Source organism: Cyprinus carpio, chromosome A25 (genome assembly GCF_018340385.1).
Source record: "Cyprinus carpio isolate SPL01 chromosome A25, ASM1834038v1, whole genome shotgun sequence".
NCBI classification, from domain to species: domain Eukaryota; kingdom Metazoa; phylum Chordata; class Actinopteri; order Cypriniformes; family Cyprinidae; genus Cyprinus; species Cyprinus carpio.
The window spans coordinates 16,739,185-16,811,273 of record NC_056596.1 but is presented as its reverse complement, the minus strand read 5'-3'; the positions used below and the strand labels follow the sequence as shown (position 1 = coordinate 16,811,273).

Sequence of the window (72,089 nt, the reverse complement as noted above, 5' to 3'; positions counted from 1 at the left end):
TCTAACTTTAGGTGACAAAGAAGTGACAAATTGAAATGCAATGTTTATAAAACTCTTGTGAAACATTTGATGTGGTTTAACTTCTTTCTTCAAAGGATCAGCCACACTTAGCTCTTCAAATGAGAGTGGAGTCTTTCTTTCTATTTAATCAATTAAAAGGTTTTATGAGTAATGATCAGGGCCTGTATTTATCAAACCTCTGAGAATTACTCTCAAAAATGCTGTTAAGAATTGACTTAAGTGTAAAAAAATTCTTGGCTCAAAGCTGCGCTTACAAGTTAGTTATCAAACATCTCAGTCATAATCTAAACGAAGTGTAGGACTTAATCTTAAGTGTCAGTCCTAGATTTGATTCACAACACTTTGCTGTGCCACAAACTGAAAGATTCACGTCTCCTTAGCACCATCACAAGGCCCTACTGGCAACTCCTAACCACTTGAGAGACCTCTGGAGCTGTCTTAAATAACTGGGAGAGTAATAGTGATTCTTAGCTTTAAGAAATTTGATAGCTTGCTTTTATACTTAAGTTTGAAACTAGGAGTAAATTTAATGATCTGCCCATTCTTACTGTTAGATGTGACACACAAAGGTGTTTGTGGACACTTTATTATCTATCTATCTATCTATCTATCTATCTATCTATCTATCTATCTATCTGTCTGTCTGTCTGTCTGTCTCTCTGTGTGTGTGTGTGTGTGTGTGTGTGTGTGTGTGTGTGTGTGTGTGTGTGTGTGTGTGTGTGTGTGTGTGTGTGTGTGTGTGTGTGTGTGTGTGTGTGATTTTTAGTAACTATTAGTAAGTATGTGTTTTTTTTTTTTTTTTTTTGAATTTCATTTTGAATCCACTTTTTAGTTTAGTTCCAACCCTAATCAAACACACCTGAACAAGCTGATCAAGATCTTCAGGATCACTACAAAGTTGCAGATAGGTGTGTTTAATCCAAGTTGGAACTAACTCTGCAGGAAAGTGGATCTCGAGGTCGAGAGTTGAGGACCCCTGGTTTATTTAAACTAAGTGCAATTAGCCCGCCTTGTTGAAAGAGGCTATTTACACAAACTCCGTCCACCAACTATTACAAAAGAGGCCTGCGAAACAACAGTTCCACTCCTCCCTTTTCACATCACATATCAGATCAAATTAGGAATTTATTAAGGGAAAAGTCATAGTTAATAGTGAATAAGTGTTCCCTTTTCTAAAGTGTTACCAATAAATTTAATTAAATTATAGGTTAATTTACACTCAATACGTTATTATTACATACTGTTTTATAATGTGCTACAATACTGAGGTGCTAATATCTGCCACTTCCACTAAGTAGTATAAATAGCGTCTAACTAAAATTATTTATCCTGGGGAGCCATTGGGGGTTCGGTGCGTTGCTGAAGGGTCTCACCTCACTCGTGGTATTGAAGGTGGAAGAGAGCGCTGTTCATTGACTCCCTCCATTTTGTCAGCAGCTGAGCTTCTTCTGCTCTCAGTGTGTTAAAGTGTTATTTCTCTCTCTCTGCTGGAGTTTGTGTTCACTCGAGTGGAATAAAGGTTTTTGTACGAGTGTTTCATTAGATTGTATCACTGTGGTGGACTTTCGGTGGAGGAACTAAACTGGTGCTCGGTAAGTTTCTATTTGTAATTTTCTATTTTAAAAAACAAAATTGAAAAATCAGAAATCTAACAATGTTTTGTAACATAATGTTTTAAAAAAAAAAACAGCACAGTTATTATTTTTGTAATATTCTTTAAACAATTTCAAGAACAGATGTTTCATCTTAAATATTATTGTCAGGTTTAAACCTTTTAAAGAATTTATTATTCACTGTCAACAAACAATTCCCATCTAATCACATTTCCATAATGTGTCTTATTATAAATTTCAGCTTATCTCAGGTTTATTTTTGGTAGCACTTTATTTTGATAGTCCACTTTCAACATCCTACTAACTATAAGTAACATGTCAACTAGAAGTCATTAATATTAATAGACTGTCTGCTTAATATCTGCTAATACTTTATTTTGATGGTCGCCCAACAGGCTATACAGTAAGTGGCTTTTTCAAGAACATGCCAACTTACTTCAACAAACCCTAACAATAATATAACAGGCTACAAACTCTCATTAAAGTATTAGCAAAGTTACTTGTAGTTAGTAGAATGTGTAAAGTGGACTATGGAAATAAATTGCAGGCTATTTTTCCTTCATTTATTTGCTGTATTTTTGTATAATTAATCTTTCATTATAGATATCATACATTGAAAAAAAAAAACAAAAAAAAAACACATTTGAGATCAGGATGTAAATGTATCTTTCTGTAGTTCAATCAATGATTTGTAAATCTCTTTTGTTCATGTTGTGTTAATAATTCAGTGCTTTATAAACTAAAAACAAAACAAACAAAAAAAGTGAATTTAGAAGTTCAGTTGATTTAGTTGTTTCTACTTCTGAAATATAATTTGTAGTCTCACAAACTCTCTTTGAAAATGAGCTACATTTTGAAGAGTGTAAAAAAAAAAAAAATGAGCTTAATATCTCACCTGAGTAAAATATTATGTTTGGATATAAAAAAAACTACTGACATTAAAGCAGTCAATGACTTAAAACATTTTGTTTAATTTATGAGCTTTATAATACATGCTATATCAGCTGTAGTGATGTTGAATAACATGAATGTTGAGATTGTTGTGATTTTTAGTACATTCCACAATGCAGTAATGTGAATGCTGCAGGGCAGAAGAGTGCTGGAGCTGCAGTGTGTTTTCTTTGTGTTTATGAATGTGTTGTGTTTGTCTCTTGCAGCTGGTCCCACAGTGAAGCCCTCAGTGTCTCTGCTGCCGCCCTCTTCTCTGCAGATCTCTGGAGACTCAGCCGCACTGCTCTGCCTGCTCAGCTCTTACTCTCCACAGGGGGCGCTGGTGAGCTGGACACTGGACGGCTCAGAGGTCACCGAGGGGGTTGTGACCAGCGCAGAGAGAGAGCGAGCAGGACGGCCGCTACAGCCGCAGTAGTGTCCTGACCCTCAGCAAAGCACGCTGGGAAGAGGGAGAGCTGTACGTCTGCAGAGTAACACATGATGGAGCTCCTCATGAGGCCTCGTTCCACAAGAGTCGCTGTTAGTCGCTCGCAGTGCTGATGTTTCTCCAGTGAGCGCTGCTCTCTCCTGAAGATGAGCGTATCTGAGTGTCCTGTGTCAGGCAGGATTCACATGAGTCTAGTGCTGCAGCTGTAGTCATTTACAACTCAATACTGAAAGAGAGCTCTAGTGTCAAAGCACTGGCTGATCTTTCAAATCTGCTGTGTTTGCTGCAACATTCAATAAAGCTTCTCAACAAACTCCATTTGTGTCTGACAACATCATTCAACTAACAGATGAAGATGCATGTAGTGTTTGTCCAGGTGGTTTTTCAGAAGCTCGATCAGTAGCAGTAAATCTAGTCAAATAAAGCTCTTGGGGTTTGAACATGGTCTCTGGAGACAAAGCAGCTCTATTCTGAGAGGATCACAATCACTCCACACTCACAATGCAAATGAGATTTTCAGTCCACACTCCCAGTGTCTCTGTTTTATTGGTACATGATCTGAGCTGAAACAGACCAGTTTCACTTCTGCTGTAGTCAGACAGCCCAGGTAAAAAGGAAATGTATTTAAATTGTGCTTTTTTGGATGTACTTATATTTAAATCATACCATATTAAATGCATATTAAATGTATTATTTTGAAACAATAAGTATATTAAGCATATTTCAAGATGTGCTTAAGATCAACTTTAGGCTATTTGCAATGTAATGTTACATATTTAATTGTATAATACAATATTAAATTGTGAAAGCACTTCAATTACCTTTAGTGCAATTTAATTGTTTTTATTTACAATTCATTTAAAATATTCAAAAAGATAGGTGGATCCTGTTGCAAAACAAAACTAAAGTTTTTTTATATATATATATATATATATATGTATATATATATATATATATATATATATATATATATATATATATATATATATATATATAATGTTGGGTAACACTTTATAATAACTTCCATTCATAAATCATTAACAAACATTATATAATTATTAATGTATCATTAGTTATATATAATATATATACTGGGCGAGGTTGACTTTTAAGGCCAGGAAGTCCAGAAGGCTGGTCATCAGGAAGGGCAGAGTCACAAGTAAGTTTGGCCTCCAAGTTCAAGGCCAGGTCATTCCATCTATTGAGGACAGCCCTATAAAGTACTTGGGGAAGTGGTTCAATGCATCACTGAAAGATGGTGCCAATGTTGCAGACGCTGTGAAGCAAACAGAACTGTGGTTGAAGAAGATCGATAGGTCCGGACTCCCAGGAAAATTTAAATCTTGGCTGTACCAGCATGGCCTTCTACCCAGGCTTATTTGGCTCCTTACAGTCTATGAGTTCCCTCTAACAATTGTGGAAGGTGGTTGGGGATTCCCCCAAGCTTCTCTTCAGTGGGCCTCTACATTCGATCAGGGCAGCTGCAGCTGCCTCTGTCATCTGTTGTTGAGGAGTTCAAGGTGGCAAAATGCAGAGTTGCAATGAGTCTGAGTGAGTCTAAAGATGCCCTGGTAAAGCAAGCAGGCATCACAACAAGATCAGGCCGTAAATGGGCAGCCAATGCAGCCATTGAACAGGCAGAAAGCTCACTAAAGTTGCGCGACATCATTGGCAACACCTTCACAGGACATCAAGGCCTGGGGTCTACACATTTCCAACAGTTTGGGAATGCTAGTACTACAAGCAGGCAAGGTATGGTTCAGGCAGAAATCTGATCTCAAGAGGAGCAGAGGCGTATGTCCAGAGCAGTGGAACAAGCATCCCAGGGAGCATGGACAAAATGGGATTTGCCCAAGCATAAGATCACATGGGCAGAGTTATGGAGACTGGAACCCTACCGTATTTCCTTCCTTTTGCGCTTTGTGTATGACACCCTTCCTTCACCCTCTCATCTGCACACTTGGGGGTTGAGGGACGACCCATATTGTAAGCTCTGTGGCCAAAAGGGAACACATTGTCAGGGTGTAAAAAATCTTTAACCCAAGGTCGATATAGGTGTCGCCATGACAAGGTGCTTTTTATCACTTGCCGATACACTGGAGCAGGAGAGGTGCAAGAAATGGCCAGGCGGCACAGGCTAGGAAACCATCACATTCATCAAGGAGGGAGACAGGCCCGTCGCAACTAGGGCAGTAGCAAAATCAAACTTGCTGCAGGCCACGGGCTCTTGGGAGATGAGAGTCGATGTTGGAAGGAAGCTGCAGTTCCCGGATTTGGTGCACACAGCTCTTCGCCCCGATATCGTTTTGTGGTCAGCCAAAGATCATAAAATCATTTTAATTGAGCTGACTGTGCTGTGGGAGGAGGGTTGTGAAGAGGCTCATGAGAGGAAGGCATCGAAGTATCGGCCTTTAATTCAGGAGTGCAAAGCAAAAGGATGGCAGGCATGGCTGTTTACGGTGGAAATAGGGTGTAGAGGCTTCCCTGCCAAATCAGTATGGAGGCTGATGTCAGCTTTAGGCATGGACGAAAAGAGCAAGAAACATGCTGCTCATAGGATGGCAGGGGAGGCTGAGCGAGCCTCATGCTGGATATGGGTCAAAAGAGAGGAAGAAAGCTGGAAGCCATAAGCAGATGGGCAGTGACTTGGCCACCACTGCCGACCCACCAACCGAAGAGTGTTGTGGTAAGGGTTTGAAACACTCAAGGAAGGTTGGGAACCACCTGATGACATCTGCGTATGGCTGAAAGCTGTGGTTACATAAAGGAGTAACCAAAGAAAGCGCCTTATAGGTGTATTTAACATTGTATGAGCTAATATATAATAATGTAAAACTAATATATAAGTAATATACACCGCTCAAAAAAATTAAAGGAACACTTTGAAATCACATCAGATCTCAATGGGGAAAAATATCATGCAGGATATCTAAACTGATATGGACTGGGTAATTTGTTAGGAATGAAAAGATGCCACATTGTTTAATGGAAATAAAAAATTATCAACCTACAGAGGGCAAAGACATTTAAAGACAAAAGGACTCAAAATTCCAAAGTGAAAAAATTTGTACGCAGCTTTGGCTAAAATTGCGTCTGCTTAAGCTGAAATTTCATAATGTAAGCAACATTGCAGCAACTCAAAATGGTACTCAGTAGTTTGTATGGCCCCCACGTGCTTGTATGCATGCCTGACAACCAGTAGTGTAGCCAGAAAAGAGACTCTGGGTGTGCATATGAAAATCTGGGTGTGCCACATTTATTGTCAGATTACTGTGCAAAATTATTAACCCTAACCATAACCATACCCCTCATAACCATAAAACTGTATAAAATAATATAGCTGCAAGCAGCAATACGGGGCCAAGCTCTGCAAGGCACAGCAAGCAGACCAAGTATGGCGCACATCAAGTACAGCAGCGCAGCAAGCATTTAAGCACCAAGAGCAGTGCAGAGCCTGAAGAACAAAACATCAGAAATCGGGGACAGTACTTTTATGCAGCTCGCCCCGAAGATCATTTGAGCGAAAAAAACGGAAAACTGTACTTTTCAAAATGGCTACTACTGTAATGGGCGGAGTCTTAATGTATGATATTGTTTGTGATCATCATGATGAGAGCAATCAGGTGCAATCAGGTGTACTATGTCTCATTGTCTCATAGGGCTTCCAGGGACGGAGAAACATCCCCATCAGGTGTAACGTTAGGCATTGTGTCCGGCTGTCCATTAAGCAGAGTTTTTTTTCCAAAAAAATTAAGAAGGGAGCTCTGCGACATATTGCTAGCTAGCAATGTGCAATCAAAAATTATCTGTTTGTATGCGCGGCAAAGATCTCTGGGGAGCTGCTGGGGTCACAGTCAGCTGTTGTTTGCTGATTGGTTGGTAGTCCGAAGGTCGGCAGATATTTTTTAACGAAAATAATTTAAAATGTAAATTACATTTTAACATTTTGAGCATTATGACACCATATATTGAATTTTAATTTCTGTGCCCCTGAGAGTATGATTTAGAATGTTCAGTGGCGTCACAGAACTGCCAGATTCAAACTGCTTTCGCGCGTTGGCTGGCGCTGAGCCAGAGACGGACGCGCTCAGCGCTTGTCATATATCAACAGAGGTTGAAAGAGTACAAAAATATTCTACACAAGTAAAAGTACCATTACATTAATAAAATTTTACTTAAGTACAAGTAAAAGTACCAGTCTAAAAATCTACTCAAGTAAAAGTAAAAAGTAGCATGTTTTAAAATTTACTCAGAGTAAAAAATTACTTAGTTACATTTTAACAGTGGGAGGGAAGCAAAAAATGGGCCAGGCCAAGGGTGTCAAACTCAGTTTCTGGAGGGCCACAGTCCTGCACAGTTTAGATATAACCCTAATTAAACACACCTGATCCAGCTAATCTAATCATTTAGGCTTATTTGAAAAGTACATGATATGTGTGCTGGAGCAGGTTTTAGCAGGGTTAGAACTAAACTCTGCAGGGCTACGGCCCTCCAGGAACTGAGTTTGACACCCCTGGGATAGGCCTATTGATCTCAAACTTGTTGTTTTTAATTAAATAAATCAGTTATTTAGAATAATAAGACATTTGGGCTGTTACCAGGCAAATCAGTATCAACAAACTCATCTTTTCAATGCAGAGGAAATGCAGAAGCTTCATCGGAGGTGGCATTTAGATGTATTTACACACTGTTCAGTGCAGGACAAGAATGCATTTAACCTGCAGTTACAAATGCATGAATAATGTTTTGATATACAAGACATAAAATGTTGAATACTCATTTGAAATTATAAGAAATTAATTATTTTAAAAAAATCAAAAGATACTTTAAATGTGAAATTAAAATGGCCAGTATGTGCCAGGAAGTCACTGTTAATAAGTGAGTCATTGCGATTGAACCGAATCATTTAAACGGTTGATTCATTCAGGAACGAAACACAGTCATGTCGCTCAGAGATGCAAAACTGTGCTTTGGTGGCTGTGTTTGGAATTACAAATACAAAACACAAATATATCAAAAACATTCAAAATGTTTACAAAAACAAAAATAACAAAAATAACAATTATATATATTTAAAAAAAAAAAAAAATATAATAATAATAAAAATAATAATTATATATATATATATATATATATAATATATATATATATATATATATATATATATATATATATAAATGTAATCATTATGATTTTTGGCGGAAAAAGACGGCATTCTTTGTGTGATTTTGATTTACTATATGAAATGATATAAATATATACATTTTCTGCCCCTATATCTTCAATTTTGTGAATAATTCTAAATGCATTTTGCAAGTCTGAATCACACAGGGAAAGAACGCACTATAAATGCGCGCACACGTCATTAAAACAACAATTACGATATTATCGCAGTCGCAGACGATATATATCGCACACTCCGCACCACTGTCTTTTTGGCTAATTTGTGCAAAACCTCTTGCTAAAATATCAAAGCTTAATTTTAACCACCAATGCAACGATGCAGTTATTTAGCTTACCTCTACATGCTTGCGAAAGATTGATGTCTTGTCAAGATTTTATAAGCTGCTAGTTTGCTCTCCCTAGGCAAGCACAGTTTACACTGCATAATAAAGCATAAATATGGCCAGGGGTTCACGTCATTTCCTTAGAGTTCAACTTCAGAATATGACGGGGTTTTGTTTCCAGCGGTGTCTGCACCATTAACGCCTGTTTTGCCCGTCTGCATCTTTCTTGTGATTTTAGCGCCAGTTTGCCCTTCTGCCTATTATTTACTGCAGTAGTTTCCAGGGAGCGATTTATTTTATTTTTTTTTTTTACTCAGTAATTTATGTTTTAAAATGTAGCGAAGTACAATACTTCAAACTAAATATACTTAAGTAAAATTACAGATTTTAAAAATTACTTTAAAAAGTAGAAGTACACAAAAAAGCTACTCAATTACAGTAACGCGAGTAAATGTAATTCGTTACTTTCCACCTCTGTATATCAACAATTACCATATAACTAATATGCAGTGTTTTCAACCACATAATGTTTATTTTAGGTTTCATACATTTAAATATACATAATCACTAGTAAAACAATACATTGGTAGTTTGTAAAATACACACTGATGTCTATGGAAGCAGTAAAAACGATCTATATATTCAAATGTAATTTGCCTATGTGTTTTATTCATATATCAGACACACATAGCAGAACAATAAAGTTTACTCTATTCTCACAGTTCAACAGCCACTTACTTTCATGTATTTCGGGAGAAACTGGGGAATTTAAGTGCTGTACCAGAGACAGTTTGGCTGTACGTTAAATCCGGCTGACAGGACTCTGAACTGCAGCGCTCATCTCGTTAGATCAAGATAATTTATAAAGGTTTTTAAACGAAGAATCGGAATATCAAATAGTTGACATGGTAAGCGTGTCAATGTTTGTGAATATTTTTTAATAAAAAAATGAAAAAACGAAATAATACGAATAGCGATACATCTGTTAGTTATTGTGGCCGCGGTGTGTCACGTGACAACCATGACGCGTCGCCTTGGAAACAAGGGGTCAGTTAAAATATTTGTAACTTATGCGTGAAAGGGTTGATTTTTAAAAAATATTTTTTCTAAGTAAACAACAATAGCCCAAGTTTAGTAAACATTTTTTATTGAGACAATAAAAAATAATTCTGGAGAATTCTGCAATTCTGCGTCAGGGCACACTCCTAATGAGACGAAGGATGGTGTCCTGGGGTATTCCCTCCCAGATCTGGACCAGGGCATCACTGAGCTCCTGGACAGTCTGAGGTGCAACCTGGTGACATCAGATGGACCAAAACATAATGTCCCAGAGGTGTTCTATTGGATTTAGGTGAGGTGAGCTCAATGGTATCAAGTCCTTCATCCTCCTGGAACTGACTGCATAACCTCGCCACATGAGGCCGGGCATTGTCGTGCACCAGGAGGAACAAGGACCCAATGCACCAGCGTAGGGTCTAACAACCGGTCCAAGGATTCCATCCCGATACCTAATGGCAGTAAGTGTGCCATTGTCTAGCCTGTAGAGGTCTCTGTGTTCCTCCATGGATATGCCTTCCCAGACCATCACTGACCCACCACCAAACCGGTCATGCTGAACAATGTTACAGGCAGCATAACATTCTCCACCACTTTTCCAGACCCTTTTACATCTGTCACACATATCTGTCACACGTGCTCAGGGAGAACCTGCTCTCATCTGTGAAAAGCACAGAGCGCCAGAGGCGGACCTGCCAATTCTGGTGTTTAATGGCAAATGCCAATCAAGCTACACAGTGCCAGGCAGTGAGCACAGAGCCCACTAGAGGACGTCAGGCCCTCAGGCCGCCCTCATGAAGTCTGTTTCTGATTGTTTTCTCAGAGGCATTCACACCAGTGGCCTGCTGGAGGTCATTTTGTAGGGCTCTGGCAGTGCTCATCCTGTTCCTCCTTGCACACAAAGGAACAGAAACAGGTCCTGATGATGGGTTAAGGACCTTCTACTGCCCTGTCCAGCTCTCCTAGAGTAACTGCCTGTCTCCTGGAATCTCCTACATGCTCTTGAGACTGTGCTGGGAGACACAGCAAACCTTTCTGGCAATGGCACACATTGATGCGCCATCCTGGAGGAGTTGTACTGCCTGTGCAAACTTTGTAGGGTCCAGGTATCGCCCCATGCTACCAGTAGTGACACTGACCCTAGCCAAATGCAAAACTAGTGAAAAACAATCAGAAAAGATGAGTAGGGAAAAATATGTCAGTGGCCTCCACCTGTAAAACCATTCTTGTTTTGGGGGTTTTCTAATGGTTGCCCATCTAGTGCACCTGTTGTTAATTTTATTAACACCAAAGCAGCTGCAATGAATTAACAACCCCCTCTGCTACGTAACTGACCAGATCAATATCCCAGAAGTTTAAATTACTCAATGCTATATTCTGATTAAAAAGTGTTCCTTTAATTTTTTTGAGCAGTGTATATGCAAAAAGCTAGAAATATAAGATAACGTGCTTGTTAATGTTTACTAATACACTTACGAAGCATTACCTAATGATTAACAGATCATTATTTCATGTAAATAAAAATGCTTACAATTCATTAAACTTTTAATCCATGTGATCATGGACTTCTTGAAAATCTACAAATGATTTGAACAGATGTTATACAGTGATTGAAAGCTTTTGTTAATGCACAACAGTTCTGCTGCTATTGAGGTGTGGTACGGGTAAGGTTAGGGACAGGTTTGCTAGTATGGGTAGGTTTAAGGGTTGGTTTAGGGGTCAGAAGTGGGTCAGGGGTCAGTTTGATTACTGTAAGGGAACGTGGTTCAATCTGTATATATTACATTGTTTTGATGAATGAACAAGCATTTTCTTAAAAAGTAGATGTTTTCTCTTGTTGATGTATGATAGAAAATAAATATGATTGTCTGTGAAAGGAAATTATTAAATTAGTTTTTAAATTATTATTTATTTCACATGGGATTGAATCAGATTTGGTTAGATGGTCATTTTACACCCAGATGGTGCATCTTACCCACTGACTTGACTCCGTTCAACTTACCCCAAACCCGGGGCAAACTGACCCATGGGAACACTTTTTTATAAGAAGCCATATTTTTAGAACCCTTTGTCATAGATACATTCTGATCATTCAAAATTATAGGAATACTTTCACTTGAATATTTTGCAGCATAAATCTATATTATACTAATAAACAACTAATTGGAACATTTATACTATATTTGTAACTATTTATATAACTTTTTTTTTTTTTATCTGCTCAGCGTTGTGTGTGATTGTGTTTATGAGCAGCTGCAGTATCTCTCAGCTGTATCAGTGCAGTCACTGTGACTCTGACTGACGGAGGTTTTTGTACGACTCTTTATCACTGTGTGAACACAGCTTTACTGTTGATCCAGTGGTAACTCAGACAGTAATAATCTCCTGAATCTTCAGTCTGGACTCCACTGATGGTCAGAGAGAAATCAGTTCCATAATCGACTCCATTTCCACTGAATCTTGATGGAGTTCCAGTATAAAGGGTTTTGATGCTGTGAACTAAAAGTTTAGGAGCTTCTCCAGGTTTCTGTAAGTACCAGAAGACACAAGACTTACAGTCTCCATCTGACTGGCGTCCAATGGAGCTGCTGGTTTTACAGGTCAGAGTGACTGTTTGTCCATTCTGAACATGTTTCTCTGTTGGAGTCTGAATTACAGTCACCTGTCCTGCACAACCTGAAGAACAATAAAAAGACATTAAACAGTTTTTCAGTAATATTGAAATATTAATTGCAAAAAATCTATGCATTAAAGAACTTGGTCTTACCTTCAAAATACATTCCTAAAATCAAGAAGAAGATGAATGTCATTGTAGTCATTGTGTGTGTTATTATGATAAACAGTGTTAAACTCACAGCACTATAAACACTCTCAGAGCACTGAGGCATGAGCTGACAATGCAAAGTGGCTCGTGTTATTTAAATAATCTACCTGAAAACTGTAGATCTCCCACAAACACATTTCAAAAACAAATACCAATAGGACATGAACATCTAAACTCCTATGTACGATAATGGACTATTGTCTAGACAAAACACCTGTATTGGCCTTGGACAAATTTACAATTTGTTAAGGTTTTCTGACAAAGAAATATTACATGTCATTCATCAATATTTGTTTTGGAATTTCTATTTATGCCTTGGCTATTAATACTAAACACCACTGTCTGATTGAGCCAGACACAATTATAAAAGACACAAGGAAGACAGTAGATAATAGATTCTGAGAGTAAAGACATTTTAGTGGATAAAGTTTTTGACGAGACCAACCCAAGTTCAAATCTACCTTTCAGCTCAGAGAAGTGTTTATTTTAAATAATAATGAAAAGTGAACATCTTTTATACTCACTATATGTCAGTACGATACGATACGATATGATATGATATGATATGGGGATTTTGATCATTAAGAATATTACTATAATGTAATTCATGTACCTTTTCAATAGGCCCTGTTAACTTTTGAACAGATTTTTTTATTATTTATGTACCAAAATGGAATTACAGTACTGTAAAGTACTCATGGTCATAGATATAAAGATATGAAATAATATTTTTTTCTTGCACCTAAGATAAAAAAGAAAATAAAGTCTCTGTCTTGTTGTGTTACACATGCTCTCTCTATGTTCTTTCCACGAGAACATATTATCTTTCATTACTTTTAGACACCTACGTGTTCATATCTGTCTGATGTTTTCATTATGTATAACAACATATTATGCATAAGCATCAGATGTTGTACTGAATACAACCTATTTTTTCATCTTCTTTTTTCTTCTCTTTTCTTTTCTGTTTTATTTATTTATTTAATTATTTATTTTTTATTATTATTGTTTTTTATTATTATATTTTTAATAGGTGTTGTCACAACGGTACTAATTTAGTCACCCTCTGTTGGTGCAATTCAGGGCTTTCTAAGTCACATAACACAGATATTAACACAGTATCATCATCATACTATAAGATATATCGATTAGTTCTGTCTGTTTGACAGTCATCTGTCTACAAGGTAAAAAGTATGGCAGAACTGACACAGGCCTGGCGTGCTCCAACTTTCATTCATTTGTTTTGACTACCAATGACAAGATTTGCTTCCCTTTGACGATTTAAACCTAATTTTTGAGAAAATAAGCATATCTGAATCAGATCAGGCATATACACCCATTTTTACAAGTTTTGAAACCAAGATATCAGTATTAGTTTGTCTAAATATTTAGAAACAATACAATACAATAATGCATTATTTTTGTTGTTTATCTTTCTTTTTATTTATTATATATAAAAATAAAAAATTAAAAACCTTTGAGTACTGCGTTAAACATACTATTTATACTTAGTGCTAATTAAATACTTTGATTTTGCTATTTACACTTACAGTAAATGACATCTAATGATAATACTATTTGTACAAAAATAATTTGGCATAATTTATATTATTTACAAATCCATGATGACGTTATCTTTAAAAGTTTAAAGGTGTTTCACAGTTTTCTTTCATCATGCCACATTTAAGCAATATCACATGATCAAGAGTACAGTTGTACTAAATATCAGACTTTTACTATAAAATATTATGATTTTACCCTAGACAAAATCTTGTTAGTTTGGAAGGTTATGTGTTTTTTTTTTTTTTTTTTTTTTATGAACTCTTGTAAAAGAAACCACTCTGAAAACACATCCAAAACCTCTGCACCAGCATTAACTGTTATTTAAAGAAAATAAAAATAAAAATCTACCTGTAAATTTATTTACTCTATTTAAAAAAAAAAAAAAAAACAAACAAAAAAAAATTAACACATGAAATTATATTGTGTTATTAGTGTTTGTTCACTGATCAGTGTTGTGTGTGATTGTGTTTATGAGCAGCTGCAGTATCTCTCAGCTGTATCAGTGCAGTCACTGTGACTCTGACTGACGGAGGTTTTTGTACGACTCTTTATCACTGTGTGAACACATAGTTACTGTTGATCACATGGAAACTCTGACAGTAATAATCTCCTGTATCTTCAGTCTGGACTCCACTGATGGTGAGAGTGAAATCACTGTTAGATCCACTGCCACTGAATCTAGATGGAGTTCCAGTGTAACGGCTTGTTGCACGATATATGAGGAGTTTAGGAGCTTCTCCAGGTTTCTGTAAATACCAGCTCATCCATGACCCATTACTATCACTGTAGACATTACTGCTGGTTTTACAGTTTATTCTGACTTCTTGTCCTGGTTGAGCTGCTGTTATTGATGGACTCTGATTTACAGTGACCTGTCCTCTACACTCTGAAAGAAAGAACAAGAATAACATTTTGAAAAATCTGTTAATTATGTAAATTTCATGTTTCAAAGAATGAATATTATTTATCAGATTTTATTGTACAAACCTTGAGCAAACAGTGTGAGAGTCCAGATGAGGATGAAGATGTTGTTCATTGTTGTTGTTTTGTCTTGTGTGATGATGAAGATTGTGTTCTGTTCTGCTCTCAGTCATGAAGTGTTAAACTCACAGCACTATAAACACTCTCAGAGCACTGAAGCATGTGCTGATGATGCAAAAGAAGTGGGCAGGATTTACAACAGCTTGAGCTGCTACAACTAATACTGTAATATTTTTCTTTCACAGTAATGTTTTTAAACCTTTTACTGATAACTGCGTTGCTTAATTGTAAAATATTAGTTTTGTTCATTTGTTGTTGCACTGGCTGATGTGACACTAGTCTTAGTCTTTATATTGACATCTATCAGTGTGGATGCAACATTTTCAGTTTCCAGTGTCACTGTAATAACATATTCACCTGTTCTAGTCATTCATGATTCATTCATTTATTACGCGAAAGTATCTGATAATAAATGTGTTATCAAGAAAAAGTTAATAATATTCAGCCGCATTTAGATTAAAAGAGTAAAAGTCCATTGTGTTCTTTTTAATGTTGAATCAGTGTTGATGTCGCTCTATGGGATATCTTTCATGTGATCTATTTTTTTTTCTCTACTTGTATAAATATCTTCAGGACTCATAATTGTGACAAATGAGTCTAGACTGAAAAATGTAAATCTGAAAAAAAAAAAATAATTGTCTGAAGCTACAGGTTTTTTCTGTGATTCATAATTATCGAGCTTCATATGACGATCAAAAGCATGATTATGAGAAACTCCATAACATCATCCATGATAAAAGAGGTCAAAGGTCATCAAATTTATTTCATTAAAAAGTGTTATTGCCACACAATGAAACCATGAATGAGAAATATAGGACATAAAGTCAAACTGGATCATGACTTCTGTGAATGAGAATAAACTCTTCAGCTGATAATGAAAAGTAAAATGGAATACAGCAGCTGAGCTTCTTCTGCTCTCAGTGTGTTGAAGTGTTGTTTCTCTCTCTCTGCTGGAGTTTGTGTTCACTCGAGTGGAATAGAGGTTTTTGTACGAGTGTTTCATTAGATTGTATCACTGTGGTACACATTCGGTGGAGGAACTAAACTGGTGCTCGGTAAGTCTGTCTCTATTAAATCTCCATTAAAACATACAATTTAGATTGTATAAAATATTTTAAAAATTAAAACAACAAAATCAGTATTTTTGAAATAATAATAAAAAAATAGTTTCACAATAAATATTTCATTTAAAATATTCTCATGTAACATACTTAGAAGAACTGAATTATCCACTTTTTCATAATGTGGCTCATTGTGACTTTTATCATTTTATCATGTTTTTCTTTCATTAATATCTATACTGTGTTCACATTTACATAATCTTTTATTGTAGATATCATGTACAAAGGAGATCTGGCATTAAAATATAAATGGAGCTACTTTCTGTAGATCAAGCAATGATTTTGAATATCTTTTGCTTATTTAGTGCTTATTTATTCATTTATTTATTGTCACACAATCTCTGTTTCAAACTGAGTTACATTTTGAGTTGAATATCTCACCTAACTAAAATTTAAAGACTATTTAGGGATATAAAAAGTACTGGAATTAAAGCAGTAAATATCTTAGTATGTTTTGTTATATTTATAAGGTTTCATGGGAATGTATGCATCAGTTGTGTATATATCAGCTCACTTAAAATGTTGATTTGGTTGTTTTCTAATCTAATCAGCAATATAATTTTCACTTTTCACTTGAGCTGCAGTCATAAAATGTAAGTTTGAAATCAAGTTATAAACGAAAGAAAATGTAAGAGTGGAACATCTAACATAAAATTGAAAAATCTTTATGTCTGTGTTCAAAAACTACAGAAATTAAAGCAGTTAGTGTCTTTGTAAGTTTGTTTCATTTTTGAGGTTTGATTTAAATGTATAAACTGATTGTGTAATTTGTATATTGTATATTATATCAGCTGCAGTGATGTTGAATAACTTGTGATTTTTACTGATGATTTGTACTGCGTTCCACGTGTCTGCTGCTGAAAGTCATGTTGAAATGATGTGAATGCTGCAGGGCAGAAGAGTGCTGGAGCTGCAGTGTGTGTTTTCTTTGTGTTTGTGAATGTGTTGTGTTGTGTCTCCTGCAGCTGGTCCCACAGTGAAGCCCTCAGTGTCTCTGCTTCCGCCCTCTTCTCTGCAGATCTCTGGAGACTCAGCCGCACTGCTCTGTCTGCTCAGCTCTTACTCTCCACAGGGGGCGCTGGTGAGCTGGACACTGGACGGCTCAGAGGTCACCGAGGGGGTTGTGACCAGCGCAGAGAGCGAGCAGGACGGCCGCTACAGCCGCAGTAGTGTCCTGACCCTCAGCAAAGCACGCTGGGAGAGAGGGAGAGCTGTACGTCTGCAGAGTAACACATGATGGAGCTCCTCATGAAGCCTCGTTCCACAAGAGTCGCTGTTAGTCGCTCGCAGTGCTGATGTTTCTCCAGTGAGCGCTGCTCTCTCCTGAAGATGAGCGTATCTGAGTGTCCTGTGTCAGGCAGGATTCACATGAGTCTAGTGCTGCAGCTGTAGTCATTTACAACTCAATACTGAAAGAGAGCTCTAGTGTCAAAGCACTGGCTGATCTTTCAATCTGCTCTGTTTGCTGCAACATTCAATAAAGCTTCTCAACAAACTCCATTTGTGTCTGACAACATCATTCAACTAACAGATGAAGATGCATGTAGTGTTTGTCCAGGTGTTTTTCAGAAGCTCGATCAGTAGCAGTAAATCTAGTCAAATAAAGCTCTTGGGGTTTGAACATGGTCTCTGGAGACAAAGCAGCTCTATTCTGAGAGGATCACAATCACTCCACACTCACAATGCAAATGAGATTTTCAGTCCACACTCCCAGTGTCTCTGTTTGATTGGTACATGATCTGAACTGAAACAGACCAGTTTCACTTCTGCTGTAGTCAAGCAGCAAACAGGGTGAAAATATTTAGAACATCTAATAAAAATAATAATTAATAAATCCATAATCATAAATCAAGAATCAGTCATTCTGACACTAAGTGTGTAAGAATGTAAATCTTTCTGTGGGTCAAATGGAAAGCATCACGTCCAGACAGCAGAAGTGACTGAATGCAGTCTGTTCAGTTTGATTGACAGGGATCATATATTACACCTAAAACATGATGATCATATTAAAACACTGACTCATTCTCTTCACAAATAGAAGATTAATGTTGATTGTGATGATATTGTGTTATTAGTGTTTGTGTTGATCAGTGTTGTGTGTGATTGTGTTTATGAGCAGCTGCAGTATCTCTCAGCTGTATCAGTGCAGTCACTGTGACTCTGACTGACGGAGGTTTTTGTACGACTCTTTATCACTGTGTGAACACATTTTTACTGTTGATCCAGTGTAAACTCAGACAGTAATAATCTCCTGTATCTTCAGTCTGGACTCCACTGATGGTCAGAGTGAAATCAGTTCTGGATCCACTGCCACTGAATCTAGATGGAGTTCCAGTGTAGCGGTTTGTTGCAGCATATATGAGGAGTTTAGGAGCTTCTCCAGGTTTCTGCTGATACCAGGCCATACAAGTATATGAACCTGTACAGACATCTCTCACTGCTGAGTTTGTTTTGCAGTTTATAGTGACTGATTCACCAATCTGAACTGTTTTAACAGAGGGAGTCTGATTCACAGTCACCTGCCCACTGAAACTTAGAAACAGAGTTAGAGTTAGAAAGAACAGGATCTATGTGTAATATTCACTGTTAATAATTATAATAATAATAATAAATAATAAAAACTTTACCTTGAATACATACGCAGAGAGTCAGTGTCCAGATGAAGATGATGATGTTGTTCATTGTTGTTGTTGTGTCTTGTGTGATGATGAAGATTGTGTTGTGTTCTGCTCTCAGTCATGAAGTGTTAAAACTCACAGCACTATAAACACTCTCAGAGCACTGAAGCATGTGCTGATGATGCAAAGAAGTGGGCAGGATTTACAAGTGGATGAACCTTGGTGAAATAGCGTGGACCTCTTATGTATACTGCATAATGGAAGACGATCCGTGTGCCAACAGCCTGTGTGCATTTTTTGCTAAACTGTAGCATATATAGAGATGAGTTTAGTATTTGCAAAATAATGATGCATAATCTAATCTATCATTAGAGGAAATAAACGAAATAGTTGAATACCAAATTTATTTTCTTGCTTTTTTTTCATGAATGTATAAAAATCATCAAAATCATTTCATATGAGTTTAGAATGAAGATGCATTTTTTTTTTCCGCTAGCATCATAATGACTGAGCTGTGTATGAAGTATAATTATAAAAAACGCCATGATAAAAGAGGTCAAAGGGTCCTTTTAAAGCTATTTTGGTAACACTTTATAATAACGTTCTGTTATAAGAAATAGCGTGGACCTCTTTTCTGTGTCTTCTTTTAAAGCTATTTTGGTAACACTTTATAATAACGTTCTGTTATAAGTTATTTATAAATTATTAGTTAATGATGAACTAATCATTAACAAAACATGACTATACATTCATAAATGATTAATAAGTAATAAGTTAACATTTTAGTTATGTTTTATTAATTCAGTTATAAGTCACTTATACGTTATTGGTTAATGATGAATGAATCATTTTCAAAACATGATTATATGTTCATAAATGACTGAGTGGTATGCTAACGATTTACAAATGTGTTGTAAGTTATCTTAAAAAAGTTCAAAACATTGAAATAAATCAAACTGATCATTAGTAGATGGTTTATAAGTTATTAGTTGATACATTATTTATCACTTATAAATCATTGAAGTATTTCTGTCAAAATTGTTTTGTATAATTATCTCAATAAACAATTGTTAATCATGAATAAATGATGAATAAACCATTAGTAAATGATCAGTATATGATTTATTGGCAAACTTGTTAGCCGGTCTGTGTTCAAAAGCACAAACATGCAGGTATGCTAAAGCACTATTTTTAAGAAGATTAATTCATTTGTTTTGAAGTGGATAAGCATTTATAAATGCCTTAGTCAGGTGATTCCAGTGGGTTGTGTTAAATCCGTTCACTCATCAGCACAGACTTGTGTTCTGTGTGGAGTGTGTGGATCTAGTGATGAAGTGAACCCCTTCCACTGAAGCTCACATCAGGTGCACAGAGTTAAAGAATCCATGTGTGTCAGAGAAGACAGCTGTCTATACCCTCACCAGTCAGCACTTAGTACACACTACACAGTGTTCAACACCTGTTATAGATGATGTGTAAACGCATGAATAAATCATTTACAAAGCTTTCTGCATCCCCTAATCTAAAGTGTAAACTATTCATCACTTGTTAATGTGTTACATATCATTTGCAGGCCTTTCTTACCTGTTACACATTATTTGTATATGTATACAAGTCATTTATAACACTTTCTGCATCCCCTAATCTAAAGTGTAAACTATTCATCACTTGTTAATGTGTTACATATCACTTGCAGATCTTTATAAATTATGTACAAACTGCAGTTTGTAAATTTACCATGTATTTACCATATGCAAAGGTTCTGGTATACCTTCCAGTTACAGGATATACAAATCTATACAAATCCCTTACATGATATTTAAATTATAATTTTTTTTTATGCAAATATATTTTACTATTATATCTAATATTATATACTACTATTGATATCTTTGAGCCCCTAACTCACTCCTTATACACAATTTTTTAACCACTTCACAAAAATAAAAACGCAATATAGATATATTGACAGTGACTGTTATCTTAGTTAATATACTGTTGTATAAAAAGATCATTTTAAGCTCCCTACTCCACCCTATAATCTTAAAAATAACCATTTTGACAATATACAAAGTGTAACAGGCAGATAAATGTACGTTAGTCACAATAATTTATTTAAAACATTACAAAAAGCAGTATAAAGAACAGATAAAATGACGCGTGTGCTACATTATCAGTGTTCTGACAGCAAAACAATTTTGTGTGAGTTACAGAATGAAATTAAAGTGTTAAATCGTACATTCGTAAAACATCGTAAAACATTCTCCTGATCTGCATTTCCATCCTTCAAAGCCTCGCGCTGCATCTCACTCAACACAATTTGGCATGTCGCAAACAATCTATGGTGGTCACAAATCACAAGTGACAGCCAATAAGGAGCGAGGTTTGACGTCACTGCCGCAAACCAGGATCGTTGTGTTGAAGCGCCAATTTTGAAAGTTTTAACGCATGAGATGGCAGATATGTACTGTTATTAATGTATAATGATTATATTATGGAAAACAAATCTTTTTCTCACACAGTGGTATCGTACGACTTCTGAAGACTTGGAATAAAATGCACAAAATAATGGACTACGTTTATGGTGCGTTTTCATGTTATGGCGAGCAGCTGTCCCAAGGGAAACAAAATAAAAAATAAACAATTAAGTGCTGATTAAATGGTGGCAAAGTTTTAATTTATTTATTTTAAAAAAAATAAGTTCAAGCTTGGGTAAAGTGGTGGAATGAGATGGATCATATAACAGGAAGATCTGCAAATGATATGTAACACATTTAGAAGTGATGAATAGTTTACACTTTAGATTAGGGGATGCAGAAAGCTTTGTAAAAGATTTATTCATGCATTTACACATCATCTATAACAGGTGTTGAACACTTTGTAGTGTGTACTAAGTACTGACTGGTGAGGGTATAGACAGCTGTCTTCTCTGACACACATGGAGTCTTTAACTCTGTGCACCTGATGTGAGCTTCAGTGGAAGGGGTACACTTCATCACTAGATCCACACACTCCACACAGAACACAAGTCTGTGCTGATGAGTGAACGGATTTAACAGGCCTGTCCTCAAACAAAAAACGACCATATAGGTTGTTTGTGCAAGAACCTTATTACGACCTATATTTAAGTTTTAAAGTTAAGCGGCATCTAGCGGGCGTAAAAATAATGACAGTATCGCGTTGCATCTGTCGTCATGAAATGACGTATAACGTCATTACCAATCAAAACGCACGTTTATTTAAATGCAATGTTTGGACTTTTTACACCGATCTCACAGTAATTCGTACATATTTTACTAGGTGGCTTATTCGTTCGAATGACCACACCTAACCCACCCCCTAACCCTAGCCCTCACAGAAATCATGCTAAATTTTGATTTATTGAGCATATACATTTTACGTGCACGTCCGTTCTCTGGGATCGAACCCATGATAGCATGATTGCATATCAAGGTATAACGCAATAATCTACCAACTGAGCTACACGAAACGCAAATCACAGTGCAAATAAAAGAGTACAAAACATTAATATGAAAACGACCCTTTGCCGATAGGGGCGCAATTGTAGTATACGCTCTGATGGGTCGTATTTCAGGGATTTGGACAAACGACCTATACGAGCGTATTAGTTGGAGGACAGGCTGGATTTAACACAACCCACTGGAATCACCTGACTAAGGCATTTATAAATGCTTATCCACTTCAAAACAAATGAATTACTCTTCTTAAAAATAGTGCTTTAGCATACCTGCATGTTTGTGCTTTTGAACACAGACCGGCTAACAAGTTTGCCAATAAATCATATACTGATCATTTACTAATGGTTTATTCATCATTTATTCATGATTAACAATTGTTTATTGAGATAATTATACAAAACAATTTTGACAGAAAAACTTCAATGATTTATAAGTGATAAATAATGTATCAACTAATAACTTATGCACCATCTACTAATGATCAGTTTGATTTATTTCATGATTTGAACTTTTTTAAGATAACTTACAACACATTTGTAAATCGTTAGCATACCACTCATTAATCATTTATGAACATATAATCATGTTTTGAAAATGATTCATTCATCATTAACCAATAACATATAAGTGACTTATAACTGAATTAATAAAACATAACTAAAATGTTAAATTATTACTTATTAATCATTTATGAATGTATAGTCATGTTTTTAAATTATTAGTTCATCATTAACTAATAATTTATAAATGACTTATAACAGAACGTTATTATAAAGTGTTATCTTGCTATTTACACTTACAATAAATCACATCTAATGATAATACTATTTGTACAAACAGAATTTGCTATAATTTCTATTAGAGTTACATGCTGAAGTTATCTTTAAAAGTTTGAAGGTGTTTCACGGGTTTCTTTCATCATGCCACATTTAAGCAATATCACATGATCAAGAGTACAGTTATACTAAATATCAGATTTTTACAATAAAATATTATGATTTTACCCTAGACAAAATCTTGTTAGTTTGGAAGGTTTTTTTGTTTGTTTGTTTTTTTTTCATGAACTCTGGTAAAAGAAACCACTCTGAAAACACATCAAAAACCTCTGCGCCAGCACTAACTGTTATTTAAAGAAAGTTAAAAAAAAAAAAAAATCTACCTGTACATTTATTTACACTTTTTATATAAAAAATGGACACTAATTATTATTTTAACTTTGCTAAATATTGTCATTGTGTTGTTTGTCATCCTCTGATCAGCAGCTGCAGTATCTCTCAGCTGTATCAGTGCAGTCACTGTGACTCTGACTGACGGAGGTTTTTGTACGACTCTTTATCACTGTGTGAACACCCAGCTACCACTGATGTAGTGTTCACTCTGACAGTAATAATCTCCTGTATCTTCAGTCTGGACTCCACTGATGGTCAGAGTGAAATCACTGTTAGATCCACTGCCACTGAATCTAGATGGAGTTCCAGTGTAACGGCTTGTTTGCAGCATATATGAGGAGTTTTAGGAGCTTCTCCAGGTTTCTGTAAATACCAGGCTAAATGATTATATCCATGCACATTACTGCTGGTTCAGTTTATTCTGACTTCTTGTCCTTGTTGAGCTGCTGTTATTGATGGACTCTGAGTTACAGTGACCTGTCCTCTACACTCTGAAAAAAAGAACAAGAATAACATTTTGAAAAATCTGTTAATGACGTAAATTTCATATTTCAAAGAATGAATATTATTTATCAGATTTTATCACACAAACCTTGAGCAAACAGTGTGAGAGTCCAGATGAGGATGATGATGTTGTTCATTGTTGTTGTTTTGTCTTGTGTGATGATGAAGATTGTGTTCTGTTCTGCTCTCAGTCATGAAGTGTTAAAACTCACAGAACTATAAACACTCTCAGAGCACTGAAGCATGTGCTGATGATGCAAAGAAGTGGGCAGGATTTACAACAGCTTGAGCTGCTACAACTGATACTGTAATATTTTTCTTTCACAGTAATGTTTTTAAACCATTTACTGATAATCACGTTGCTTATTGTAAAATATTAGTTTTGTTCATTTGTTGTTGCACTGGCTGATGTGACACTAGTCTTAGTCTTTATATTGACATCTATCAGAAAAAAATCAACACAAAAAAAAAATTCAAAACCAAACAAATTAAGTACTTAAAGGAGCCATGTGTAATGTCTGGCAAAAAAAAATCAAGTCATACTCCACATTCCATACCAGATGGGGGCAGTATGCCTCAATAAAGTGAATTGGTCTACTCTAGAGTAACAAACGAGAAAAGGCATAGTCTCTATGCTCCGCCCCTACCTTCACAACAACCCTAGAGCCATAGCCGAAGCCTAAAGGACGTTTTGCCTCCAGAGGAACGTTTGGTGATGTCAAATGAAATTGAAACATGACATCTTCAAGCTACTCCCCTTCACATTTACCAGTGAATATGTTCATATTAGTTTTGTTCATATTACATTTTGAGTTGTATATACACATTATTTGAATTAAATTAATTTGACAGACAGCATTCTGTCAACATCATTGGTCAACATCAGACAGCTGATATTGACCAAGCTAGCGCCAACCAACGTAACCAGAGCTGCCAACTCTCAAGCATTCACCGTGAGACACACGCAATTGACTCTTTTCACACGCTTTCAAAAACTTGACCGCTCTGAATATAGTGAGTGAGCTCTCTCTCTCTCTCTCTCTCTCTCTCTCGGGTTCATTATCATCGAAGACATTTCAAGCTTCTTAGGTAATGTTACATTTTAGCATCAGCTTGGTAGAGACGGCCTTTGGTAGATAACAGGTAAAAACCGGATCGGATCTGTGGGTAAGTTATAGCTAGCTAATTATCAAACGCAGCTACGGTTAGCCATCGCTAACATTAGCATGTTTATCGAACAGCCTTCGATACATTTCTATGTTATAACTTCCCGAAAAAAAAAAACGCAAACATATGAAACAAAACTTCTAGCGAAATACTAACAGCATCTTACCAATCCAAAAGAAATGTTGCAAGTTCGGAGTCGAACCTCATTTCTTTCAAGTCCATCAGTTGTCTCCAGCGATGGAAAGCAGTGCCGATGTTTACTCTGGTTCGGCTCCTTTTCTTATCGGATTTGATTTGTGACTCCGAGCGCGGTTGTTTCCCTGTAGCGGGTGGTGGTGGTAGGTGTCTCTTGCCAAGGGCTTCAGCCATCCTTCCGCTCTCTTCCCTGAACTGAAATGAAGTAGTGGGCTGTACCTTCCACACGATTGACATCAGGTTCCAGTACGCCCACAAGCCATGTCAGTTATTCGTGTATTGCAGGTTGGCTGGTGGTTATGTTGCCCGCATACCGCCTCCCATGGCCGAAACTGGTATTACGAAACCTGTCGGGCCGTGGCTAGTAATGCTAATGCTAATTAAGGTTGATATCTCTGCAGCACTATAACTTGACATTTTTTAATGACATCATTGCCCTTATTTCTTCTCATTCTTTTGATGCGTGTAGGTCATTTTTTGGATATTTTTACCTCAATTTTTACACATGGCACCTTTAAAAAGTGTCATTGTCACACAATGAAACAATGAATGAGAGATATAGGACATAAAGTCAAACTGAATCATGACTTCTTTGAATGAGAATAAACTCTTCAATTGTTAATGAAAAGAATAACATTGTTTATCATGTTTTTCTTTCAATAATTTTCTATACTGTGTTCACATATACATAATCTTTTATTGTAGATATCATGGACAAAAGAGATCTGTGGTCTCATTTATAAACGTTGCGTACGCACAAAATGGGGAGAGAAAATGCGTACGCAATTTTCCACTCACATATCGGGATTTATAAAAAAAAAAATAAAAATGGCGTAAATATGTACGCAAAGTACGGACATTCTAAACCATGCATACGTACTCTTTTTCCTGGCGTGTGGAAAGTAATGAAGAAAACAACGATTTTAAAATCTATTTTCATTTCAATATACAGATTTACACTAAATATTCCACTCTCATTAATGGAGATAATCACTGAAATTACATAAAGTCATTAAGCAGAAGTTAAAAATTATACAAATTTAGGCATGTTTAGTGGATGCGCTCGATCACTTGTCCTGTGTTGTGCTGTTTTAATGACAGCGAGGAGTGCTATAGGTGCAGAATAATTCATCCTCAAACTAAACTGCATATCTCATGTTATGAGAAAATATTTTAGTGAGAACTGTGATCAATGATGCGCACTTTGATAATATGGCAGACTGCTGGATTCGGTGGAACGGTCTATATCGTCTGGTTTGAATAGGTCCAGTGATAAAATCTTACTGTACAACCGCATCTGCACGGAGATGTTGATGCCATGTGAAGGCATCTCCACAACATTATGAAAAATACCACTGTATTTAAAATAGGCTACTTTTTCAGTGACGCGCTGAGTCAGACTCTATTTACACTGCAAAAAATATAGGCTAAAAATAGCTAAAAGATGTTCACCTTATCAGCAAAACTGCATAAATTAAATTAAATTTGATTTGAATTGTTTAAAACAACTGAAATACTGTTTGTCCACTGGAAAAGAATGAGATCAACTCTGTTCTAAAATATTTATCTGAGAACTATTGCAAAAAGTTTTGTTTTTATGGATTTTGATATATTTATGCTAAAACACAACAAGAATACTGGAGGATTATTAGCAATAAAAATTATGTATGGCACAAATGGCATTTATACTCCGTATCTCATATTTCCTTGATGTCTTGTACCTTTAACAGTGTTAAATATGGTGTCACGTGAATGGGAATATGCATGGAAATGATATGCAGATGAGGTTATGCATAGTAAAACTAGGCGTTGTAAGCTCCATATTATTGTGATTTCGGGGAGGAGTCGGGGTGGAGATGCATGTACGCACGTCTTCCCCTGACTGAGATTTATAAAGGGATTTTTGTGCAGGTTCTGTCATACGCATGATTTTATTAATCTGAAAACTTCTGTGCGTATGCAAAATCTAGCTTTTGTGCATACATACACTTTTAGGATGAAATCTACAGAGAGTTTTATAAATGAGACCCCAGGGGTCTCATTTATAAATGTTGCGTACACACAAAATGGGCATAGAAACATGCGTAAGCAATTTTTCATGCACATATCGTGATTTATAAAAAATAAACATGGTGTAAATATGTACGCACCATACGGACATTCTAGACCATGTATACGAACTCTTTTTCCTAGAGTGAGAAAAGTAATGAAGTAAACAACAATTTTAAACTCTGTTTTCATGTCGATATACACATTGGTATGCTATGTTTTAATGACAGCGAGGAGTGCTATAGGTGCACAATCATAATTTTTAAAAAAAAAACACATCATTTTATTAACAATAGGCTACATAATTTTTAATGGTATGCAATGTTTTAATGACAGCGAGTAGTGCTATAGGTGCACAGTAGTTCATCTTTAAATTAAACTACAGATCACATGTTATGAGAAATATTTTAGAGAGAACAATGATCAATGATGCGCACTTACTTCGATATTATGGTAGACACTGCTGGATTCAGTGGTCATACGGTCCATTATCCGGTGTTCTGTCGATTTGTCCTACCCTGTCAGATTTTCCTACCTCCCATTAAAACAATGGATAGTACAATTCGACAACGAAAAATGCTACTTTAAAGTTATGGTTTATTAACATCTACACCTACCACAACCCTAAACCTACCCTTACAGTAATGCAGATACATTAAAAATCATTGTTTAGCATGATAAAAAAGGATGTGATATTGATGTGCGCATGCGCAGTAAACCCTGGTAGGAAAATCTGACGGATAGGATAAAATGTCAGGACACCTGTATAGGTCCAATGATAATAGCTTACTGTACAACCGCAGCTGCATGGAGGTGTTGATGTCTTGTGAAGGCATCTCAACAACATCATGAAAAATACCACTATGTTTGAAGGATATAACTAGGAGAAAACAGTAAGATTTGCACGTTTCCTTTTTAAAATACTTTGTCAGTGATGAGCCGAATCAGACAACTGTATTTACACTGCAATAAGGGCCTATCTGTTTCCACTAAAAATAGCTAAAAGATGTTCATCAGCAAAACCTTTATTTGAATTGTTTAAAACAATTGAAATACTATTTGGCCAGTGTAAAAGAATGAGATCATGTCTATTCTAAAATATATCTGAGAAAAACTTTAAACCATTTTGTTTTTATGGATATTTTCATATATTTATCATAAAACATAACAAGGATACTGGATAATTTTTAGCAACAATGTGTATGGTCACTGGACGGCTCAGAGGTCACCGAGGGGGTTGTGACCAGCGCAGAGAGCGAGCAGGACGGCCGCTACAGCCGCAGTAGTGTCCTGACCCTCAGCAAAGCACGCTGGGAAGAGTGAGAGCTGTACGTCTGCAGAGTAACACATGATGGAGCTCCTCATGAGGCCTCGTTCCACAAGAGTCGCTGTCAGTCGCTCGCAGTGCTGATGTTTCTCCAGTGAGCGCTGCTCTCTCCTGAAGATGAGATGAGTATCTGAGTGTCCTGTGTCAGGCAGGATTCACATGAGTCTAGTGCTGCAGCTGTAGTCATTTACAAACTCAATACTGAAAGAGAGCTCTAGTGTCAAAGCACTGGCTGATCTTTCAATCTGCTCTGTTTGCTGCAACATTCAATAAAGCTTCTCAACAAACTCCATTTGTGTCTGACAACATCATTCAACTAACAGATGAAGATGCATGTAGTGTTTGTCCAGGTGTTTTTCAGAAGCTCGATCAGTAGCAGTAAATCTAGTCCAAATAAAGCTCTTGGGGTTTGAACATGGTCTCTGGAGACAGAGCTGCTCTATTCTGAGAGGATCACAATCACTCCACACTCACAATGCAAATGAGATTTTCAGTCCACACTCCCAGTGTCTCTGTTTGATTGGTTACATGATCTGAACTGAAACAGACCAGTTTCACTTCTGCTGTAGTCAAGCAGCACACAGGAAACTCACCATTACATTTGTAGGAGAGGGTGAAAATATATAGAAAATTTAACACAAATAATAACAAATCCATAATCATGAATCAAGAATCAGTCATTCTGACATTGATTGTGTAAGAATGTAAATATTTCTGTGGGTCAAATGGAAAGCATCACATCCAGACAGCAGAAGTGAATGAATGCAATCTGTTCAGTTTGATTGACAGGGATCATATATTACAATTAAAACATGATGATCTTATTAAAACACTGACTAATTCTCTTCACAAATTCAACATTCTGTTGGTAATGATAGTGTGTTATACGTGTTTGTTCACTGATCAGTGTTGTGTGTGATTGTGTTTATGAGCAGCTGCAGTATCTCTCAGCTGTATCAGTGCAGTCACTGTGACTCTGACTGACGGAGGTTTTTGTACGACTCTTTATCACTGTGTGAACAGCCTAGTGCTACCCGGCCAGTGAAAACTCTGACAGTAATAATCTCCTGTATCTTCAGTCTGGACTCCACTGATGGTCAGAGTGAAATCAGTTCTGGATCCGCTGCCACTGAATCTAGATGGAGTGTTTGAATCTCTTTGGCTTGCTGAATGAATCAAGCGTTTAGGAGCTTCTCCAGGTTTCTGCTGATACCAGGCCATACAAGTATATGAACCTGTACAGCCATCATACACTACTGTGTTAGTTTTGCAGTTTATAGTGACTGATTCACCGATCTGAACTGTTTTAACAGAGGGAGTCTGAGTCACAGTCACCTGCCCACTGAAACCTAGAAACAGAGTTAGAAAGAACAGGATCTATGTGTAAAATTCATTGTTGATAATATTTTAATTCAACATATTTTGAAAACTTTACCTCGAATACATATGCAGAGAGTCAGTGTCCAGATGAGGATGATGATGTTGTTCATTGTTGTTGTTTTGTCTTGTGTGATGATGAAGATTGTGTTCTGTTCTGCTCTCAGTCATGAAGTGTTAAACTCACAGCACTATAAACACTCTCATGCAAAGTGTCTCTATGTAAATGCTCTTCATACACAGAACAGGCAGCTGTCAGTCTCAGACCTCAGATGAATTTTTTATGCATGTTCCTGTTCTGCAGAACATTAGAAGCTTTAACTATTGTTGACGAATATGAACCATAGACACTGAACTCTAGACAATGAGTGTTTGTATTCATATTTTTGTATATGTTATATTTGTTCATATATTTGTATTATATACTTTTTGTGATAAAGTACAGCTTGATTTGATATTTAATTTAATTTCTAGATCTCTCTATCTCTTATCTAATATAAGCTATATTAAAACATGTATTAAATGAAATATTTGTTGAAAATGTATTTTAAAAATTAATAATATGAATGACAACTGTTTTGAACTTGAAAACTATTTTTAAAGATACTTTATCGAATATATTAACACTAATATTGTAACTAATTATTACAATTTTTTTTTTTTTTTGCAACACATGACAAGTACAGTAAGTTTGGTAAGGTTTTAGGCTATCCAAAACTTGTCCATGGTACTTTCAACAGCTACAATTAATTCAATTATGTTTGAAATATTGTATTTACATCAGTGTTCACATCCGGGCAAACATGAGCTTCTCTTCAGACTGGAGCCAGAGCTGAAGGTGTTGGGGAACATCAGGTCTCAGGACAGAAGGACGTCTGAACAGCTGGAGCAGCAGTCTGACTCTCTCATGAGACTCTCAGTGAGCTGTGAGGAGAAGTGAGGAGAGATCAGTGTTCAGAGAAGATCCACTCACTCTCTCCTCTGACTTCTCACTGATGTCTCACATGGAGACCAACACCACATGAGAGACTCATTCATTCTCACACTGAGCTTCACTCTTTATCATCTGACATCTGCTCTGTTTTTCACAACAACATCAGACACGACTGCATGTCTGCTTTTATTCAGCACTGATATGCTTTAAAATCAGTAATCAAAAAAACATATTAGGGGCTGTGGTTTCAGGCTTTTGACATGTAGGCTATGCAAAGCCTGCAAAAATCTTATATCAACTGACAAACTGTAAAATATAACAAACTGAGAGAGTTCCCTGTTATGAATACTAAAATGCTAATCAAAATCATGGTAGATGCTGGCAGTGTACAAAGCTACAGCTGTCTGCAAGATTTTTCAAATCAGATTTAAGAATTTTTAAGACTTTTTTAAGACCTGCAAAATTTAATTTAAATAATACTACTACTACTAATAATAGTACGAGTAGGGTAGGGCAATGGTAACATATTAAACTGTAAAATGACTTGTAAAACTACTCTATCAGATAAAATGAAAATGCCATCTAAACTTTTCTGAAGACAGTCAGTTCCCTTCAGAGATACATTCATATAATAACACCCACACCGCATCATTGCTTGAATTAATAAGCATGAGAAAAGTGTGAAAAATATTTACCTCATATTGTTGAAAAGCTATGTGGAAAGTCCACTGATGGGTTACCAGCATAAGCCTTGGCCCAATTTAACCCCTGGCTAAACCCATTCATACTGAAGTTGTGTGTGAAAATCAGATGAGAAAATCAGATTAGCTAGACAATAAGTTACTGGTGAGACTTGATCATGAGTCAATGAGTCTGTTGTGATAATCTGCTTGTTTAGGACTGAAAAAAAAAGTACAGATTCTGAATCTCTCAGATCTCCTGTCAAATGTAGACACTAAAATATTATGACTACAAGGAACATCGTTGAAAATGGATATTGGTAACACTGATTTTTTTCTAGACAATGTGAAATCTAGCAGGTGATATACAATGATATCACACCCTCTGTCACTTCTCAACTCCACCACCAGAGGACACAATCATCTGACCTCTGTTGTTCTCAGGTGTTTCTCATCAGTTTAATTAGAATGGCCTAATGGTGCGTTCAAGTCCTCCTGGGAATTTCGTACGTACGAGGAGGGAAGTCGTGCTGACGACGTTTTGTCGGAGCAAGATGGCGCTGTACCTTCTTTTAATGATTAGCAAGAAATTACAGCAAGGTTTAATAACTCTGCTTATAGAAAAATGCTAAACGGAGAGATAAAAAAAATGTTAAAGCCATGTGCAATGTTGCGAATCAAACCATTTCTCGTCTAAAGGTGCACAAATGTTAGGATTTTTAGTTGTAATTCATTAACTTGCTGCTTATAACAAGATTAATGATGATCATGATAAATGACAGTTTATAGACTAGTAAACATTGAAATTCAATTAAAATTTACCGTCAACTACAGACGTTGCATCCATGATTCCGTCATGTTAATCACTGACACGCCCCCAACTCGTACAGATCGGGGCTTAAAGAAAATCCCGAGCTCCCCACTGGTATTTACGATATTGTGGTGGCGTTCATGTGCATTCAACTCGTAAATACGATCGATACGAGATGACTTGGACGCACCATAAGCATGACTGTTTCTCAGCTCCAAGTTCTCGTAGAGACCAGTCTTGCAAAGCTACAAACTCAGAACGATGCGAGAACACAGAACACATCTTTGTGAGAATTGAGATGCACTGTGATCTTGTTGCTTAATTGACAGTCCTAGCACGTTATTAGGAGCGAGACAGCAGCACACAATGCACAATAAATAGCGCATAACATCACAAACAAATATCTTAACCTATTAAAATATTTCTTTCATATTATTATTGACTGTATTTTCATGTTATTTTATATATTTTTATTCCACTGCATGTATTTGTGAAAACGATTAGGCTATGCATATTTAATGTTACCTATGCTCTGGCAATGTTAAAATTATTTTTAATATGCCAATGAAAAGTATGACAAGCTTTCTCCACATCTTTATCACTTTATTAAAATTATGCAAAAGAAAACAACAAATGTTTACTTTCACGAGTCGTCACATATTTGCAAGCTTGCAGCAGGAATCTCTTAAGTTTAAAGCCTAAAGGCTTCCGTACATCATCTTCTGGGATTTCTAATGGTTTAGTTCTCTCAAGTCTGCATTCAGTGCATCCTTGATATCAAGAACACATCCGGGCACTTTCATGCGTCCTCTTTACTTGCGTTCTTGAGTATTGGAAATGAACTTCGACAGTTAATGATGATGTAGAGCGAGAACAAGAGGACACAAGATCACTTAAGAACACATATTGAGAAACAGCCCCTGACTGCTTGTTCACTCACGCTGATAACTGAAGTCACTGTGACTCTGACTGACGGAGGTTTTTGTGTGACTCTTTATCACTGTGTGAACACACTTTAACGTGAAGTTCATTGAGGAGAACAAACGCTGGAGCTGATGAGGAGGAACTACACAGGAGACAATGAAGAGATAACACATGGAATTAATGCTGGAGAACACTGAGGAAGGCCAGGTAAGTATGCTGGAGGTAAGAGTCTGTTATTTAACAATTTAACAATACCTTCTGCATATTAATCAAATGAATCATATTAAAGTCAAGATCTCTGAGATGCTGCTATAATGAAAATGGGACATGGTGAACATCTTTATTAATTTAATCATGCTTTATTTGATATTTGATTAATCACAGGTTCCCTTGTGCATTTATGTGCACCCTTCAAAAATTTTGTTGATTGTTGACACGCTAAAATATATAGACCGAAATTTATTCATATTCAGATTAAATGAAAAATATAATGCACTGCATACCTCAAAGGAAAAAAATTCGCTCAAGGAAAAATGCACTCAAAGGAAAAAATAGACACTTTTTTATTATTATTTCCAACCGTTAAACAGTTGCCCACAGAAAAAAAAACAGGGGGTGCTGCAGCACCCTCAGCACCCCACTTCCCGCGCCCATGCCTGAAGCCTTGGCTCCTGCAACAAGAAACAAAGTTAACCAAAATAACCTCCAAGTAAGCAAAACAATAAATGATAATAACAATACTAATGCTTTCAACTTATAATACAAAGAGCCAAAAGATAAATATTTAATTACATAAACTAGGAAAGGTTGTAAACAAACACCTACTAGGAAGTTATGAATTTAGCACTAAAATGAAAGTAGATACTCATACCACCTTAATATGAGAAAAGCAAATATAATTAAAGCAAGTAGAAACGAGCAAATAAATGCAAAGAAAGCAAATGCAACTAAAAATGTTTACTGTTTTTCTCACTCAATTCACACAATTCATGAAACATTTTCTCTCAGCTATAAACACAATTTCCAAACTACACACCAACTTGTACAAACTTCAGACTTCCAGGTCAAAATCAAATATTTTAGTTAAAAACATGTTCTCTTCCATCAGAATCTAATCTTTGGCCTCAGATGACACATAAACCTGTCTAATACACAGACTACTTCACTGCATAGAGAACACTAGTGAGATCAATTCAAAACACTGTTACAAAAACCTCCTTCAGGAATCATTTTGAAAGTCAATGTCTGTTACGGTATGCAACATACAGTAAATAGAGGGGTACAGATACCGTAAAATTCAGCAATAACCTCTAAGATCAGTTCATCATCATTACACTACTGTAAAGAGATCTTACAGTAGATGAAAAGCACTAGAAAAGATAAGTTCAAATACTGCGACAAAGAATTGAATATGAACACACAATACGGTATATTGTCAATTACTGTACAGTAAAAAATAAAATAAATAAAATAAAAACAGCACCCTCTGCCATACTTAGTCTTCTGACAAAAGACTTTCTCTAGGTCCCCTAGAGAGTCATTTATCAAAGGTTTGGCATCATGCTCTGGTGGTGGGGAGGGATGAGATGACCTAGCATATGGCAACGAACATCCAGGGTTACAGTAATGTCGCCCCTGAATTCAACAGTTATGAGTTTGAGGGTGTACAACTTGTGCTACAGTATACACTATAAAAATAACACATAAATTTACCTCATCTAAAGTACTGCTACGATGTACTGTTATTATATTGTATGCGTAAGTAGTATTGAAACCCTGTAGATGAGCTTGTAGGCCAGCTTCCCTCAACCTCATTCCATGCACAAGAACATGGTCAACTAGTGCTTTGTATTTCATCAGGATCAAATGTCTTTTGACCCTGTCCCCCTAATTTTTCTTTTCCCTTCCTCTTCCTCTCCTCTTTCTCTTTGTCTCCCACCACTAGGATTCATTTTTCAAGGCACACAATCACCTGTGATCCTGTTTATATCATCCTGAGATTTTGTGTGTATCATCAGTTGTGGTACTTAATGTTTACACATAGATGAATTTGTGCTATTTGAGTTCATTTTGTGTTGCTTGAGGTAATGATATTGTGTACTTGTGTTTTCTGAATGATAACATGGCTAAACCTGTGCAAAATGCAGGATTTTTTTTTTTTTTTGTAGAGTTTTGAAGAAAACATTGAGAAAATTTGAAATGTGTGGGAAACAGGTGAAATGTGTAACAAATGTGAGAAATGTGTCCCATTTTGAGAAATGTGTCTCTGTTTTGAGAACTGAAAGAATGGTTTGGAAAATTTGGAAAATTAATCTGTTACAGTGTGTTAGCAATCGAGAAAATCATTTACTACATTTACTTGCATAAATAGTGCATTGCATTGTTGTAGTAAATCCATTCACGCACACCCAAGAAGGACATCGATATGCCAATTAAGCAAAGGATTACAGAAGGAGAACCTTGAGAAAGAGAGAAAGGCAGCCACCTGCCAACCACAATGACGAGCATCCGTATAAAACTAAGAATGAAAGACAAAAGCTGGTTACATCAGGCCACACATCCTGATGCTCACTAGTTAGCCAAACAACACATACCTGCAGAAAAGAAGGAGCAAAACTGGAACAGGCGGACCTCAGGTAATGACACACAAGCGGTGACCTAAGATTCCCTTTTATAGACTCACTGAAATTATGTGATTGGACAACTCACACATTACAATAATAATAATAATAATAATAATAATAATAATAATAATAATAATAATAATAATTATGATAATGATAAAAAAAAACACTGTTTGTCCCACTACAAATAGCAATGGTTGTTTTAATGTTATGATAGTGCTGTGAGATCTGAAGATATTTTCAGATCATTTTCAGACATTTTCTAAACATCTGTTTGACATCTGATAGGAAATGTCCTATAGACGTATTGCAGATGAGCAAACACTCTAAGGGCCCTGTCTTGCACCCAGTGCAATTGACTTTGTACACCGACGCATGTGTCATTCCTATTTTGCGCCCGCGCAAAGCGCGCTTTTCCCTCCACAGAAGCACGTCGCTAAACTAGTGAATGAACTTGCGCTCCCTTGGGCGGTTCAGCGCAAAAAAGGAGGCGTGTTCCGGCGCAAACAATCCCTGGTGCTATTTTGCTGTTCCATTAAACAATTGCGCCACTGACCAGAAAAAACCTAGTCTAAAGTCAGTGGCGCGTTGCGCGTTGTCTCATTATGCTATTTTAAGGGCGCATGCTTGACCATAATGTATAGCGTGCACAACGCGCATACACCTTTGCTCATGTAATCTACACAGATGCAACAGTTATTTTTGCAAATCATAAATTGTTACACTAAAAAAATTTTAACACATGAGACTGACGGAAATCATTGTGGTGTGCCACGAAGATGTGAAAAAAATAGGCATAAATCTAGCTTACAAATTATTCAGGCTAATTGTAGTAATTAAGGATCAGACCTGTTTGCCCAATAGTGGCAAGACATATATGTACATCATCAGTCTCCTCGGCTGTGAACCGCTCCTGGCGTGCGCCTTACGCCATAATAATAGCAATCCATAATGGAACTTGCGCACCTGCTTTTAAAGGGAATGTTGGATGACGCTCTGATTGGTTTATTTCACGTTACGCCCAAACCACACCTATGAATAATGAAGCTACTTCAGACCAACCCATTTTAGATTTGCGCCGGGGCAAGAGCCATTTATCCCGCCGGGAAAATAGCAACAGCGCCGAGACCCGCCCACAAAGTTACTTGCGCTTCGCGCTTTGACACTTGCGTTTCAGATCGTTAAAATAGGGCCCTAAAAGTACGTCTTGCAGATGTAAGTGTAGTTGTCAAATAGATGTCTCCGTGATGTACATGTGCTGTCACGAGTGAAGATCCTCAAGATCCTCTTTTGAGAGATCATCACATCAACAGACATTTCTGGCTGGATGAAGGACCATCACCTTCAACTCAACCTTGCTAAGACAGAACTGCTTGAGGACTTCATCACTTCATCACAACTTCTCTATACAGCTAGGTCCGTCAACCACAGCTCCTTCCAGGACAGTCAGGAACCTTGGAGTTGTGATTGATGATCAGTTAAGCTTCACAGACCATATTCCTACAACGGCCCGGTCCTGCAGATTTGCCTTCCTAATACAACATTAGGAAGATTAGAATCTTCCTATCAGAGCAAACCACACATCTCCTTGTCCCAGCTCTTGTTCTCTCCTGACTGGACTATTGTAATGATCTCTTGGTGAGGATTCTGGCATGTACCATCAAGCCTCTACAACTGATCCAGAATTCAGCAGTGAGAGTGGTCTTCAACAAGCTGAAGAAAGCCCACGTCACATCTCTCTTCATCAGTCTGCACTGGCTGCCGATAGCCACTCACATCAAATTCAAGCTACTGATGTTTGCCTACAAGACAACCGCTGGCTCTTCTCCAATATACTCAAACTCACTAGTTCAGACCCATGCACCCTCCAGAATCTTGTGTTCTGCAGGTAAACGACACCTCACGGTCCCATCCCAAAGAGGCACAAAATCTCTCACAGACGTTTTCCTGAACTGTTTTCCCAAAGATTGTTTCCAGTTGGTGGAACCACCTGCTTATCTCAATTCGAGCAGCCGAGTCTTTAGCCATTTTCAAAAAAACGACTAATTACACATTTTTTTTTTAGCACTTATGCTTTTCTGTTCTATTATATTGTATTATATTCTATTCATTTTTTCTAATTTATTAAAAAAGAAACGTATGTTTACTGTCTGCTAGACTAACTGACACTTGTCTCATCACTTGTATACTGTTGCTCTCTTGTTGGTCTGATTGCTTCTATTGTTCTCCGCATTTGTAATCTGCTTTGGATAAAAGTGTCTGCTAAATAATTAAATGTATATGTTAATAAGATTTCTGTTGATTGTGATGATATTAGTGTTTGTGTTGATCAGTGTTGTGTGTGATTGTGTTTATGAGCAGCTGCAGTATCTCTCAGCTGTATCAGTGCACTGTGACTCTGACTGACGGAGGTTTTTGTACGATTTTTTATCACTGTGTGAACACCCATTTATTGCTTATATAGTTTACAGCAAAACAGTAATAGATAATAAATCTCTAACAGAGAATAAATCTCCTGTATCTTCAGTCTGGACTCCACTGATGGTGGAGTCATTTCCACTGAATCTAGATGGAGTTCCAGTATGAAGGGTTTTGATGCTGTGAACTAATAGTTCCAGGAGACACAAGACTTACAGACACTGTCTGACTGGTCTCCAATGGAGCTGCTGGTTTTACAGGTCAGAGTGACTGTTTGTCCATTCTGAACATGTTTCTCTGTTGGAGTCTGAATTACAGTCACCTGTCCTGCAGAACCTGAAGAACAATTAAAAGACATTAAACTTTTTCTTTCCATAATGTTGATATTTTAACTGCAAATAATATATGCATTAACAAGCTTGGACTTACCTTCAAAATACATTCCTAAAATCAAGAAGAAGATGAATGTCATTGTAGTCATTGTATGTGTTATTATGATAAACAGTGTTAAACTCACAGCACTAAAAACACTCTCAGAGCACTGAAGCATGAGCTGACAATGCAAAGTGGCTCCTGTTATTTAAATCATCTACCTGAAAACTGTAGATCCCCCACAAACACATTTCAAAAACAAATACCAACAGGACATGAACATCTAAACTAAACATCTGTATTCTATATCTTTGAACACGCTGAGTCTTAAACACTTCCAGAGCACACAAGACACCAGTGTATTTTTTGAATTAACGAAACCATATGTAATAGGCATCAACAAATGTTTCAAATAACAGCATACTACATTGCTGAAAATTGAATTCAGTAATTCAGCGCAGTCCATATAATCTCACAAATAAATACAGTTATTTTAAATTTACATCGAAGTTTGTGTTTCTTGACTTGTCTGTTTAAAAAAAAAAATTAAAGTAGAAAGAGATGTTTAAAAATCTAAATATCAGCATGGCTGTGATTTTACCATAAAAAAAATTAGTTTGTACTTTATTTTTTTTTTTCTTTTTTTTTTCCATGAACTCTTTTAAAAATGAACTCTGGTAAAAGAAACCACTCTGAAAACACATCAAAAACCTCTGCACCAGCACTAACTGTTATTTAAAGAAAGTAACTACTTGGAAATGTATTAACTTTATTTATAAATAAATGATCACATTTATTATTATTTAAAATGTGTTAAACATTGTCATTGTGTTGTTTGTCATCCTCTCATCAGCAGCTGCATTATCTCTCAGCTGTATCAGTGCAGTCACTGTGACTCTGACTGACGGAGGTTTTTGTTCGACTCTTTATCACTGTGTGAACACAGATTTACTGTTGATCACATGTGCACTCTGACAGTAATAATCTCCTGTATCTTCAGTCTGGACTCCACTGATGGTCAGAGAGAAATCACTGTTAGATCCACTGCCACTGAATCTAGATGAAGTTCCTGACTGGAGGCTGTTAACTTTATAAATCAAGAGTTTAGGAGCTTCTCCAGGTTTCTGTAAATACCAGCCCATCCTTGACCCATTACTATCACTGTAGACATTACTGCTGGTTTTACAGTTTATTCTGACTTCTTGTCCTTGAGCAGCTGTTATTGATGGACTCTGAGTTACAGTGATCTGTCCTCTACACTCTGAAAGAAAGAACAAGAATAACATTAAGAAACAACTGTAAATGATTAATATTTTACACTTCAGAGAATAAATAATCATCGTTAAAATTTTACTACACAAACCTTGAGCAAACAGTGTGAGAGTCCAGATGAGGATGATGATGTTGTTCATTGTTGTTGTTTTGTCTTGTGTGATGATGAAGATTGTGTTCTGTTCTGCTCTCAGTCATGAAGTGTTAAACTCACAGCACTATAAACACTCTCAGAGCACTGAAGCATGTGCTGATGATGCAAAGAAGTGGGCAGGATTTACAACAACTTGAGCTGCTATCAAACTGTTATACAGTACTGAATACACAATTCTGAGATCTTACCCATGGTCATAAGCTTTATATATTTGACAACATTTACTCAAAACTTTTACCTGAATGTGAGCAGATGATGAGGGTTGTAACAACTTTCTCCATTTGCTTCAACAGTATCTACAAAGACTGAACAAAATGGCAGTACATTTGCCCATGTTTTATGTATTTGTTCAACCATTTTTTTCAATAATATTTTATCAATAAAATAAATGAAATATACTAAACATTAACACAAAGTTTAGGGACACGTTTTAGATTTAAATACATCTATAATTTTTAGCAGATAAATGTGGGAATATTACATCAACATTTGAGGTTGCAATGGGTTACAGACGTTAACAGCATTTTTGGGGTCCTAAGCAGATTTTCAAAAGGGGGCCCCCATCCCCCAAAGTACATATCATACACTGACATCTTACTGTAAAGCAATGTTATTTTAGTATCATTGAGGTTCTATTATAGTTTTTGTTAATATTTAGATTTATATATATATATGCTGTCATATTCACTGTTTAGTTTTTTCATTAATTCAAATTTATTTTGTTTTTTAATGTGCATACAGTTATTATTTATTTTATTTTTTTATTATTAAAATACTAATTATATTAGTTATTTTAGAATATCAAGATAAACTAAATGAAAATTAGAAATGTTGTCTCTTTTTCCTTTAATATTTTAAGTCAGTTAATGACTATTTTATTTCAAGTAACAAAACATGAAAATTTAGTGAGATTAATGCTCTATTAAAGCAAGAACACGTGGGTTATGAAAATTAAAGAGAATAATATATTTTTACTATTATTATTATTATTATTATTATTATTATTATTATTATTATTATTATCAATAATAATACAGAATAATCTCTGTTCTGGGCTGGCATGTTTTAGTCCAGATTAAAAGGCAAAAATGTACAAGTGTAAACAAATGTTTGAATAAAAATATGGTGTATGCAAATATTTGGTGTTATTTGAAAAACACCAAAGTGAATAAACTTTTTGAATGGCTGTTTAAAATATTTAAATATTTTCAGTTTGACTTCTGTGACAGGTGTCAGAAACAGAAAGGTGCGTGTGTGTAGCGCTGCTTTGTGTACGGGGGTAACCATGGTAACAGCTGTGTTTCCTGTCAGAGAGTAAACTTGCATCTTTATTCAGCCAAAAATCTGAACAAAGCTTCACGCACCAAACATGCAGCATTGTAAAACGTTACTGGTCGATGGGAAATAAGCTCTAAAAATCTAAACCATTTGGATAATAAAACATTTATTTAAAAATGATTCATGTATTTTGAAGTGCCCACAATAACAGTCCCGTTCATGTTCATTATTGTACAGATGACACTGTCATGTGTCATTGGCATTTCAACAATATACTTTCAAAATCCATCACATCACTGTACCTTGCTCACTTTCTTTCCTCTTTTTCCTCTTCACCAGACTGATAGTGCTGTCTCTTCATTTTCAAATATTAACACGTGACTGACACAAGCAAACTTTATCAAAACTATTATTACCAAGCATTACTGTCTGAACCCTGACAAGTGCCCCCTGGTGTCCACAGGGCCCCTAAGCAACTGCATATTTTGCTTAGTATTTTGCTTAGTACCGTGCCGGGACGTGGGTTGGATGTCTTTTCTGCAACGCGTGCGAAGTGATTGGGAGGGTTAGTTTGTAATCTTGGGTTTCCCTATTTAAATTTCGGCGGCCACCGGTTGTTTTCCCGAATGCTGTACCCCATGTCCGGTAGTGGGTAAGAAGACCAGCAGACCATTATCTGCCCTTATGGTTATTAAATTATGTGTATATGAAGTGTGGTATTCGCCGGGGAGTCCTGGGTTAATGTGATTGACTAATTGTTACCGGTCCCCCGGCTCTTGTACTGTCTGTGTGTTTGTAATCGTGAGTGTGTGTGTGTGTGTGTGTGTGTGTGTGTGTGTGTGTGTGTGTGTGTGTGTGTGTGTGTGTGTATAGGGCCTAGGGCAGGTTATTATGTTCCATGTGCCATTTTGCATACTGTTTTATATTGACGATGGCTAAGTAGCCAGCCAGAGTGGTTTTGGCTCATATTGAGTGACTTTGTGGTGTGTATTGAAGTGTTTGATTTAACTGATGCACTCATGGATTTTTGTATCTTTTGGTGTTTGCTGTGTAATGAATTTCTGTATAATTGTCGGCACATTAACTAACTTTAAGGTGTTGAAACCCTCTGCTGAATACCCTTCTGCTCGTTGATTGCTTACGTTAGGTAACTTGTGATAGGTTAAAAGCACTATTAACTATATGCGACACCCATCTTAAGTTTTAATATGAATTGTATTTAGTATATAAGAATAAAAGCTATATTTGTATTCATTGAGGTTGTGTGCTTGAGTCTCCTTGGCTACTCGGGCCCAAATAAATTTCGTCCAGTCAGGAACCTGTCGTTCTCTTTCTCTACTCCTTTTATTTTGGAGTGTTACATTTTGCCATACAGATAACATGACTCTCAAAGTCCCTATGAGTTTGTGAATGGTGAAGCCTGATTATTTATTTATTGGTGAAACAGTTTTGTTTGCTACATATTTATAAGATAATAACTGTAAGTTCACTGAAATTAAACAGTTTTTAGGTAGAAACTAACCTGCACACCCTAGCAAAATACTAGAACATGGTAGAAATATCTAGCAACATGATACAAATGCCTACAGAGAAATCCTAGAACACAAACACATCGGGTGCATCTCAATCAGCTCCCTAGTTCAGGAAGTTGGCCATTTTAAGGGCTGTCTCAATCACAAAATCCTTCCAGTGCACTGAAACATTTGTTCCCTAAACATCCCACAATGCACTGTGAAAAGCAGGGAGTATCAATGCTCACTATGTTCCATGAAGCCAACTCAATACACATTGTGACACAATTTACACCGTTTGCAAAAACGAATCATTATTTCATTATATTTCAGCATAAGCATGCATTGCTAAGCAGGTAGTGAACATAATCTAGCTAACATTTATTATTAATACAGCCTTATTATCAGTGGATTCAGCAGCATTCATGGATTTGTCTGTCTTCATGTCTTTCTCCATAGATTTGTCAATTGAAGGAAATCATCATAACCTGCACTCACTTCCCAGAGCTTCTAAACCTCACACTCTGTTTTAAACTCTCCTGTGAAGACATTTTTAGTGATTTCTCCCTGATTATGTGAAAACATTCTTAAATTCTTCTTAGACAAAGTTAAAACTTTTCGAGCCCAATAACCGACCAGAGGAGTCCTGTGCTGGAGCTCGTCCTCTCCTTCACTCAATGGAGTTAATTTCAGCTTCTTACAATTTTATTATGGATATTCCACTCTTATTTTTTTTCTTTTTGTTTACACTTATAAAAATGTGAAATTTTCACAAACTCAAAATTTGTGACTGCAGCTCAGATCAAGTGAAAATTATATTGCTGACTGATTAGGAAAAAAAAAAAAAATCAATGTTTTAAATAAGCTGATAAACGAACTGTTTATGAGATTTTGATGACCTTTGTGATTTTATTTGTATTTTTATTTTTTGCTCTCTGTGTGACAGAAAAACCTTCAGACATAAAGTGGTTACACATTTAAACAAGGCTTTGTTGAGTCAATATCAAAATGTATCCCAATAAACTTCATCAATTTATATTGTGTTATTAGTGTTTGTGTTGATCAGAATAAAAGATTATTTTCCCCAACATCAGCTGCAGTATCTCTCAGCTGTATCAGTGCAGTCACTGTGACTCTGACTGACGGAGGTTTTTTGTTTGACTCTTTATCACTGTGTGAACACACTTTTACTGTTGATGTAACCTAGACGTTAATAATCTCATGTATCTTCAGTCTGGACTCCACTGATGGTCAGAGTGAAATCACTGTTAGATACTTGCTGTTAAGTAGAATAACTGAAGGAAAGAGAAACAACAAGAACAGATAAAAGGAGAAAAGACCAGCAGAAACACAACAACTACAACTGACGTACAGCCACAGCTTTAGATGAAATGACCTGAAATAAAAGATGACATTCAAGATCTCAGCAGATGATGATTAAACAGCTCCATAAACAGCATTATTGTCTACATTCATTATAAACCCGGGGTGTATTCCAGAAGGCAAGGTTTACTTACCGTCACATAAACCCTGAACTCTTGGTTGATTAACCCAGACCTTGTATACTAGAGGTATGCTGGCTCCAAAAACATGTCCAGGAGTAAGTTGTCAACTCAGAGTATGTTCACGGTTAACACACAAGACATACTCAACAGATGGAAACCGATGCTAAGAAAAAGCATGCCATGCTGCTTCTTTCTTCTTTGATTGCTCATTGGTTATTTACATACTGCATACTGCCACCTAATTTATGGTTGTGTTGGTTTGCGGCACTATGTATGTTATAATATAATAGTAAAAATAGTAATAGTAAAAGTATAGTAGTAAAAACTCACTAAACAAAGAGTGACAGCTTTTTAGTGGTTATGAGAACTCTTTGCAAGCTTTCTAGTCTATAATCCATTTAAAATGTTGAACTTTGTTTTTCGGCCACACGCACGTTGCAAAGTTTCGGTAATGATGTCTGCATATTTATACGGGATTCACTCTCGAAGTAGCAGTGATTTACATAGTGATAACCATAGCAATAGACAGGACAAAATATGTGAAAATTAAGACTAGAGCACTCTCACTAATTTCAGAAGCACCCTCAGCGATTATTTCTGGAACCTGGTTGATATGCTTTTATTGCAAAACTATATACAGAAACAACAAAATACAAATGCACTAAATAAAATAATTGAATAAATACATAGGCTATTTATAATTTAAGCACTTAACTAAAATAAGTAGGCTATTAATAAAATAAATAACTAGAGAAGGCTGACTATAATCAGCTTGCTTCCATTTAGTGAGATAGCTAAGCCTACTCCTCGCAATATCTGAGCGAGAGCAGAGACCATTCATAAAAGAACAATGTATATTTAAAAGCACACATCCAATTTTGTGTGAGTGAAGGAAATCCACTTGTGAGTGGAGAAATTCATCCTTGCGCATTACATGGATCATGTAACATTATGCATGCTTGATAGAAACCACCTAAAATTAAGTATAAAGGGGAGAAGAAAGCGCCCTAGGCAGCTGCACAAGCCAGGATCTGCCACTGCCAGGGGCAGTTAGAAATTTACTAAAAACAAGCCTATCTCAAGACATCTGGTGGTCACGTAGACACGCCCCTGAAGCAATGGTGACAATCAGCAAACATTTAGATAAACAGATCAACTCTGAACCTCACAAAACTAAATACTGAAAACTCACAACAACAATGATAATAAATAAATAAATAAATAAATAAAATAAAATAAAAATAAATAGATAGATAAAGCAGCTAAATTATCATTTAGCTGCATAATTTATTCATGCCACAATGCATGCTGGTAAACATGGATGATTTTTGTGCTATGGTGGCACCCATCATGCACTGCGAAATTAACTTTTTATTGATTGAAAGTGTCAGAGCTTTAGCTTTTATTTTATAGATAAACATTAACCATGTCAACACCTGCAGAAACAGAATGGTAGTCAAACTATGAACATGTGGTGACCTGGGGAAATTTTCCATTTTATTAATAGTTTTTCAAGTGCAAACTTTCATGTGAGTGAGTGAATGAGTAAAATAAATAAATAAATATTGTATTAAAATCTCTCTAAACTTTGCCTTATATAATCTTGTGTGCTGATGGATGTGTTGCATCACATCCATCAGCAGCTGCAGTATCTCTCAGCTGTATCAGTGCAGTCACTGTGACTCTGACTGACGGAGGTTTTTGTACGACTCTTTATCACTGTGAACACCCAGCTATTACTGATGTAGTGATCTGATGTGCACTCTGACAGTAATAATCTCCTGTATCTTCAGTCTGGACTCCACTGATGGTCAGAGTGAAATCACTGTTAGATCCACTGCCACTGAATCTAGATGGAGTTCCAGTGTAACGGTTTGTTGCAGCATATATGAGAAGTTTAGGAGCTTCTCCAGGTTTCTGTAAATACCAGTATAAGTAGTTACCATAATACACTGAACTGCTGGTTTTACAGTTTATTCTGACTTCTTGTCCTGGTTGAGCTGCTGTTATTGATGGACTCTGAGTTATAGTGACCTGTCCTCTACACTCTGAAAGAAAGGACAAGAATAACATTAAGAAACAACTGTAAATGATTAATATTTTACACTTCAGAGAATAAATAATCATTGTTAAAATTGTATTACACAAACCTTGAGCAAACAGTGTGAGAGTCCAGATGAGGATGATGATGTTGTTCATTGTTGTTGTTGTGTCTTGTGTGATGATGAAGATTGTGTTCTGTTCTGCTCTCAGTCATGAAGTGTTAAACTCACAGCACTATAAACACTCTCAGAGCACTGAAGCATGTGCTGATGATGCAAAGAAGTGGGCAGGATTTAGAATAGCTTGAGCTGCTTCAAGACTGATATACTAGACTAGAGTTACAGAATATATTATTCTATAAATTATATTATATGAACCGACACCATTACAAGAAGAAAGTGAATTGTGAGTTTGGTTCATAAAGTATCAGGACCAGGGGCGATTCTAGGAATTTTTCAACTGGGGGGCACAAGAAGTGCCACAGTTAATACAGAGGGGCCAATCTTATGTTGTGCATTTGGTCACACTATATTTTAAGGTCCAAATCTCACTATTAACAAACCATTAACTATGACTTTTGTCTCAATAAACTCCTAATATGATGCTTATTAATTGTAAGTAAGGTAGTTGTTAAGTTTATGTATTAGGTAGAATTAGGAAAGTAAATGGTCATGTAGAATAAATGCTTTATAATTACTAATAAAGAGTCAATATGTTAGTAATAATAGGCATGCTAATAAGCAACTAAAAGTGAGAACTTCTTAAATATACATTTTTTTTTCATAAAAATATGCAAATATGCATAAATTACTACAATTCTAAATTATTGTAACAATAATTTAATAAATTATAACAAATGTAACAATTTGTATAAGGATACAAATGTTGAACAGTTGCTAAAAAAAAAAAATTGTGATGCATTATCAATTTTATATTGCCATTTCCTGCTTATAAATAATAATAACAGAGAAAACAACCTTTCAAACATAATATGTTGACGAATTTTATTCACGTCAATCACACATTGTGTGGTTTACTCTCTCCTGGTTATCAATCAACATATTAATTCTAAAATAAAATAAAAAATAAAAAATAAAATAAAAGACAAACGAAAAAAATGTCAGTTAAATTAAAGTTTGACATTCGTCACAAAATTGAAACTACAAAACATGATATTAATGATTATAAACAAGGTTAATAATTAATGTAAAACAAAAGACAAACATAAAAAACAATATTCATAAACAAAATATATTGCACAAATTACACATATTAAAGTCAAATTATCCAAAAGAAACTACTTTACATTTATGTTTGAGGTTGCGGTGGTCATGTTTGGGTTGTGAATTGTGCAGGCCTACTACACCAAATTTCTTTTTATGAATACGGTCCATTTTGACGTTTATATCCAGGCAAACAATATTCATAGATTCTCTCTACCTCTGTATTGTTCTGCGCTTGCACAGCGTCATGCAGCCGCGGAGACTGATCAGAGGCGCCAGTGCCGCTGCTTCCGTGGCTTACAGTTTGGATAGGCTATTTTACAGTAATTTTTTTAAATTATTTTTTAAAGTTTAATTGCATAGATAAACATTGTATGATTTGATTCACCATCTCGCTTGCAATATCAATTGCGTGTCATCGGAAAAAAAAAAATTATAGGAAAACTCAGAGCATTGCAATTTGCAATATCTTGGTTTAGGAGCTAACACTGAACCTGGTCTGTCCTAACACTGAAAGACAGCACCCAAATCTATCGCTGCAACTCGCTAGTTAAAAAAGGCTTCGCTCAAAAGCCACCCTAGGCAGCTGACATGCTGCATCACTGCCTTATGAGGCAATGACTTTGCAGGCAGCGTTTTTGGACGAAGGCACCTCATGAAAGTGATTTTGGACAGGTTTCTGAGGCAGCGTAATGGTTTAATGATCTACAATTAAATAGAATGACTAAACTAATATTTAATTACTATAATACTGATTTCTCGCTAGAAATAACATCAAAAGTGCAAAAAGATAGTCAGAAATATACATTTACATACAAACTGACCACCGACCGCAACTTTCAGACGCCATCTTTATTTTTTTAGCTCAACAGTCTCGGAATGGAACGCACAGGATTGTGGGATATCAAAGGCAGCGAAGGATATTTCTATGCTGCCTTCAAAATACGATCAGAAGAAGGTACCTCCGGAGACAAGAAATAAAGCAGAATTTGGATTCGGACGTGCCTTCCTGCCTTGCAATGCCTTTCTGCATTTTAGAGCTTTCGGACCCAGCAGAAAAAAAAGGGCACGGCTATTTGCACTAATATAAGTTTAAATAGTGAAATATAAAATAGCATATTTTCTTAGTGATAGATGTTATTTACACTAAGTGCAAATAGCAGCATCTTTAGTGATATGCTTTTTACACTAAGTGCAAATAGCTATAGATTCTAATACACTACGTTAAAATACCACGATTTTCTGCTATTTATACTAATTGCAAATAGTGGCAATATCTGCACCTCAGTGTTGTAGTACATTACAAAACAGTATGCAATAATAACTTATTGAGTGTAAATTTTTATTTTAATTCAAAATATCAAATGTATGCCACCTTATCAACAAGTGTTGACATTTCCCAACATCACAGCAGTAATGACTTTATGAACTACTTTACTTCTAAGATCGATACTATTACAGGTAAAACTGTAACCATGCAGCCGTCAGCTACAGTATCGCATCAGACTATAGATCCCCTATAGATCCCCTAAGGAACAGTTCCATTCATTCTCTACTATAGGAGAGGAAGAATTGTATAAACTTGTTAAATCATCTAAACCAACTACATGTATGTTAGACCCTATTCCATCTAAGCTCCTGAAAGAGGTGCTTCTAGAAGTCATAAATCTTCTTCTGACTATTATTAATTCCTCATTGTCATTAGGATATGTCCCCAAAACCTTCAAACTGGCTGTTATTAAGCCTCTCATCAAAAAAACGCAACTTGACCCCAAAGAACTAGTTAATTAAAGACCAATCTCGAATCTCCCTTTTCTGTCCAAGATACTAGAAAAGGTAGTATCCTCACAATTATATTCCTTCTTAAAAAAAAAATGGTATCTGTGAGGATTTCCAGTCAGGATTTAGACCGTGTCATAGTACTGAGACTGCTCTTCTTAGAGTTACAAATGACCTGCTCTTATCATCTGATCGTGGTTGTATGTCTCTACTAGTGACTATTAGTGCCGGGCTTCGGGCCAATTTTCACATCATAGTTCAGACACGGGTCGGGCCTCTGGCCTGTTTTAGGCTTCTCCTTATTATTTACATCTTAGACATCCATCAATTAGTGATAAAAAAAAAAAAAATTGTCGCGCTGGTGAAAATGACACGAGACTGTGCTACTGCGACTGTCAAGAGCGGCTCGACAGTGTTTATTGTCCCGCCAGTAGCATCATGGTGCATGCTGTCAGCGCAGCTGAACAGTTCTGCGTTCAAATACATGCAATAGGCTTAAGAAGTGCATATTTACGGGTTATGATTATAATGAAAGAGTTTTTGTTTTCGATTTGTTTTATTTCATTATGTAATCATTTAAATCTTTCTACAGATATACTTATTATGTCTGTGAGGCATGTTTTCACTGAGCTTCGGTTCATTTTTGTACTCCTGTTAAAGACGAGACGGCAGAAAGCGCATCATGTTTTTTTTATTTTATAAAAGCACAACATTTTGTTGATATTGTGAGTGCACAGAAATAAAAATAGAACAATTGCAGTAAAGAATGATTATTTTTACCTTGATGAGCAAAAATGATGGCGTATCCACTAAAAAAAAAAGTTAGCGCGCTGTCACCTCCATGACCTGCAAAGTGTCTCTGCACAAACTATTGGATATAGCACACATTTAACTAGGTTTAATGTTTAAACATTGTTATATGCTTGAACTGTTTTATATCTATTTATTTTAGGCGAGTCGTGATGATTTGAGAAGGCTAAATTGATAGGCTCACTGTCTGCCACTGTCCGCTTGGTCGTTACTTAAAAAAAACTAAAACTTTTATTTAATGAACAAAAAATGCTCCAAACTATTTTCTAAATTAACTTAATAAAAAAAAAAAAAAAACGAAACAAAATATAATCACTTTGCTATTACATACAAAACTGAACTATTAGCTGAAACAGTAGTTTAAGCTGCTTAGGGAGAAGGGGAAAAAAAGACAGGCTCAGGCCGGTAATTCTGATAAGCTGTCGGACATGGGCCGGGCTAGGGCCTAAATTTGAGGCCCTTGCAGGGCTCTAGTCAGTACGAATGTCTTTGTGTGAGGAGGGGGATCCACCAAAATAAGGCTGCCCAAAATTAAGCCCTGCTCAGCTCCAAGTTTTCGTAGAGACCAGTCTTGCAAAGCTACTTTGAATTGGAACAAACTCAGAAGGATGTGAGAGCACAGAACGCATCTTTGTGAGAATTGAGATGCACTGTGATCTTGTTGCTCAATTGACAGTCCCAGCACATTATTAGGAGCGAGACAGCAGCGTACAATGCACAATAAATAACACATTACATCACAAACAAATATCATAACCTACTAAAACATTTATTTCATATTATTATAGACGATATTTTCATATTATTTTATATATTTTTATTCCACTGCATGTGTTTGTGAAAATGATTACGCTATGCATATTTAATGTTACCTATGGTTTGTCAATGTTAAAATTATTTTAATATGGCAATAAAAAGTATGACAAGCTTTCTCCACATCTTTATCACTTTATTAAAATTATGCAAAAGAAAACGGTCAATATGAGCATCCCTAACTGGCATATAAACATTGCTCGGAATCTGCCATAAAATCTCTCTCTCTCTCTCTCTCTCTCTCTCTCTCTCTTGGTGGACATAGACGGCAATTCACTTTTGCTTTATTTGAACAAAGCTTTATGCTGGAGAAATTATTTTTTCAAATGGCCTGTTGAGGCTTTGTTTGTTTACAAAGGTCATAATGTCTGAGTCTAATGTTTAATATTTTTTGAAGTGCAATTTTGTTTACATCCATTTTATTTACTGATTTTGGTTGTTTTTGGTATTTATTCAAGTGCATTGTTTTAACAGAGACTGACAGTCCATTGTTTTTTTGTTTTGTTTTTTGGTTGTTTTGTTCATTTATTGTGGATATTTAAAATGTTTTCCGTTTTCAGTGTTAAATGTTCTTTAGAAATAAAAGTTTATTGTTTTTTGAAAAGGTGTACCTGCATTAGTATGCCGTTATCATTATATTAGTTGAAACTGGTCTTAGAACGACAATATTATCGTTTATCGCAATAATTTCTTGGACAATTTATCGTCCAGCAAAATTTGTTATCGTGACAGGCCTAGAAACAGCCCCTGACTGCTTGTTCACTCACGCTGATGACTGAAGTCATGTTTTTCTCAATTGCTAACATGAACAACATGAAACACTTAAACATTTTCTCTCAACTATAAACACAATTTCAAAACTACACACCAACTTGTACAAACATCAGACTTCCAGGTCAAAATCAAATAGGTCTAGGTCCCCTAGAGAGTCATTTATCAAAGGTTGTGGCATCATGCTCTGGTGGTGGGGAGGGATGAGATCACTTAGCATATGGCAACAAACATCCAGGGTTACAGTAATGTTGCCCCTGAATTCAACAGTTATGAGTTTGAGGGTGTACAACTTGTGCTACAGTATTTACTGTACATAGAACAGTTAAAGTACTCTCATCTAAAGTACTGCTACTATGTACTGTTATTATATTGTATGTGTAAGTAGTATTGAAACCCTGTAGATGAGCTTGTAGGCCAGCTTCCCTCAACCTCATTCCATGCACAAGAACATGGTCAACTAGTGCTTTGTATTTCATCAGGTTCAAATGTCCTTTGACCCTGTCCCCTTCATTTTTCTTTTCCCTTTTTCTTTCTCTCCTCTTTCTCTTTGTCTTCCACAGAGTTTCCGCGGGTCTTAAAAAAATCTTAAAAAGTCTTAAATTTAGTTATCAAATTTAAGGCCTTAAAAAGTCTTAAATTGTACAGGAAAGTCTTAATTATGATTTCAAGAGGTCTTAAATTTGGGGAAATAAAGACAAGAATTAATATAATGATTAAACTTAAAAATAAAAACCAAAAGACTAAATTAAATAAACAATAAAATAAACATCTAACGCCTCTTTCTGAACATGAGCGTCTGGTTCTGAGCTGCTTTGTGTACAGCTGTTATATTTTTACCAAACACTCCACCTGCTCTCAGAATGAATGACCATTTTCAATAAAATGGTTGTTTTGTTCAGAGTGGTGGATCAATAAGAAGACAATGCATTATCAAAATCTAAACATAGGGGTGTGCGATATGTATGGTCTGCAAATCCTGCAATAATATAATTGTTGTTTTAACTAGCATATGTGCGATTTGATATTATCCAGTATATCACAAAAAACCTATAGAGTGCACACATACATTAGGTGATGAAGTCTAGCAGATTAGACTAGAGCGCGTGCGCGATTATAGTGCATTCTTTCACCTCATGAATCAGTCTATTAAAATGCATTTAGAATTATCACATACTTCAAGATATCGGGCAGAAAATTTATATATTTATATCATTTCATATTGTTAATATCACACGAAGAGTGCCGTTTTTTTCTCCAAAAGTCAGCATGATTACAAATTTGATATTGATTTTATACAACAGTTCAATAAACAAGAATTTAATTTTAAGAGACTTGTTTTAGACACCGTATTTCCTGTTTTTGCTCTATTTCTTCAACAAAAATCATTTCATACACAGCCACAGCGTTGTTTTGCGTCTCTGAGCAACACGACAGTGTTTTGTTTCTGAATGAATCACGCATGTAAATGATTCAATTCAATCGCAATGACTCACTTAACAGTGACTTTAGACAACAGTAAAATTATTTCAAACATCAGTTTTCAATGTTTTATGTTTAAAATATCAAAACATTATTTATGTATTAAAAGTTAAAGTATTCCATGTCCCTCAGAGCTGCATTAAACAGTGTGTAAATGCACCTAAATGACACTTCTAATGCAGATTCTGTGTTTCCTCTGCATTGCAAAGATCAGTTTTGATGATGCTGATTTCATTTGCTTGGTAAAAGCCCACATGCAAGAATTTGACTCAAAACATGTTGCACACTTTTGAAAATGGCTTAAAGGTAAAAATGGCCATAAAACTTTAATAATTAATTTTAATTATTATTAATTTCTATTATTGCTGTGAACTTACCACACAGAAGATGAAGAATATCAAAAAAATTCAGGAGTCAGCTGTTAGCACAATTAGAGATAAGATATCAGCACAATAACACACTCTATAGCAAAATATTTTCTAATTACCTTTATCGATAAAATCCCAGAAAATTATCGAGATATAATTTTTTGTTAATATCGCACACCCCTAATTTATGTTATTAAATTGATATAATATTTTATTGATAATAATTGTTTAAATGAACATAATAATTAATACTTTTGACTCATCCATTTTCTTCGAAATGGTTTAAAGGCCGAAATGTAACGTTTTGCATTTTATAAAACATTTTGTTTTTGTGAAAACTTTTATCTGAACTGTAAATTATACTTTTAACAGTAATTTTACAGTTTAATATAGACTTAAAAAGGTCTTAAATTTGAGCTTAAAAATCCTGCAGAAACCCTGCTCCCACCACTCAGATTAATTTTCAAAGCACACAATCACCTGTGACCCTGTTTATATCATCCCGAGATTCTGACTGGTGTATCATCAGTTTTGGTATTTAATGTCTACACATAGATAATTTTGTGCAACCTGAGTTCATTTTGTGTTGCTTGAGTTAATTAAAATTAATATAATTAATATAAATATTGTGTACTTGTGTTTTCTGAATGATAACATGGTTAAACCTGTGCAAAATGAGGGATTTTTTTTTTGTATAGAGTTTTGAAGAAAACATTGAGCAAACTGGAATGTGTGGGAAAACAGATGAAATGTGTAAAAATTGTTTTGAGGAATGTGTCTTTGTTTTGAGAACTGAAAGAATGGTTTGGAAAATTTGGCCAAATTAATCTGTTACAATGTGTTAGCAATCGAGAAAATCATTTACTACATTAACTTGCAACAATAGCGGTAATTCCACATTCCTTCATGTTGTCATTGTTGTAGTAAATCCAATCATGCACACCCAAGAAGGACATCTATATATAAATTAAGCACAGAATTACAGAAGGAGAACATTGAGAAAGAGAGAAAGTCAGCCGCTCGCCAACCACAATGACGATTGTCCGTATGAAACTATGAACCGAATACATAAGCTGGTTACATCAGGCCACACATCTTGATGCTCACTAGTTAGCCAAAGGTGTTTCACAGTTTTCTTTCATCATGCCACATTTAAGCAATATCACATGATCAAGAGTGCAGTTGTACTAAATATCAGCACGGCTGTGATTTTACCATAGACAAAATCTCCTTAGTTTGTATTTATTTATTTTTCCCCATGAACTCTGGTAAAAGAAACCTTCGGAGCCCGGCACGTCACCTGTAGGAGAAAAAAAATCAATCCGTGGCGATGGTTTTGCAATCCGTCACCTCAGTTTATAAACCGTGCTCACGAATTCTTAAACTTTTCCCTCGGTTTAACAAATCGTGTCCATGGATTAATAAACCGTACCCACGAATTTCCAATCCGTGCATTCAGATTTTGTAAACCGTACCCCTCGGTTTTTGAATCCGTACCCACAAATTCATAATCCGTGCGCACGCTTTCGCAATTCCGTTCCCTCGGATTTGTAAACTGTACTCATGGATTCATGCAGCAGGTAGCCTACGTGTTAACATACAGTTTTATTGAATATTATTATGTGGAATAGGCCTACAGCAAAGTGTCTTAAGTGATTCTCTAACAAGTGTAGTACGAGGTGGAATAGAACTTGATTATTATTGTAAAATAAACCTGGCATTGTGACTGACTCTGGAGTAATTTTTTCCTCTTTTGTGAGTCGTTTTGGATAAGAGTTTCTTATGCATAACCTGTATAATAATTATAATAGGCCTAATGATAAAAATAATAGTTATTTTTATTATTTTAATTTATAGGCTAAATAATACTAAATAATAATACTAAATAATAATACATTATACTACATTGTAGGCCTATTATAACACTGCATACAAAAAGAAAGAAAACAAAACACAAAAAAAATTTCACATTAATTGCTTTTGCATTGCTTTTCCCTTTTTTTTCTTCTTCTTCTTTTTGGTGTTCAGTGTGTTACCCTATTAGTGATTAATGTAAAATTAATGCTAAAAAGAAGACTATTTTGTGAGTGCGGATCATGGTCTCATAGGATACTATGAAAAATAATGTTTAATAAATGGAACTGAATCTGCCGGTGAGGGCGAAGCCACAAATCCGTGAGTTTACAAATCTGAGGGAACAGAATTGCGAAAGCGTGTTGTATTTTTTTCTCCTACAGGTGACGTCCCGGGCTCTATAGTAACCACTCTGAAAACACATCAAAAACCTCTGCACTAGCCCTAACTGTTAGTTAAAGAAAGTAACTACTTGTAAATGCATTTACTCTATTTATAAATAAATGAACACATTAATTATTATTTAAACTTTTCTAAAGATTATCATTGTGTTGTTTGCCATCCTGCCATCAGCAGCTGCAGTATCTCTCAGCTGTATCAGTGCAGTCACTGTGACTCTGACTGACGGAGGTTTTTGTACGACTCTTTATCACTGTGTGAACACCCAGCTACCACTGATAGAGTGTTCACTCTGACAGTAATAATCTCCTGTATCTTCAGTCTGGACTCCACTGATGGTCAGAGTGAAATCACTGTTAGATCCACTGCCACTGAATCTAGATGGAGTTCCAGTGTAACGGCTTGTTGCAGCATATATGAGGAGTTTAGGAGCTTCTCCAGGTTTCTGTAAATACCAGCCCATCCTTGACCCATAACTATCACTGTAGACATTACTGCTGGTTTTACAGTTTATTCTGACTTCTTGTCCTTGAGCTGCTGTTATTGATGGACTCTGAGTTACAGTGATCTGTCCTCTACACTCTGAAAGAAAGAACAACATTAAGAAACAACTGTAAATGATTAATATTTTACAATAAATAATAAATAATAAATAATCATTATTAAAAAAAAAAAATACTACACAAACCTTGAGCAAACAGTGTGAGAGTCCAGATGAGGATGAAGATGTTGTTCATTGTTGTTGTTTTGTCTTGTGTGATGATGAAGATTGTGTTCTGTTCTGCTCTCAGTCATGAAGTGTTAAACTCACAGCACTATAAACACTCTCAGAGCACTGAAGCATGTGCTGATGATGCAAAGAAGTGGGCAGGATTTACAACAGCTTGAGCTGCTAACAAACTGTTATACAGTACTGAATACACAATTCTGAGCTCTTATCCATGGTCATAAGCTTTATATATTTGACAACATTTACTCAAAACTTTTACCTGAATGTTAAAAACACTAGAAATATCATGACTGAGCAAATGATGAGGCTTGTAACAACTTTCTCCATTTGCTTCAACAGAATCCACAAAGACTGAACAAAATGGCAGCACACTTTATAAGCTGACATTTGAGACAACAGTTAAAATGACTAACATGCACACACACACACACACACACACACACACACACACACACACACACACACACACACACACACACACACACACACACACACCCCATCATGTAATTTAATTGTTGCCCATGTTTTATGTATATGGTCAACCATTTTTTTCAACAATTTTTTTTTTTACAATAATATTTTATCAATAAAATAAATTAAATGTACTAAACATTAACAATTGTTCAGATCAATGAGAAAATCTGACCAAAGCTTCACGCACCAAACATGCAGCGTTGTAAAACTTAACTGGTCGATGGGAAAAAAGCTCTAAAAATCTAAACCATTTGGATAATAAAACATGTATTTAAAAATTATTAATGTATTTTGAAGTGCCCACAGTAACAGTATCATTCTTGTTCATTACTGTACGAATGACAGTCGTTACATTGGCATTTTAACAATATACTTTCAAAATCCATCTTTACCTTGCTCACTTTCTTTCCTCTTTTTCCTCTTCTCTGCACCAGACTGATAGTGCTGTCTCTTCATTTTCAAATATTAACACACATGACTGACACAAGCAAACTTTATCAAAACTATTATTACCAAGCATTACTGTCTGAACCCTGACAAGTGGCCCCCTGGTGGCCACGGGGCCTCTAAGCAACTGCATATTTTGCTTATTATGTAGGGCCAGCGCTGGTTCCAGATGTTACAGCAAAAGTGTTGCACAAATCCCAGGTCCCCTATTAACCTGCCATACATTTATTATATGTTTGCGGTGTTGTTCTCTTTTTATATCACATGCTGACACAAAACATTTAGAATGTGTCTCATGACAAAACATTTTTATTCCAGTTTACAGCCTTAATAATGTTGATGTTTTGCCATACAGATCACATGACTCTCAAAGTCCCTATGAGTTTGTGAATGGTGAAGCCTGATTATTTATTTATTTATTGGTGAAAACGGTTTTGTTTGCTACATATTTACAAGATAATAACTGTAGGTTTACTGAAATTAAACAGTTTTCAGGTAGAAACTAACCTGCACACTAGCAAACTAATAGAACATGCTAGCAATGACTTACAACATGATACAAATGCCTACAGAGAAATCCTAGAACACAAACACATCGGGTGCATCTCAGTCAGCTCCCTAGTTCAGGGAGTTGGCCATTTTAAGGGCCGTCTCAATCACAAAATCCTTCCAGTGCACTGAAACATTTGTTCCCTAAATGACCCACAATGCACCGTGAAAAGCAAGGAGTATCAATGCTCACTATGTTCCCTCAAGTCAACTCAATACACATTGTGACACAATTGACACAGTTTGCAAAAACAAATCATTATTTAATTATAGTTGAGCATAAGCATGCATTGCAGGTAGTAAACAATCTAGCTAACATTTATTATTGAAGGTAAATCATCATAACCTGCACTCACTTCCCAGAGCTTCTGAAACCTCACACTCTGTTTTAAACTCAACTGTGAAGACATTTTTAGTGATTTCTCCCTGATTATGTGAAAACTTTCTTAAATTCTTCTTAGACAAAGTTAACACTTTTCGAGCCCAATAACCGACCAGAGGAATCCTGTGCTGGAGCTCGTCCTCTCCTTCACTCAATGGAGTTCATTTGAGCTTCTTACAGTTTTATTATGGATATTCCACTCTTATTTTTTTCTTTTGTTTACACTTCTAAAAATGTAACTCAGTTTCATACAGCATATTTGTGACTGGAGCTCAGATCAAGTGAAAATTATATTGCTTACTGATTAGATTAGAATAAAAAAAAAAAAAAAAAAAACTAATCAATGTTTTAAACAAGCTGATAAATGAACTGTTTATGAGTTTTTAATGACCTGTGTGATTTTTTGCTTTCTGTGTGAGTAAAACCTTCAAACATAAACAAAACTTTGTCAAGTCAACATCAAAATGTGTTACAATAAACTTCACAATCTATTTAAACTGTATTATTAGTGTTTGTTCACTGATCAGTGTTGTGTGTGATTGTGTTTATGAGCAGCTGCAGTATCTCTCAGCTGTATCAGTGCAGTCACTGTGACTCTGACTGACGGAGGTTTTTGACTCTTTATCACTGTGTGGACAGCTTTACCACTGATCTCATGGTAACTCTGACAGTAATAATCTCCTGTATCTTTAGTCTGGACTCCACTGATGGTCAGAGTGAAATCACTGTTAGATCCACTGCCACTGAATCTAGAGTTCCTGTGTACCTGATGTCTAATACTGTATATGAGGGGTTTAGGAGCTTCTCAAGTTTACTGTAAGTACCCGTGTAAGTAATTACCACCATACACTCTACTGCTGGTTTTACAGTTTATTCTGACTTCTTGTCCTGCTTGAGCTGCTGTTATTGATGGACTCTGAGTTACAGTGATCTGTCCTCTACACTCTGAAAGAAAGAACAAGAATAACATTTTGAAAAATCTGTAAATGATGTACATTTCAAAGAATGAATATTAATTATTAGATTTTATTACACAAACCTTGAGCAAACAGTGTGAGAGTCCAGATGAGGATGAGGATCTGGGGAAGTCGTAGCCTAATGGTTAGAGAGTTTGAATCCTAACCCTAAGGTTGTGGGTTCGAGTCTCGGCCCGGCAATACCACGACTGAGGTGCCCTTGAGCAAGGCACCGAACCCCCAACTGCTCCCCAGGCGCCGCAGCATAAATGGCGGTGTGTGTGTTTACTGCTGTGTGTGTGTACTTTTGATGGGTTGAATTCTGAGTATGGGTCAACATACTTGGCTGTATGTCACATCACTTTCACTTTCATAATGTTGTTCATTGTTGTTGTTTTGTCTTGTGTGATGATGAAGATCGTGTTCTGTTCTGCTCTCAGTCATGAAGTGTTAAACTCACAGCACTATAAACACTCTCAGAGCACTGAAGCATGTGCTGATGATGCAAAGAAGTGGGCAGGATTTACAACAGCTTGAGCTGCTACAAGATTGACAGGCCTGGATTGGCTAATCGGGAGCACTGGGAGAATTTTCGGTGGGTTGGTCTGTTTTTTTATTTTGGACCGTGAGGGCCAGTGTTATCATGCCACTGGGTTAAAATATTAAAGCTGTCCCTAGGCTGCCTGCACTCACATCAGCACCACTCTTTTTTATTTATTGATTTCTCACAGCCACATTGTTACTAATCAACCAGCCAATCCCAATTCATAAAGTATCAGGACTGAGTGTAAATCTCTAATCAGAGTTCATGGTGTCACTCTGTCTATCATGAATCCTCATGTGAGCCTCTCTGCTGCCGCCCTCTTCTCTGCAGATCTCTGGAGACTCAGCCGCACTGCTCTGCCTGCTCAGCTCTTACTCTCCACAGGGGGCGCTGGTGAGCTGGACACTGGACGGCTCAGAGGTCACCGAGGGGGTTGTGACCAGAGCAGAAAGTGAGCAGGACGGCCGCTACAGCCACAGTAGCGTCCTGACCCTCAGCAAAGCATGCTGGGAAGAGGGAGAGCTGTACGTCTGCAGAATAACACATGATGGAGCTCCTCATGAGGTCTGTCGCTGTCAGTGTTAATTTCATTGGCTAATAATTTTTGTCATAATTTTTGTCAACAAAATATTTTTCACTGATGACAACAAGACTATAACGAACTAAAACTCTTTTTGAATGACAAAAAGTATGATGCAAATCTATTGACATTTTCATCAATGAATAAAAACGAGATGAAAATGTTAGGGAGGGAGGATTTGGAAAGATATTTATTCAGAACGAATCTGCTGCATGGTTCGGAGGTTAGATGCGTAGCCTACATATGAACCAGCGGGACATAAGCGAACATACACTTGCTGCACGTTGCATACAACGTTAAAATATGTCAATATGTGGGAGTAAGAGAAGAGCAGACATATGAATAAATCTGACGACTGTGTCAGGCAGGATTCACATGAGTCTAGTGCTGCAGCTGTAATCATTTACAACTCAATACTGAAAGAGAGCTCTAGTGTCAAAGCACTGGCTGATCTTTCAATCTGCTGTGTTTGCTGCAACATTCAATAAAGCTTCTCAACAAACTCCATTTGTGTCTGACAACATCATTCAACTAACAGATGAAGATGCATGTAGTGTTTGTCCAGGTGTTTTTCAGAAGCTCGATCAGTAGCAGTAAATCTAGTCAAATAAAGCTCTTGGGGTTTGAACATGGTCTCTGGAGACAGAGCTGCTCTATTCTGAGAGGATCACAATCACTCCACACTCACAATGCAAATGAGATTTTCAGTCCACACTCCCAGTGTCTCTGTTTGATTGTTACATGATCTGAACTGAAACAGACCAGTTTCACTTCTGCTGTAGTCAAGCAGCACACAGACAAACTCACCATTATAGTGCAGGAAATGGTGAAAATATATGTAAATCTTTCTGTGAGTCAAATGGAAATCATCACGTCCAGACAGCAGAAGTGTCTGAATGCAGTCTGTTCAGTTTGATTGACAGGGATCATATATTTCACCTAAAACATGACGATCATATTAAAACACTGACTCATTCTTTTCAGAAATACAAGATTAATGTTGTTTGTGATGATATTGTGTTATTAGTGTTTGTGTTGATCAGTGTTGTGTGTGATTGTGTTTATGAGCAGCTGCAGTATCTCTCAGCTGTATCAGTGCAGTCACTGTGACTCTGACTGACGGAGGTTGTTGTTTGACTCTTTATCAGAGTGTGAACACCCAGTTATTATTTATGTACATTGTAAAAAAAAAAAAAAATCCTGTTAATTTACAGTAAAGAACTAGCAGCTAGATTTGCCAGCATAAAGCTGTGATTCTACAGTGCACCTACTGTAACATGGAAGAACAATTTATTACTTTAAAACATTTTACAGCACTGTGCTGTAGAAAATATAAGATGTACAGTATAACACTGTAGGTGTTTGGTTTCCATTATACTGCTTTAGTATTCTTACTTTAATCTCATAAACTTTATTACTATAAAATGCATTAGAATGCTGTAGAATGTGATCTTTGTTATTTATTATTTAAAACGTGCATTCTAAAATTAATTGAACACAAATGGCTCAGACAAATGATGGATTTAAAACATTAGGCTTTTATTATAAAATGCATTCATTAACAGTTTCTACTTCACCATTGCAACTGAAAAGAACACAATGCTCTCTCTGACTTCACATGAACGTTTGGTTGCAGAACAGAATGCTGTAAACTTTTACCAGTATGTGATTGCAAAACACAATGAAATGTCTTCACATGAAGATGTAGTTGCAGAACACAATGCTGGGTTCACATAAAGATGTGGTTAGAGAACAAAGTGCTGTGATTTCACATGAACACTGGTTTACAGAACACTGCACTGACTTCACATGAATGTTTAGTAGCAGAACAGAATGCTGTGAGTGTGCACGAAGATGTGGTTGTAGAACAAAATGATGTGACTTCACATGAACATCTGGTATTGTTGCAGAACACAACACTAAATTTGCATTACTGAACAAAGCCCCACTCAAAATCAAAAAGGTTTTTTATGAGGGTGGCCACATGGGGATTCACAGTAGCAGCCTTTTTTTGGACAAATTTCCCCGTCTTCTTGGATACCACCTTCACCTGGCTGGCCTTTGTTCCTCGCTCAGGGTTCAAACCAATGAAGCGCCTGAAAAACAATAAAGGAATATGAGACATTAGGCTTGGTAATTCAACATTAATTGCACTTAAGACTATTCTAAGATGTTTACTCATGATAAAGACCCATGTGTTTCATAATTATGAGATAATGATCTCATTTCAGATTACCCCAATACCTGTGAAGGACTGAAACCCACCCTGTGAGGACTTTTGTGAGGAAAATTATGCCAACTCTGAATCAATGTACAAAACTGCCAAATTTTTCTTAAATAATTATGATCACAACATGTAAATATTAATTTAATGTGTTTTAGATTAACTGAACACATGTTGTTAACTAACTGCATGATTTGTATGATCTTAGAACTGTACATTTCTGGCATATAAATATAACTTTGACACAGTCACCACTGATAACAGGTCACAATAAATTATAACATTGAAAAGTGCATTTTTTATAAAAAAAAAAAAACTTTTGAAACAATATGTATTGTTAAATAACTATACAAATAAACAAATAATAAACAAATTAAATATAGACAAACTATTATCCTTAAAGGGTTAGTTCACCCCAAAATGAAAACTACACACCCTTGTGTCATTCCAAACCCATTAGATTTTTGCTCATTTTCAAAATACAAATGAAAGTTTACTCACCCAAAACTATGACCCTTCAAAACATTCATAAAGAGATCATAAAATAATTCCATATACAACAAGCAGTTTAATCCAACTCTTTTAAAGGGACAGAATAGCTTTATATGATGAACAGATTTAATTTGAGTTTTTATTCACATACACTCCTGAACAAAATCTTAAGACCGGCGGAAATATTAGAAGTACTCACATTTCGTGCTGGTGGATCATAACCAGGTTGTAAGTACTGTTTCAAAATGCCAAAAGAAGAAACAGGACCAAGAGACAAAAGATAGAGAATAGGCAATTTATTGAAAATTGCTTTTTAACTCAAACAGCCTGTTCATCAGCTGATCAAAAGTTTAAGACCATAGCCTTAAAACATTTACATTTACATTTAATCATTTAGCAGATGCTTTTATCCAAAGCGACTTACAAATGAGAACAATAGAAGCAATCAGACCAACAAGAGAACAACAACAGTATACAAGTGCCATGACAAGTCTCAGTTAGTCTAGCACAGAATACATAGCTATGTGTATTTTTTATTTTTTTTTCTTAAGAATAGAATAGACAAGAAAAGAAAAGGTAAGTGCTAATATTAGTTGGTCAAGTGCTGGCAAAAAAGATGAGTCTTTAGATGTTTTTTGAAAATGAGTAAAGACAGCTGTTCAAATTTAATAAAAAAAAAGTTAAAATCTGCCGAAAAATGTGGCTTTCATGTCATTGTTCTTCATGCTGTCACACTGTCACGACCTCCTGATGACAAAGGCAAAAAGTCTTTCTGTCTTTGGGCATGGCAGGATTGTTGAGCCGCACAAGCAAGTGCACACGCAACACGCCATCGCTGCCTAGGTTGAACTCAGTAAGACAGTAATTTTACATTTCTTAAAAGATCCTGAGAGTTATGGGACAAAAAAATCAAGTGATAGACCTCCCAAAAAATTCACCTGCACTGAAGTAGAGGATCCAATGGGCTGTCTGTGAAGACACAGGCTGATCCTCAACCCAAATTGATGCCCTTACTTATGCTGACTGCAGCCCAATAACCATAAGACGGCATCTGCAAGAGAAGGGCTTAAAGAACAGAAAACGTCTTCTCCCACACCACAAACTTGCCTGTTTGGAATTTGCAAGGGAGCACCAAACGTGTCATTGAAAGGTGGAAGAAAATTTTATTCTCTGATGAGAAAAATTTAGCCTGGATGGTCCTGATGGCTTCCAACGTTACTGGCATGACAAGGAGATCCCACTGGAGATGTTTTCTACGTGGCACAGCGGAGGCTCCATCATGAACTGGGGTGCTTTTTCCTTCAGTTGGATAATGGATCTTCAGGTTGTGCAGGGCGTCAGACCGTGGCTGGCTATGTGCACATGTTGCAGCAGGCAACAGTTTTGATTTTCAATACAGTTTTGAGAAGTATATTGTCCCTCCATTTACAATAAGTATCAAAACTGCTGCAGATCAGTACTTCTCATGACTTGGGATGGATAAAACAACATTGATCAGCTAAAACCATGGGGGAGAACCTTGGTTATCTGACACTTACACAGCAGTATCAGTCGTGGAGTGGTGGGGAGGGTCAGGATGCGCTCAACATCTGCTGCAGTGGCTGACATCTGTAGAACATAGACAACTGTGTACAAACTATAAATTAAATTGTGAGCTCAGTCATAGCAAATATCCTGTAAATAAATAATAATAAACAAAACGTACGTCAGTATGGAGTATCAGTCTCTCTATTCTTTCATCAATATAGGCCATCAGCAGCTGGTTGAGACTCAACTCTGCATCTTCACCATGGGTGACGACAGACTGCACATCTTTGTTATTTGATTTGGTCTGTAAATACTTCATAATTCCTTGTCCACATTCTTTAATGGACAGGTCCAAGGCATGTTACACGTTAATGTCAGTTAGTAACTCGAAGTGACTGTAGATACCCCTTTGGGTGAAAAGGTAAGGCCACTGGATCTTCAAGTCTTCAATGGAAGGTGATGGAGTCTGATTGATATGTTTACGCTGAAGACAGAAGGTTGCTTTTATAAGGTTTATCACTTCTGTCTTCTCAACACTGTGAATGCCTTCTTGTCTATAAATGGTCTCCATCTGTTGCCGCTTCTGCTCCAGCATCTGATACGTTTTATCTGATATCAGTTCCGGGTTAAAATGTGTATATCCATATGAATCACTTGGCCGCTGCAGTTGTCCAGGCAGTTTTGAAGTTTGGTGTCGCTTCAGTGTTCCAGCACGATTAATGTTCTCAATCCTTGTTTTCACTTGACAAAGGAGTAAAGTAAATCCACCTCCAATGATGACACCACCTGGTGTCATATCTGCAAAACTGTTGGGATGCTGCTTAATGATGTTGTGGCAGATGACAAGACATTCACTGTGTGTGGGGTTAGCTTCATATTTTCTAATTTCATCAACCAGGATACGTGTCATTTAGTGTCGCTTGTCAGGAGCAGGTCGCTTGCCATTGGCAATGGCTGACTGGACTTTTATCTCGAGGAATCTCAAAGGTTTCATACCACTTATTGGATATGTTGGCTGATTGGCTTACCTTGCTCAAACTACAAGGTCTTGATGCTCGTGAAGAGCTTGAGCTTGAAGGTTGTGGACTGGAGAGTGAAGACAGACTTGTGTCTGTTGACTCATCTGGCAATATTTGCAGATCAAGTGTGACTTGTGTAGTTTCTGTAACACATATGAAAATAAAATATATACGGTATTATTTTCACAACATTTGTTTGAATTTGAGAGGCAATTCCTTTTATTTGTTTTAAATTAAATTAGGGCATTGATAATAGAAACTGCCTTTGTGGAGAACTGTTGTTGACCCATATCCAGTGTAAACTATTTTGTTTTTGACTAATTCATGTTGCTTTAAAGGGACAGTTCACACAAAAAGTGAAAATTTGCTGTTAAAGTCCTCACCCTCAAACCTTCAAGATGTAGGTGACTTTTTTCAGTAAAACATTAAAGCAAATTTTTAGCTAAGACCTTGGTCGTTGGTGATTCATAAAATGCAAATCAATGGTAACCATCCCTTTGATAATAATAATAATAATAATAATAATAATAAAACATACAGGCAAAACAAAATTAAAACCTGTGGTTGCTGATGTTACACTGAGGTCTTATGAAGCTGAACAATCTGTCTGTTCAAGAAACTGAATATTTTTTACAACATTATTTCCTTCAATCCATAGCCTCAACAAATGATTATGAACACGTTCATGACAGTCTGGAATGCAAGATTTCTGTCACAATGATGTCTATCAAACTCTGGGAAATATATATATTTATATATATTAATCACAAAGATTATTTTGCTTTACAAGAATTCAGTGTATTGCCAGGAGCCATGGGTATTAATTTTGTTTTGCTTTGTTTGTTTGTTTTTGACTCTCAAAGGGATAATTAGCAGTTCCCTTCTCTAACACAACAGAGGGTGGGAACAGTGGCCCAAATTGAATGATACGTTCTGGATAATGATTTAGATAGTGATGCTTAGGCTTAAGTGGATGTTCCCCAAAAATTTGCATTCTGGTATGCAAATATTCATCAATCAGAACTCGTAAATAGGGCATTATATTTTATCACCAATCAATACTGCCAACATTCGCCGGAAACACCAATTCTGAACCGTATGTCCAGAGAGTTTTCCAGCCCCTGGGTTCACCTCAGAAGGTTTATTGTTGGCGTCATTGCCTAGATATTTAAATTGGTCTATGTGCTGATTTAACTCAACATAAGTGAACTCCTTCTCTTTTGAGACAAGGTTGTTGAGGTATAATGCCAAATCAGTGGAGAAAATGCCCTCAGAGAGGTCATGGGCAATGCAAGGTGGTAATCCGGGCTGACATACATGAAAAAATGTCAGCTCATTGTAGATGGAGTCAAATTTACCACAGTCACTTGAATCAACATTATGTCTCAGAGCCTCATGACTGTGGTGTGCGGTCAGGGCCCTTGGCCAGAGGACCTGTCAGAAATGCTTTCCAATCAACGTCACAATATCTATAAAAATGTGACGTCCTGCTGAAATTTTTAGTGAAGCCCTAAATATTGTGTTACCCCAAATTGTCACCTTATATGGCATAAAGGGTTCCCTTGCAGAGCTGGCCATTTGGCAAAGTTACTCCATTCAGCTCAAGCTCCTATAAATCTTTCACTAGATAGCCAAACACTAGATTCTGTCCAAAATGCTTATAGTCTTTTTCTCGACATAGCAGCACAAGTTGCATCTGATCAGTGCTCAGTCTATTGTATGGCAAAATATTTGCAAGGGTCAGATACATGGCTAAAATCTTATGCTTTTTCTTCCCTGACCCTAGGTTTACTACTTCAAAGGCATCTGATAAAGGATTATGCCTATTGAAGAGGTTGTGTGCTTGAGCAGCAAGATATTTTTTATATTTTTGCCATCCCACAAATCCTGTAAATTATTACCAAGCTGGACACGAGTTCCTGTTTGCTGCAGCTGCTCCATCACGTACTCTGAGGACAAGAGAGACTTTTTCTGCTGGTGGGTGTCTGTCACAATAGCCTCCCACTCCATGTTCTTGGAGGTTCCGCATCTGATGTAGACTCTGGTTAGAGCAGCACTCAACCACCGTATGCAGTGTTTTCAAAAGTGTCCCATGTAAGAGTACATGAACTTCAGAGATGTCTACAGTCATCAAAAGGCCACCTGCTCCCATGCTCTCCACTGTCCCAGGAGCTCCTCTGTCTTCTCTTAACAAGTCATAACTGACCACATGAGTACCTTCAAAGTACTTTGAGTACTTTTTTCTTTATTTTTTTTAAAACAGACTTTAATTCATCGTCACGTATCGTCTAGGGTCCATTAAAACCAAGACAGGTGCACTATCCTGACTGGAGTGCACTTTCCTGACCCAAGTCCCTCCTCTCCTGAGTTTATTCATTCAAAATATTCACATATATGCTCACTTTATTATGAAATATCTGAACATTTCTCCAAGGCCTGTGGTTTGGTACCACTGAAGAGCCTGCATAATGCATTCAAGACACTAGAGACCCTGTTCCAACATGTCTTTCATTATTTCTGTTTTTTGGAAAAGCAATGCCAGTCCCCAATTCATTGTGAAGTTATCGAAGGCGCTTTTTCACTCCTTGGCGTGTCCATGAGCTTTCATCTGGATACTCAACTTGGATGAAGGGGCAAATGGAAAGGAAAACCCAGGAAATTTCAGTGATCAGACACACCACCAACATGGGCAGAAGGTCTTGCTTCCTTTGGTCTTGCTCCCTTTCTAATCATTAAACAAAACAACCCATTTACTTACCATCTTCAGTTACCTCCTCAATACCAAATTTCACCTTCCATATTTCATTGCTCTATACTTACTTTACCATCCTCCTGTTTTCTTGTTTTTCTGCAGAGTCTGATGGCAAATGTGATCCCTGTCTGCCACTGCTTAGCTGATAAAGGTGATTGTCTTGGTCTCTGATGTGCCTAGGTGGTGGCCAATAATAAATAAGCAGATTATAACTAACAATGCAAGAATATTTATCATCCACTCTATGTGAGAATAAGGCAGGAAGGTGCTACTGGATTATATTCAATAAACAACTTGAAAAACATTATCACATGATAACATTATACTCTGCTTGATTTCAAAGTGTGTAAACTATCATTATCCTTTAATTTGAGATGTGCATGGACCTCTGATAATGAAAACACATATCTTGTCACATTATTATTATTAATATTACTATTATTATTATTACCCACAGATTCCACAAGTTTGTTGAGAATGCTCATATTCAGTAATCACAGAAAACAATGATAAGTCTACCTTTCATCCTTTCGTGTGCTTAACGTTCAAAGTTTAAGGTACTCTTGCATGACAGAAACACAGCTTGTCAAAGGACATCATGGGTAACATTATTTTCATGCTTGTTTTTTTTCTTCATATATATGTATGAGCTTCTCCAGGTTTCTGTAGGTACCAGGAGAAACAAGACTTACACCAACAGTCTGACTGGCGTCCAATGGAGCTGCTGGTTTTACAGGTCAGAGTGACTGTTTGTCCATACTGTCAAGGCAAGTACAGTAAAGAAAGAGCATTTGAATTTTTTTTTTTTTTTTTTTTTAAATCAGGGTCAAGGGAGACCAAGGACTGGAGGATGTACAGATTGCCAGGTTCATGTTTTCTTCAAGATGCACTGACCAACATAGTTTCATATCTGGTAAAAGCGTCCATAATCAAAGGTAAAGCGATATGAGGTATGGTGACCCTGTTTTAGTTACCCTTTCACCACACTGCTGTTTATGTATTAATCTAAGTGGATTGTTAATTATGCATTTAACTGCTAAATCTTCAGGACATCAAAGAGCCATATCTAGACTGGGATATAGCTGTGTTTTTTTATTCCTTTTTTTTTCACTTCATATTTGTAGAAAAAAAAAACTGACAAAACAAATGCAGTTCTTTGGCAGGGAAATTAGGACCAGTTGAATTCAGCAGGTGTTTGAGTGCCCTCAACACATCCAAACTCATAGGGGGTTAAAATTCTTGAACAACAGCTCTGAAATCTTTGTTTTCAAAAAAGAACAAAAAGAACATAAGTAAATATATTGGAATTGAATGTATTGAAAGTTTCTTTTCAATAAATAGGAATACATTTTCATATACATCATAATGAATGGACTGATCTTGATAGTAGATGACTAGTAACGCTGTAAATCATATGCAAACATGATGAAACCTGTATTTAGTAGGAACATAGATTAAACAAACCTTTAAATATTACAATGTATCTGTTTACAAGATTAAAGATAAAACACCTTTTGAAAACTTTACTGTTATTCCTTTAGCTTTATTTTATATATGTATATATATATATATATATATATATATATATATATATAAACCTGATTCCAAAAAAGTTAGGACACTGTAGAAATTGTGAGAAAAAAAGGAATGGAATAATTTACAAATCTCATAAACTTATATTTTATTCACAATAGAATATAGATAACACATCAAATGTTGAAAGTGAGACATTTGGATTTCATGAGAGCTACACATTCCAAAAAAGTTGGGAAAGGTAGCAAGAAGAGGCCGGAAAAGTTAAATGTACATATAAGGAACAGCTGGAGGACCATTTTGCAACTTATTAGGTCAGTTGGCAACATGATTGGGTATAAAGAGTCTCTCAGAGTGGCAGTGTCTCTCAGAAGTCAAGATGGGCAGAGGATCACCAATTCCCCCAATGCTGCGTCGAAAAATAGTGGAGCAATATCAGAAAGGAGTTTCTCAGAGAAAAATTAAAAAGAGTTTGAAGTTATCATCATCTACAGTGCATAATATGATCCAGAAATTCAGAGAATCTGGAACAATCTCTGTGCATAAGGGTCAAGGCCAGAAAACCATACTGGATGCCCATGATCTTCCGGCCCTTAGACGGCACTGCATCACATACAGGAATGCTACTGTAATGGAAATCACAACATGGGCTCAGGAATACTTCCAGAAAACATTGTCGGTGAACACAATCCACCGTGCCATTCACCGTTGCCGGCTACTTAAAACTCTATAGGTCAAAAAAGAAGCCATATCTAAACATGATCCAGAAGCGCAGGCGTTTTCTCTGGGCCAAGCCTCATTTAAAATGGACTGTGGCAAAGTGGAAAACTTTTCTGTGGTCAGACGAATCAAAATTTGAAGTTCTTTTTTTTTTTGGAAAACTGGGACGCCATGTCATCCGGACTAAAGAGGACAAGGACAACCCAAAGCTGTTATCAGCGCTCAGTTCAGAAGCCCTGCATCTCTGATGGTATGGGGTTGCATGAGTGTGTGTGTGGCATGGGCAGCTAACACATCTGGAAAGGCACCATCAATGCTGAAAGGTATATCCAAGTTCTAGAACAACATTTGCTCCCATCCAGACATCGTCTCTTTCAGGGAAGACCTTGCATTTTCCAACATGACAATGCCAGACCACATACAGTACTGCATCAATTACAACATCATGGCTGCGTAGAAGAAGGATCCGTGTATTGAAATGGCCAGCCTGCAGTCCAGATCTTTCACCCATAGAAAAACATTTGGCGCATCATAAAGAGGAAGATGTGACAAAGAAGACATAAGACAGTTGAGCAACTAGAAGTCTGTATTTGACAAGAATGGGACAACATTCCTATTCCTAAACTTGAGCAACTTGTCTCCTCAGTCCCAAGACATTTGCAGACTGTTATAAAAAGAAGAGGGGATGCCACACACAGTGGTAAACATGGCCTTGTCCCAACTTTTTTGAGATGTGTTGATGCCACAGTGAAATTTAAAATCAACTTATTTTTTCCTTAAAATGATACATTTTTCTCAGTTTAAACATTTGATATGTCATCTATGTTGTATTCTGAATAAAATATTGAAATTTGAAACTTCCACATCATTGCATTCTGTTTTATTCACAATTTGTACAGTGCCCCAACTTTTTTTGGAATCGGGTTTGTATATGTGTGTGTGTGTGTGTGCATCATTACAGCCTGTAAAAAGGGTTCACTAGTAATCAGAAGACTTCCTGTTAATGAAGTATCTGGAATAGATCTACTCTGGTGGTGATTATTAGGAGACCATGATTGACAAGAGCCAGTGGAGGGAATTTGGCCAGGACACTGGGGATACACCCCTACTCTTTACGAGAAGTTCC

At 36.4% G+C, this 72,089-nt stretch overlaps 1 protein-coding gene and 4 gene segments (V, D, J or C); all 5 read right to left on the bottom strand.

Moving 5' to 3' along the window:
• Positions 1 to 11,886: 11,886 nt before the first annotated feature.
• LOC122134116 lies at positions 11,887 to 12,396 on the bottom strand. The segment is given in 2 exon segments: positions 11,887 to 12,251; positions 12,343 to 12,396. Coding segments are annotated over 2 exon segments (402 nt in total).
• Positions 12,397 to 18,244: 5,848 nt separating this feature from the next.
• On the bottom strand, positions 18,245 to 24,049 carry LOC122135697 (the record flags this gene model as incomplete). The annotated part of the segment is given in 2 exon segments: positions 18,245 to 18,643; positions 24,002 to 24,049. Coding segments are annotated over 2 exon segments (375 nt in total), but the record flags the coding sequence as incomplete, so codon positions are not given.
• A 5,576-nt stretch (positions 24,050 to 29,625) lies between these two features.
• On the bottom strand, positions 29,626 to 40,202 carry LOC122135696 (the record flags this gene model as incomplete). The annotated part of the gene is made up of 8 exons (XM_042715934.1): positions 29,626 to 29,981; positions 30,068 to 30,161; positions 33,449 to 33,500; positions 38,484 to 38,547; positions 38,617 to 38,736; positions 39,276 to 39,301; positions 39,706 to 40,033; positions 40,136 to 40,202. Coding segments are annotated over 8 exons (1,092 nt in total), but the record flags the coding sequence as incomplete, so codon positions are not given.
• Positions 40,203 to 46,193: 5,991 nt separating this feature from the next.
• Positions 46,194 to 46,696, bottom strand: LOC122135634. The segment is given in 2 exon segments: positions 46,194 to 46,540; positions 46,643 to 46,696. Coding segments are annotated over 2 exon segments (381 nt in total).
• A 9,371-nt stretch (positions 46,697 to 56,067) lies between these two features.
• On the bottom strand, positions 56,068 to 57,694 carry LOC122135695. The segment is given in 4 exon segments: positions 56,068 to 56,616; positions 56,723 to 56,789; positions 57,024 to 57,115; positions 57,631 to 57,694. Coding segments are annotated over 4 exon segments (555 nt in total).
• Between the last annotated feature and the right edge of the window lie 14,395 nt (positions 57,695 to 72,089).